This window comes from Prunus avium, chromosome 3, assembly GCF_965620075.1.
Source record: "Prunus avium chromosome 3, drPruAviu1.hap1.1, whole genome shotgun sequence".
Lineage (NCBI taxonomy): Eukaryota > Viridiplantae > Streptophyta > Magnoliopsida > Rosales > Rosaceae > Prunus > Prunus avium.
Window position 1 is genome coordinate 24895104 of NC_142286.1, and position 67247 is coordinate 24962350.

Below are 67247 nucleotides of genomic sequence, written 5' to 3' on the forward strand. Positions count from 1 at the left end.
CAAAACTCCTTATACCTTCATTTACAATTATTCATACTCCTTTCCTTGAATTGAACAAACACCAATTTATTTAGAAGGCCCAAAAATGAAACCCAAAAATGAAATTTCATTCAACCACGAGTTTATCACAATTTTTTCTCTTTTCTTTTCTTTTCTTTCACCAATTGAGTGAATTTTTTTTTCTTTATGTAATATCCCTTCCCAAACTTAGCATGAAAAACACATCCGAATTAGAGCTCATGAGTTCCTTATAAAGGTAAATTCTTGTTTTTCGGGCTAAGGTGAGGAAATATAATTGGTAAAATGAAAGAAAAGGTTTACATGTAGGCTCAAAATGGTTAACAATGGAAAATCATGCTTAAGCATGCATAAGGTTAGCTTGAAAGGCACAAACGATCCAAAGAGGGCCTTAATATCACTTCTTAAATGTCATGAAATCAAATTGCATAAGAATGAATGACTTTTAAGTGTTCAACCAAATCAATGAATAATGAGATCAACAACTTTGATGACAAGAAAATAAGAGTATGTATATAACACTCATGAATTGAAGTACAAGGCTCAAAAGCTCACTTTATATAGTTGGTTAAATAAGTCTAATTTATGATTCATACAATTCTTTAGATCATGCAAATCCTTTAATTGGAAAATTATGAAACAAATGGCAAGTGCAAAGAAGGTTTCGAACATGTCATGCTAGAACGATGCCAAATTAATTAATTAATTAATTATTATTTTTTTACAATAAAAATTTACAAGGAAAAAAAATAATAAATAAAAAATAAAATTCAATTTTTTATTTAAGTCATGCAACATTTATCACAATCTCATCAAATGTGTTCAGAAAGTGACTAAACAAAACAAGATTCAAAACAAGAAAGAAATTTAAAAAATTTTTATTTTTTATTTTTTAAAAATTTTAAGAAAAACCAAGTTTACTTGCTAAACTCCAATACCCCCAAACCTAGAAATGAGCATTGTCCTCAATGTTTAAAAATTAGCCACAAACAATGTCATAACAACAAATGAAAGGTATTAAAGCAAATAAAAAAAAATCACAAAATCACAAAAGAAAAGAAAAACAAAATAATTATAAAATAAAAATTACAACACAAACAAACAAACAAAAAAAAATGAAACAGTAAACCCTAATCACACAATTCTGAAACCCAAAAAAATTTTGAAGCCCAAAGCCCACAATTTCGAAACACAAACCACGGTGAATTTAACCCACTTTGAAACCCAAACTAAAGTGAAACCCGACCCACAATTTGTTTACATTTCCGGCTTTGTATTATTATTTAGTTTTGTAAAAACAAACTATCGAACCGTGATTAGCAACACAAAGAGCGGGATTTTAACATGGGTCATGATGTCTCGGTTCAGTGTAAGGGACCAACAGACAGGGCGAGACACGTGTCGACGCATAGAGGCGCCGCAGACTCCACAAGCAAAAATTACGGGCTCATGGAAAGGCGCGAAGACTTTACTGAACGCGTTCGTTCAGAAAAGACACGTCATGATAAATGAGTTGGGTATGGTTGGAAGGCGAGAAGGTTGTGGGACTCAAGGAATGCTTGGAGATTCAGAAAATGCTCAGATGCTGTAATGGCTAGGGTTTGTCAAAGACTAAGTCTATAAGAAAGGGTGAAAAAAACGCAAACTCAGAAACACACAAAAGAGAAAAGAAAGAAAGAAGAAAAGAGAGTGAGAAATCAAATGGCCTCTAACTACCCATTTTCGTTGGATCTCAACCTAGCTCCACCGACTCAGATACGAGGCCAAGCAGCGGCACCAGTATGGATGCCCTACTTTGCTTCCGCACGGGGGCCTGTGACAGTAACTGACTCAATACTCCTGGACAACGATGTTGCCATTGGAGTGGCTAGAAATTTAGTGACTCCTAAAGATATACGTGTTCTGGGGACAAGGGATGACAACCGGGTCGTGAGCGATGCCCTGGCACTGAGCGTGCAGAGTACAGCAACAGTCGCAAGTTTGGGTCATCGCCTACTTGCGAAGTCCCATGAGGTAGAGGTGCTCAAAGCTCAGTTGGCGGCGGAGCGAAGTATGGTTGAAGATTGTCAGAGTGCTATAAAAAGCTTGAAAAGGGAAAGGTCAAGGATAGTGGAGGTGAATCGACACCAGCTAGAAGTATTGCGGGACGAGAATAAAAACCTATCAAAGATGGTAGAGTTGTATTCTCGCGACATGCGAAAGCAGCTGGAGGACCTAGACAGACCGGGTAAACGCAAACAAGCAGATCGCGAGAGTAGTTACGCTCAAGCTAAGATTGCGATCTTTGGGAGCTCAAGTGATGAGCCCCAAGAAGCTGTGCGTGAAGCCCCGGAAGAGGACAGCCAGAGGGCCAAACTCAAAGCTCCAATGGTCGAGACACCAAGCACTGAGAAGAAATGACTTCTACTGCATTATTGATGTTTTTATTTTATTTTATTTTATTTTTTTTGGTTGTTTTTGTCTTTATTTTGTTTTGGAAATAAAAGAGTAAATTTGCAAAAGGAAAAAGAAAACGGAAAAGAAAGCACACTTTCCAAACTTAAATCAAACGAAGACGACAAACGGAAATGGAAGCACAGTTCCCTAACTAAAATAAAATAAAGATGATAGCCGAAAGGGAAAGGCAAAAACACAAAGCTCTAGAAAATGAAAGTAACGGGCAAAAACATTAAACACCAGAAAACACGGAAAAAAGTAAAGTAAAAGTAAAGGTGCTCCCCCTTGAAGCGATTAGGTCGAGCATGCCCGGGAAATCCGAAATGGTGTTGGCTCTCTCTCATCAGCATATGTCTATTTAAACCACACCTCTGCAAGCGGATGATACCCAGCATTTCTTCCTGCAACTCAAGGAAAAACATCAAAAAATCCAGAAACAGAAAAAAAAATGGCATCCTCATGCACTCACCTTGATGATCTCAACCTTGAGCTCTCACTTGCACCACCGAATGCCCAGACAAGGGCTCCTCCAAACACTGTCTTTCCAAACTCTTCATATCATCACGGCACGGCCTCAAACTTTGCTGAGGCAATACCGAACTTTTCTGAGGCACTGTCGAACAGAGCAGTGCTGCTAGGAGGCATGATTAGCAGCAAGCTCACTCCGACAGATCATCTGCATGTGGCACAGAGGTCTGATAAGGCAGCGGTAGAGGAGTCCCACAATTTAACTGTGCTCCACGCGGTCTCCGCTACCAATTTGGGCATGCGATTACTGGCGAGGACAAGGGAGTGTGCCGCGATGAGCGAGGAAATAGCTTCCTTGAAGGCTATGGTGGCGGACTTGCAGAAGTGTCTCTACTGTGCCAATCAGCACGTGGAAGCACTGCAGAGGAAAAATGAGGACCATGTCGAGCTGCTGCAGATTCTGCAAGTAAGAGAAAATAGAGGCAAGCCATGATGATGATGAAGATGAAGAAGAAGAAGTTTTTTTTTTTATTTTTTTTATTTTTTTTGTTTTGTTTTTTGTTTTTTTTGTTTTTTAATGCAGCGTTTGAAATAAAAATGTGTTTTAACACTCAGAAATAAACTAACTAACAATACCACGTAAATAAATAAATAAACTAACTTAACAAAACAAAAACAAAGACTATACAGAAAAGAAAACAAAGAAAATAAATAAATAAATAAAACTTAATTTAAAAACACACGAATATACAAGCAACTCACGGATGACCAGTTAAGGGCCTCAGAAAACACAGCCAGGGGATCCGGGAAGGTTGGAGGGGTCACAATGGTCCCGCTTAAAACCCAAACTTCTTAGACACCGAAGGTGTCGCCTAAAGAACTCCTAGACACTGTATTGACGGAAGTGCTTACTGGAGTTACCATAAGTCGGCTCATATGAAAAATCTTTTTTTTTTTTAAAAAAAAAAAATTTTAAGATAAGAAATAAAAACAAATTAAGATAAAATGAAACAACAAACCATAAACAAAAATGAACTAAGTACTGTAAACAAATTCAAACAAACAACATAAATTGTTGTACTAAACCAAGAAACCAAAGAAAAAAAAAAAAAACAGCACTTTCTATCACCCGTTTATCACCATTTGGACAGATTCGTTTCTATGTTTTTCAGCTTCGACCTCTGTTCCGTTTTTAGGCTATAACTTTCCAACCGTAAGTCCAAATTTTACGTTCTTTATATGGTTGGATTCAGCATAGAAAAACAAAGAACTCAACGGGGACCAAAAGGCAAAAACAACTACGAAAATAAACAGAATTCAAAGAAGAGAAAGGATTGAAATGCTCCCCCTTGAAGCAATTAGGTCGAGTGTGATGCACTTGGAGGTCGCGACTTCTCTCATTGCTCCACACTTCCCATTCTTATGATTGAGGTTGCCATCTCTCTCCATTTATTGTTGAGCTATAATAAATTGCTAAAACAAACATAGAAAACTTGAAATAGAATTAAAAGGATGAGGAAATAAAAACTAAAATGAAAAGGAAAATCAACACACATCCAATTCCATGCTTCAAAGCAACAAGCACCAATGGGTTGTGTAAGCTGGGACTTAAACCCAGTTCTCTTGCTTGTTGGGCAATTGTCCTTTTCTGTTGGACTACAAACACAACTTGTCCATTAACGTCATTAACTTTAAAACAAGAAATTGTCTAGTTAAGAAAAAAAAATAAAGTAGGAAAGCCAAATAGAATCAAACAATGTTACCGATCCCCGGCAACGGTGCCAAAAACTTGTTGCGTAGATACAGCTGCACCAAAATGGATTCAGTTGCATCCTCAACTTGTGATACTCGCAAGTGCACGAGCCGTTCGGTAGTATAGCGTATGTAAGTGCGAGGTCGATCCCACGAGGATTGGTGATTGAATGATTCAATTCATTTTCCCTACACAAAACAGAAATGAAAAAGAAGGGAAATAAATAAAACAAGGAAGAAAGAAAATAACTAACTCAAGCAGATAAGTTCCCAAGTTCAATTAGATTAACGGATTGATTCTAGCTAATGTATGATTAAGCCATGGTGTGTGGTCATAACCTTGTGTTCCTAATTCCCTAATTTGATCATTTGTTGTCTAACCTAAAATTAAGCATTAGGAACCCATTAAGCATAGAAGAACAATTTAAACAACCAAGCATGTATCTAATCCCTGTTGTCGAATGTCCATACATACTCTTCCTATTCATAGTTCAATTCGAATTAAAGTATGGTGTCTACTCTTAATTCAAACCAAGATAGCTAACATGCAAGCCTAAATGGTGATCAATCATTCAAACTAGCATATTAACTTATAAGCATAATGAATAAGAACATGAACCATAATTGAAACTTGGAAACTAATCAAACTTGAAACTAAAGAAAAGAATTTACATAATGAAAAATAAATTACAACTAAGAAGCAAAAGGAAAGCTAGAATTGAGAACTAGAAAGGAAAACTAAGAGAATTTGAGGGAGAGAAGGGAAGGGAGCTCTAGAGAAGTGTTTGAGAGCTCCCCCCCTTGGGGTGTGTTTACAAGCTTGGGAAACCTCACTATATATAGGCCTAAGGAAGCTGAAAATCTGAATTAAGTATGGCTAATGCATACAACACTTGTTTTATAAAATCTGAAATGGTTGATGCACTTCACTAATGCATACAACACTTCCATTATAAAATCTGAAATGGTTGATGCACTTCACTAATAAATCCCACCAGCAGCCCTAGCTCATCTTCATGTCACCATGACCAAGCTTCCAACCAGAAATAATAGCTCATCCTGAGGTCAGCATGACCAGCAACTTCAAGGGCTTACGAATTGGGCTTCCCTTAAGCAAATTAAGACTTTAAGCACTCAAACTTGAAGTTCAGAATGTCTTCTTTCCAGCCATATATCATTTGGGCCAATCCAAGGTCGGAGGAGGAAGTTAAGGCCAAAATAAATTGCTAACTCATTTTGCGCGCTGATAAAATCCATCCTGAGCATGGCTCTGTGTTTGCTAGGTAACAGACTCCATATTTATCCAATGGGGCTGAATGTTGGATATGTTATAGTACACACCCATTGGAACAACTTTCATGAAGAATGTGGCCTCATCCGAGCTATGTAGGTTGCTGAAACAAAGCTTGCAATATGACCTACGAAACTGAGCTGGCAGGGGACTGTAGCCAAAATTGAGTTTGTCTTTAAGCTCTTCATCCATTCATCCAAATTAGGCCCTAACATGCATGGATTGCATCATTTACTATCCAAAGCCCTCATTATTACCTAAAGCTCAATGAACTGAAAGATAAACACAAAAAGGATTAAAAGCACAAGTTTAACTCAAAAACATAACCAAATCATAAGCTAGAAGGGTACAAAATGATATGTAAATATGCACCGATCACAATCCCAGTCTTTAGGTGTGATTGGATAGATAGTACTTCCGGCCTTGTAGTCGACGAACTTGGATTTACCCTTGTAGATTTGAGTAAAATTGGACATAGGAATGACCAATTTGTTTTGGCTTCTCAAGTCAAACAAGTATTTTTTGTTTACGACCCGATGCATCATGGTTGGTCGGTAGTGTTATCAGCGCCTAATAGAGAATATAATGATGATGTTATTGGTGATGATGTCTTAGGTGATGTGAGAATTGAGTGTGAGCCATTTACTAGAAGGATGCCAAATGTTTACACATTTGATGAACTAGTGGGTGAGTTTGGGAGTCAAAATATTCGAGATGGGTGTGAAGATATATGGATTGAATGATGCTCTTGTAATTTATGAAATTATTTATGCCCTAAACAGCACTACTGTATGACATTAATTTTGTAATAAATTGTAATGTGTTTTCTTCACTTTCATTATGCAAGTTTTGGACACAAAACAATCAGTACATAAAATACGGGTTCAGTATTATAAAACGACGGTCCTTATAAAACTGTGAAAAACAGACGTCTGTTGTCATAAAATTGTCAATAAAAAATGACGTTTTGGAGCATTCAACGACGGCATTGAATTTACCGACGTCTAAAAGCGAACTAAAAGTGAAAAAAGACGACGTTATTGTGAAACAGTTATTAACGATATCACGTCGGAAAAGGATAAAGAGCCGACATGTAATTACAAATAACACGACTTCAGTACAATAATACCGACGTCTAAAAGGACAGATATCGAACCTGAACGTTACAAAAGACGATGTCTTGGATGGATTAGACGACTATTATTTTACTAAAGACGACGTATAAATAGAGAAACACGGCTGTCTTTTACATGATCACGACGTTGTATATCACATACTACGTCGTTTATAGAAATAAATATGTCGTAAGTCATGAGCCTAACATATTTTCCACGTCGGTTATGTAAATATATAAGACGTAGTAAATATTAATAACGTCGTATTTTATTTATTTAAAGACGTAGTATATACATACACATGACTGTTTTTGTATAAAATAGGTCGTCTATTCTTCTAAATGAAAATTTTTTGGTTCATTTTTCAGTATACAGACGTCGGTTGTTTTTGTAAGTGACGTTGTTTATTACAACAACGACGGTGATTTACCTTAACCGCTATTTCCACGTCAATATTAATGGAAAAACTGAAGTAACAATACTATTTCACGACGGTTATATAAATATATTTGACGTCGTATGATTTAATAACGTCATATTTTATTTATTTAAAGACGTAGTGTTTTCTTTTACACGACGAATGTTGTATAAAATAGGTCGTCTATTCTTCTCCATGACAATTTTTTGGTTCATTTTTCAGTGTACAGACGTCGGTTTTTTTTGTAAATGACGTTATTTGTTACAACAACGACGATGATTTACCCTAACCGCTATTTCCACGTCAATATTAATGGAAAAAACGAAGTGGCATTACTATTGCATGACGGTTATATAAATATATTGGACGTCGTATGATTTAATAACGTCATATTTTATTTATTTAAAGACGTATTGTATTATTTTACACGACGTATGTTGTATAAAATAGGTCGTCTATTCTTCTCCAGGACAATTTTTTGGTTCATTTTTCAGTGTACAGACGTCGGTTTTGTTTTGTAATTGACGTTGTTTGTTACAACAACGACGGTGATTTACCCTAACCGCTATTTCCACGTCAATATTAATGGAAAAAACGAAGTGGCATTACTATTGCACGACGGTTATATAAATATATTAGACGTCGTATGATTTAATAACGTCATATTTTATTTATTTAAAGATGTATTGTATTCTTTTACACAACGGAGGTTGTATAAAATAGGTCGTCTATTCTTCTCCAGGACAATTTTTTGGTTCATTTTTCAGTATACAGACGTCGGTTGTTTTTTTGTTAATGACGTTGTTTGTTATAACAACGACGGTGATTTCGCGTCGTGGTTTTACTTTGCAAAAGACGTCGATCGATTTTACGACGGTTTGAAAACCAAATTCACGATGGTGAATTCCCGTCGTCTTTTGCCTTTTTTGTAGTAGTGTAAGACTATGTAATTCTGGCTTAGTTAAAAATTCAAATTTAACCTTTTCTCCTAATTGGCTTGAGGTGACTCCGTCGTATTCTACCTGAAAGGGGTAAAGTAATGAGATAAAGGGTAATCCTAAAATTACTTCATCAGTAATATCCTGGATTAACACAAAAGACGTTTTAAAGCATATTTTATTTTGGCATACATGGGCTTTTGGTAATTCATATTTTAACTTAAGGGCTTTACCGGACTCTGTTCCTAGAACTTCTTTTGACTTCTTGTAAAACTGGGTTGGAATTAAACCTTCCTGAATACAATTTAAATCGGCTCCTGAATCAAATAAAGCAATTGTATTTAATTCAAATTCATTAATAAAAATACTAACTCTGGAGTACCATTTTCTAAAATTAATTTGCTTAATTAAATTAATGACATTTTCTTCTTTATCGGATAAATCTGGCTCAGACTCAGAACTAGACCTACCGAAAGGATTACTAGACTCTGCTTTGGATTCTAACAGACTAATTAAATCCTGTTTAATTGCATAATTCTCAGTTTCTAATTTTTGGCTTATTTGTTTTAACTCTAAAATTTCCTTTTTAACTAATTTGACTTCTAACTGGAGATCCTGGAGGGTGACTTCTTTCTTTCTATTAAATCTTTCTAGTGTGGCATTAAGATTTATCTTAGGAGGCATAGGGGAACTGGACTCTTCTTGACTTATGATTTTCCTAAGTTTTCTAAGATACTCGGACTTCAACTCTGGGTCCTGGACTTTACTAATTAACTCGATTAATAATTCTTCCTGTTCTTCCTGCTTGGTTAAGACACAAATTGATTTATTTAAAATTCTGCAACATTTATCCTTACAACCTAATTGGACTTCTGGCTCACTAAATTGGGAATTGTCTGAACTATAGGCATGTGAACTATCTGAAGGCATAGGTTCTGACTCAGTGTCGACTAACTCTAGGACTTTAATTAATTTGGCTTCTTCCTCGGATGCCAACTTTAACTGCTTAATTGCTTCTTTTACTTTACATTCATTAGCATAATGACCTTGCTTTTTGCATTTGTAACATCTGACTTTGCTTTTATCTGTGCTTTTCCTAGGGTAATTATTTTTCCCTTGTCGGGGGCTTTTCCTAAAACCTTTCGAATAACCTTTTGACCATTTACTTTTTCTAGGGGTAAACCTTCTTTTACTATAGAATTCATTATCATCTTTGAAATAATTTTGTCTTCGAGAATAATGGCGTCTTTTACTAAAGCGTCTATCATGGCTTCTTTTGATTTGTCTAGACGGTGGGACCGGTGCTAGACCATATTGTTCACAAAAATTACCTAATTCATACTTGGCATTTTTACTATCGGCTTGGATTGATTTTCCTATTTTTAAATCTATACACATTTTCATACCGACTTGATTAATTGTACTAATTATGTTACCGTAAGTTAACTCATCATAATTAATTTGGCCTGATTCATTGCTTAGGACTGTTCTAATCTTATGGGCAAATAAATTGGGGAGACCATTTATGAACTTTTCTTTCCAAAAGGCTTGATTGCTATCATCTCTAAGCATGACTCTGGAAATGAAAACATCTTTATACCATCTAAAATCACTTAGCTTAGGGCATCGAAGATTACTTAATTGATCATGTATTCTGGCTGTTGTACTACTGGGCGTTCCTATGAAATGCTCAATTATTGTATATAAAAGGACATTGACTCCGTCTTCTATGCTTGTTCCTATTCTTTCATCTAAAATAGGATAATTATTTTCATATGTTTTAAAGGCATGAATTATTGTAAGCTTGGCGGCTTCTGTGAGATGTTTATCCCACCAGAAACGAAGTGTTCCTATAAAACCTGTTTCTAAAAGGGAAACTATTTCTGCCTGTCTTAACTGGTGATTAGTGGCATAACTATTGGCTACCATAGACATATGTTGTAACTTATTAAGTATTTCCTGTTCGGATAAACCATCTATATTCCATTCGTAAAGCTTATCGGAAGATACTGAGAATTGGCTTTGGGTTCTTTCTTCAAATTGAACATCTGGAGGAGTAGGCTTAGGATACCAATTTTTTGTAAGACTTGTAGGGTTAACTTTACCTGTTAAACGGCTGACTTTAAGACTCTGGGCATCTTGATTAACTTGGAGATTGCTAAAGGCTTTTTCTATTTTAGAAATATTACTAGTTTCTGACACTAAACTTTGGCTTGATTCTTCAGACATGATTGACTCACTATCAGGATTAACATCAAAACTTAAGACTTTAACTGAGGCTTCTTCTTCCTTTCCTTTGTCTTTTTCTTTATTAGGCTTTGGTTTAACTGGGGTTAATTCTTGAAACATTTCTTCTATTTTACGCATTGTTGGACTGACTTTTAGGGCAGATTCTGGTTTTAACTCAAAGTGGACTAAAGGCTTTTCTTTTCTAGGATTAAGAGTAACTTCCTGTGGAATTAGCTTATCAATTTTTGTTTCTATCTTATCTAGTTGCTTACCCATTACTATTAGGCTTGTGTTGGCAAAATTATTTTGTTCTATGACCTTTTTGACTGGCTCATCTTTTGACTCGGCTACTTTGTAAGGGCTTGCAACAACTTTGGTATTTCTATGATTAATTATTATTGTTTCAACTGGGGGGTGCGTGCTGACAACTTTGGTGGCATCGGCTTTTTCCCATTTTTCCTGGGTTAAAGTAACTAACTTTTGACCTAGATATTTGGCTTCTACATAATCTAGATAAGGTGACTCGGACCTAGTGGCTTTGAGATATTCTTTCCACTCATTGAAAATTTCTTTTCTTTGAGCTTGGGGGAAAGAATCATGATACTTGGCTTTTCTTTCGGCATTTTCAGGGGCTTGGAAATGGGCATCTAATTTTGACCAACGAATTTTAAATTGTTTATTAAGAACTCTTAATTGGGCATCACAATTGTAAACTTCAAAAGTGGAATCTTGCATATCTGACTTAGTAGGTGACTCTGGTTGCATTGGCTCAGGAGGTGCCGTAGGGGCTCTATTGTAACTTGGTTGAACTACTTGCTTGGCTTTTCTTAATTCATTAATTTTGAAGTCTATCAATGCTTTATCAGCTTCTAAATCTCGTTCTGTTATTGAAGACGATTCTGCAGACGAATGCCTTGCTGGAAGCTTAAAAGATTGGCTAGATGTAGGTAATTGTTCTAATTGGACTGTTGACTTTACTAGCCTATCAAAACTAATTTTAACCGTACCATCTAAATATGGTTGAATATAATCTAAATCATTTAAACTACGTTGGACTGGCTTAGGGGGGCATTCAGTGGTTAAAAACCATTCTTTAGGTAAATTGACATCTGACCACCTAATCATTTTGGGAACTGTAATATTAGCATTTTGGGTATGATTTTGAATTAAAAGCGTTTGATTTTTTGGGCTTTTGCTTAGAGCTTGGAAATTGATATTGGTGCCTGGAAATTGATATAGGTTCCCCTCTCTAATTAGTAAAGTCCAGGACCCAGAGTTGAAGTCCGAGTATCTTAGAAAACTTAGGAAAATCATAAGTCAAGAAGAGTCCAGTTCCCCTATGCCTCCTAAGATAAGTCTTAATGCCACACTAGAAAGATTTAATAGAAAGAAAGAAGTCACCCTCCAGGATCTCCAGTTAGAAGTCAAATTAGTTAAAAAGGAAATTTTAGAGTTAAAACAAATAAGCCAAAAATTAGAAACTGAGAATTATGCAATTAAACAGGATTTAATTAGTCTGTTAGAATCCAAAGCAGAGTCCAGTAATCCTTTCGTAAGTCTAGTTCTGAGTCTGAGCCAGATCTCTCCGATAAAGAAGAAAAGGTCATAAGTCTAATTAAGCAAATTAATTTTAGAAAATGGTACTCTAGAGTTAGTATTTTTATTAATGAATTTGAATTAAATACAATTGCTTTATTTGATTCAGGAGCCGATTTAAATTGTATTCAGGAAGGTCTAATTCCAACTCAATTTTACAAAAAGTCAAAAGAAGTTTTAGGAACAGCATCTGGCAAAGCCCTTAAGTTAAGATATGAATTACCCAAAGCCCATGTATGCCAAAATAAAATATGTTTCAAGACATCCTTTGTCCTGATCCAGAATATCACGGATGAAGTAATTTTAGGATTACCCTTTATTTCTTTACTCTACCCCTTTCAGGTAGAATATGATGGAGTCACTTCAAGCCAATTAGGAGAAAAGGTTAAATTTGAATTTTTAACTAAGCCAGAATTACATAGTCTTAAGTCATTACAAAAGTCAGCTATTTCTAAGTCAGTTAAGTTAATTCAGAGTAAAACAAGCCAAGTTAACTTTTTAAAAGAAGAAATTAAATTTAAAAGGGTAGAACAACAGTTAACCGACAAGTCACTCCAGTTAGAAATAGGTAAATTTGAAGATAAGTTAAAAAACGAAGTTTGTTCTGATATGCCCAATGCCTTTTGGCACCGTAAACAACATGTCGTTTCTTTACCTTATGTCAAGTCATTTAGTGAAAAGAATATTCCAACCAAAGCCGTCCAATTCAAATGAGCCAAGAATTAATGGAATTATGCAAAGCCGAAGTCACGGATCTAGTCAACAAAGGAATAGTTAGAAAAAGTAAGTCACCCTGGTCTTGTCCAGCTTTTTATGTCCAGAAAAATGTTGAGTTAGAAAGAGGAGCCCCACGACTAGTTATTAATTATAAGCCCCTTAATTCGGTTTTAGAATGGATTAGATACCCCTTTCCTAATAAAAGAGATTTAGTCAATAGGTTAGAAAAGGCAGTGATATTTAGTAAATTTGATATGAAAAGCGGTTTTTGGCAAATTCAAATTAAGGAATCAGATAGATATAAGACTGCATTTGTTACCCCCTTTGGTCATTATGAATGGAATGTTATGCCTTTTGGATTAAAAAATGCCCCTAGTGAATTCCAGAATATTATGAATGAAATCTTTAATACCTACAGTCATTTTTCCATAGTATATATAGATGATGTCCTGATCTTTTCCGAATCAATAGAACAACATTGGAAGCATTTACATAAGTTTTTCCAAATAGTCAAATCTAATGGTTTAGTCATTTCAGCCAAGAAGATCAAGTTATTCCAGGTCAATGTCAGGTTTCTAGGATTCAACATAAGCCAAAGCCAAATAAGCCCAATCAACCGAGTCATTCAGTTTGCTGATAAATTCCCAGATCAAATTCTTGAAAAAAGCCAACTCCAAAGGTTTTTAGGATCTTTAAATTATGTTTCTGATTTTTATCAAAATCTGAGAAAATTATGTAAGCCCCTGTTTGATCGTCTCCAGAGCAATCCTCCTGCCTGGACTTCGAGTCATACAGAATTAGTTAAGCAAATTAAGATTCATGTTAAGTCTCTCCCATGCCTAGGTATTCCTTCAATCAATTCTTTTAAAATTGTTGAAACAGATGCCTCTGATATCGGTTATGGTGGTATTTTAAAACAAAGAATAAGCCCTGAGTCTCCTGAACAAATTGTTCGTTTTCATTTCGGTGCTTGGAATCAAGCTCAAAATAATTACAGTACTATTAAAAAAGAAATTTTATCTATTGTTTTATGCATAAGCAAATTCCAAGATGATTTATTAAATCAAAAGTTTTTAGTTCGTGTTGACTGTAAGTCCGTAAAGCATGTTTTAGAAAAAGATGTTAAAAATATAGCTAGTAAGCAAATTTTTGCAAGATGGCAAGCAATTCTGAGTGTTTTTTATTTTGAGCTAGAATATTTGAGAGGAAATGAAAACAGTATTCCAGATTTTCTTACAAGAGAGTTTTTACAGGATAAAAAGCCAGAGCCATGTCAAGTAAAGAAAAAGAAAAGAAAGACAAGCAAATAGTTCAACCAAGTTACAATAGAGCCCCTACGGCACCTCCTGAGCCAATGCAACCAGAGTCACCTACTAAGTCAGATATGCAAGATTCCACTTTTGAAGTTTACAATTGTGATGCCCAATTAAGAGTTCTTAATAAACAATTTAAAATTCATTGGTCAAAATTAGATGCCCATTTCCAAGCCCCTGAAAATGCCGAAAGAAAAGCCAAGTATCATGATTCTTTCCCCCAAGCTCAAAGAAAAGAAATTTTCAATGAGTGGAAAGAATATCTCAAAGCCACTAGGTCCGAGTCACCTTATCTAGATTATGTAGAAGCCAAATATCTAGGTCAAAAGTTAGTTACTTTAACCCAGGAAAAATGGGAAAAAGCCGATGCCACCAAAGTTGTCAGCACGCACCCCCCAGTTGAAACAATAATAATTAATCATAGAAATACCAAAGTTGTTGCAAGCCCTTATAAAGTAGCTGAGTCAAAAGATGAGCCAGTAAAAAAGGTCATAGAACAAAGTAATTTTGCCAACACAAGCCTAATAGTAATAGGTAAGCAACTAGATAAGATAGAAACAAAAGTTGATAAATTAATCCCACAGGAAGTTACTCTTAAGCCTAGAAAAGAAAAGCCTTTAGTCCACTTTGAGTTAAAACCAGAGTCTGCCCTAAAAGTCAGTCCAACAATGCGAAAAATAGAAGAAATATTTCAAGAATTAACCCCAGTTAAATCAAAGCCTAATAAAGAAAAAGACAAAGGAAAGGAAGAAGAAGCCTCAGTTAAAGTCTTAAGTATTGATAATATTTCCTAGAATGACTTTGTCCCACCATTTGACTACATAATGGCGGTTCATAATCCTGGTGTCCCAATTAACCTGATAACTCCATTTTAGAATCCATGGAACCTTGTATTTGGCAAAGAAATGAAGAAGCATAGGGAAGAACTTTTCTTGCTTAGTTAATTGATGCTTTTGACTAAAATAATTAATTGTGGGCTGAAGGCCTACTGGAATGATTTCCCAACAGGGGCCAACAATGTTCCACCATTGGAGAAACCAGCATGGAAAATAGGGCTTAAATTTGGCATCAAAGTTCATAAACCATGAATGACTGAAATCCTCGTGCTGATGGAATAAAATTGTGTACCAGGCATCAATGTAGTCTCCATAATTATAAGTAAGGCCTGATTGAAGTGGTAATTGATCATAGGCATTTTTGCTCCAATGTTCTGGCTTAATGACTTGGCGTATATAAAGGGCATGAAAAATTGTGGCATCCGTTTGTTTATCTTTAATGGGCCTAATATCTGCTGATTGGGATTCATAAAGGATATCCCTATAGAACCTCAATTGCTTCGAAGGATGACTTGGAAAATAGTGCATATTGGGAGGAAAGAACTTCTTAGCTATTTTGGCTGGGTCATTCAAATCTTCTAAATAAGGCTCAACAACAAAAAGATGGGAATTGCTTTTAGGATGATATCTAGACCTTTGGACTGGGCTTTGAGGGCTTTGACTCTGAGAAGGCATAGGAGTATGAACAATAAAAGGGTCATATTGAGAAGTTAATACTGCTTGATAATTAGGGCGTAGAGAAGGTTGGCTTAGAGGATTAAATCTATTATTAACTGGAATTGACATATAACCTGGAAAAGGCACAAGTTGGGCATTGGCTTCTGGTTTGGGCATCAAGGTTGCTGGCAGGACTCTGGGTTGATTCTGGCCTGGGCTTGATTGGCTTGATTGACTGTATTGCATTATTTGCTTGTCTTTCTTTTCTTTTTCTTTACTTGACATGTGAGAGTGGAGTGTGAGTGTCCTGCGTGACATTGCTTGGCTTTTCTTAATTCATTAATTTTGAAGTCTATCAAGGCTTTATCAGCTTCTAAATCTCGTTCTGTTATTGAAGACGATTCTGCAGACGAATGCCTTGCTGGAAGCTTAAAATATTGGCTAGGTGTAGGTAATTGTTCTAATTGGACTGTTGACTTTACTGACCTATCAAAACTAATTTTAACCGTACCATCTAAATATGGTTGAATATAATCTAAATCATTTAAACTACGTTGGACTGGCTTAGGGGGGCATTCAGTGGTTAAAAAACCATTCTTTAGGTAAATTGACATCTGACCACCTAATCATTTTGGGAACTGTAATATTAGCATTTTGGGTATGACTTTGAATTAAAAGCGTTTGATTTTTTGGGCTTTTGCTTAGAGCTTGGAAATTGATATTAGTGCCTGTGACTTTGTAATAAATTCTATAAATTAAAGCTAAAGGTTGGGTACCTGGTAAAACATTATAACCGTGTGTTTTAATGGTTAAAGTTAAAACTTTCAAAATATGTGGATCACTAAGGCTTACAGTAAAATCTGGATAACAATCAAAATGGACTGGATCATGACATAGACTTGACTCAATGATTCCTAAAACTCCTTCTTCAAAATCTTTAAATCTAGCATCTCTTAAACTTAATAAAATTGCAGATTTAAGACCTAGTTTAGTTAAGGGCTTAACAGCGACTTGGACTAAACCTATATGCAGAAAATTATCACCTTCTTGCCTATGTTTTTTAATAGCATCAAGGTTAAGTAATTGGCATGTTTCATGTTCTTTTCCTAAGGCATAGACTTGTTCTACTGTTTTAATATGCGTAGTTTGCCTAAATGCATTAATTGACCATTTTTGCTTATAAATTTCTTTATTAGGGACTTTAGGAATATTCCAATCATTACAGTGTAATTCTGAACTAGACGACTCAAATTCTAAAACTTCTTCATTAATTATATCTGGAATTGGGTCCAAACTGGTTCTAGAACTAGAAGAATTAATTGAATTGGTTCTAAATAAGCGACTCATTTTGCTTACGTGAAAAATTTAAATCAACTAAATTAGAAAGACTCTTACATGACTTTTAAAATAGAAAGACCCTTGGGTAACTCCTAAGACTGACTCTAAGGTACCTAAGAACCTATGGGCTACTCTCTCTCTCACCTTCTCGTGCCTAACCGCTCATGCCTCTACCTGGGACTTACTGTTTGGTAAAAAGGTCTCACCTTACGGACTTTTGAGAGAGGGGAACCTAAGGAATTAGATAACTTGGAGTAGACTTGGAAGAAACTTTGGAGGCTAACTAAATTAAAAGAAACTTGGGAGACTTGCTAACTCAGAAAACTTAAATCAGCCACTTGGGCGATATGAGTAGCAGACTTAGACTCAACTCTTTCAACTCTTACGGCTCTGATACCAGAAGCGGACTAGAACCTATAATCTAGAAGAACTAGATTAAAAAGGATTTTTAACTAGTTATAAATGGAAGCTTGACTTAAGAGTTGGTTTGTGTATTTAATAATTTGAAGACTTTGAAGACATGAAAGAGGAAATGGATTTGTTAGCTACGGGAGAGAATAGAGAGTATGACTAAATAGTTGACTTGGAAGATGACTTGGGCAACTAAAAAATAAAAAATAGAGAAATAATGAATAAAATAGATTAATGAATGGATGCAAATTGAAACTAATAAATTAATCGTAAACTCAACAGAAAATTAAGGTAGGTGAATAAATTATACAAATAAAAAATTATGAGAGCACTAAATTTAATTAAAATGAGAATACAAATTAATGAAAATAATTGAATTATCATAAATTAAAATTTGAAGACTATAAAGATAAACACAGAAAATAATATTAATTGAAAATATTATTAACTGTGGAAGCTTTGAAAACAAAGTAAGAACTTACAGAAATCTTAGTTCAGTGAAAGCAAGCAATGTCACGCAGGACACTCACACTCCACTCTCACTCACAACTATTGTAGTTGCCTCAGGTCTACAAACTCTGAGAGAACTTTGAAAACTGAAAGAAACTTACAATGCTTATTGAACAAAGCTTGGCTCTTACAAATGAAAACCTTCTAACTTATAGACTTGGCTTACGAAAGAAGACAAAAAAACTTTTGAATTAACTGAAGTGAAAAACATTTAACTTTGAACTTTGTCGGGGCATCTTTGCTTTCGGCTACTTTGAATTGAAGGGCGTGGGCATCTTTGAAAATCCTTTAACTTGTCAGGGCATCTTTGACTGGAAGGAAAGGCATCTGCTTTCACATGGGTGAAAGGGCTTTATCTCTGCTTTCGGCTAATTTAACTTTGGCAGAGGCATCTTTGACTTGGAAGGCTTCAATCTTCAGAGAGATCATAAGGATCTTGACTGTCGGGCACGTAATCTGACCATCTAGGCTTGGGCTTCTGACTGAATTGCTGACTAGGCACTTGACTGGAAGAAGATTCTGACTTTGGACTAGCATCTTCATCATCTTCATCTTTCATTTGAGAAACTTGGGCAAGGAGCTGCTGAGCTAATTCTGTTAATTCTTTCTTAGATTTTCCTTTGAGGGAGGCATTTGAACTGCTTGGAGAGGCTTCTTTAACTGCATTTGAACTGCTTGGAGGCATCTGAATAGGAGGATAATTTGCATTGACTTCATTGATAATATTTCCTAGAATGACTTTGTCCCACCATTTGTATATATATATATATATATATATATATATATATATAAAGACTAGCTTGTTGTAAATTAAAACAAAAAAAGTTAGGGTACATTGCCGAATGCAACCCTAAACTATTTTGACTGTCGAATTTAGCACCCTGAATTACTTTTTCAGTCAATTTAGCCCTCAGATTATTTTAAATGGTCAATTTAGCCTATGTCGTTTTAGTTTTCATCCAATTTTCCGTCTAAATGTCACATGTTAGGTGTTGCGTAGATACAGCTGCACCAAAATGGATTCAGTTGCATCCTCAACTTGTGATACTCGCAAGTGCACGAGCCGTTTGGTAGTATAGCATATGTAAGTGCGAGGTCGATCCCACGAGGATTAGTGATTGAATGATCCAATTCATTTCCCTACACAAAACAGAAATGAAAAAGAAAGGAAATAAATAAAACAAGGAAGAAAGAAAATAACTAACTCAAGCAGATAAGTTCCCAAGTTCAATTAGATTAACGGATTGATTCTAGCTAATGTATGATTAAGCCATGGTGTGTGGTCATAACCTTGTGTTCCTAATTCCCTAATTTGATCATTTGTTGTCTAACCTAAAATTAAGCATTAGGAACCCATTAAGCATAGAAGAACAATTTAAACAACCAAGCATGTATCTAATCCCTGTTGTCGAATGTCCATACATACTCTTCCTATTCATAGTTCAATTCGAATTAAAGCACGGTGTATACTCTTAATTCAAACCAAGATAGCTAACATGCAAGCCTTAATGGTGATCAATCATTCAAACTAGCATATTAACTTATAAGCATAATGAATAAAAACATGAACCATAATTGAAACTTGGAAACTAATCAAACTTGAAACTAAAGAAAAGAATTTACATAACAATGAAAATTAAAGTAGAACTTGGAAAGACTTAAAGAGAATTTCAGCACAAATATTTCATTACAACAATTGAAAACTAGAAAATGTAACTAAGAGAATTTGAGGGAGAGAAGGGAAGGGAGCTCTAGAGAAGTGTTTGAGAGCTCCCCCCCTTGGGGTGTGTTTACAAGCTTAGAGAACTTCCCTATTTATAGGCCTAGGGGAAGTGAAAATCTGAATTCAATATGGCTAATGCATACAACACTTGTTTTATAAAATCTGAAATGGTTGATGCACTTGTATTAGAAAATCTAAATTGGGTGATGCACTTGTATTAGAAAATCTTGAATTGGTTGATGCACTTCACCAATAGATCCCACCAGCAGCCCTAGCTCATCTTCATGTCACCATGACCAAGCTTCCAACCAGAAATAATAGCTCATCCTGAGGTCAGCATGACCAGCAACTTCAAGGGCTTACGAATTGGGCTTCCCTTAAGCAAATTAAGACTTTAAGCACTCAAACTTGAAGTTCAGAATGTCTTCTTTCCAGCCATATATCATTTGGGCCAATCCAAGGTCGGAGGAGGAAGTTAAGGCCAAAACAAATTGCTAACTCATTTTGCGCGCTGATAAGATCCATCCTGAGCATGGTTCTGTGTTTGCTAGGTAACGGACTCCAGATTTATCCAATGGGGCTGAATTTTGGACATGTTATAGTACACACCAATTGGAACAACTTGCATGAAGAATGTGGCCTCATTAGAGCTATGTAGGTTGTTGAAACAAAGCTTGCAACATGACCTACGGAACTGGACTGGCAGGGGGCTGTAGCCAAAATGAGTTTGTCTTTAAGCTCTTCATCCATTCATCCAAACTAGGCCTTAACATGCTTGAATTACATGAATTATGCTCTCTAAAGCCATCATTATTACCTAAAGCTCAATGAACTGAAAGATAAACACAAAAAGGATTAAAAGCACAAGTTTAACTCAAAAACATAACCAAATTATAAGCTAGAAGGGTACAAAATGATATACAATTATGAACCGATCAAATACCCCCAAACCTAGATTTTGCTAGTCCTCAAGCAAAACAAAAGGAAAACGAAGAAAAATAAAACAAAATAAGAAGTTAACTAGACCACTTTCGTAGGTAACTCGATTGCGTTGAGCGTATGCAACAAGCCTTTAAACCTCTAGGCATCCCTAGTAGGAGGAGTTGTGTCTCCTGAAGGTTTAACAGAAACGATACCCACAAACGTTTTACTAACTCTACAAAACAAAGTGGTTAGAAAACTTATTAGATTTGTTAGTCTTTAAGCAAAATAAAAGAAACACAAAAACCAAAACAAAAATAATTACAAAAACAAAACAAAAATAAAAATAAAAATAAATAAATAAAAACTCAAAACCATCATTCCGAACATTTTCTGAAGAGAAATGACTCATGCACATGACTCAAAAGTTTTAACAATAAAAACTCAATTTTAGACATTATTTACAAGGTGGCAAAGTTCAAAACACAACATGCTCAAAGTGTATAGTGTGATAGCCAAATGCAACAAATTCTCCAATCTTAGTTTCCACATAATTTCAAAAATCATACAAAGCAAAAATTCAACTTCAAATCTCACCAAAATTGTCCTCTCACAAATGAATCACTCGGAAGAGGGCTACAATGCAACACTCAGTTATAAACATGAGATTAGAGTTAAACCATAAGGGACTTAACTCGCAATAGAAAGATGAAGAACTTGCATTAATATGATCTCAAGAAGGATGCCAAACACTTAAAAGTAGAAAAATAAATGCAATTCAACCACATGACATTTAAGATCAATTTAGGTCTTTAGCATAGGTTGTAATGGGGCCAAGGGTGTAAGGTGAGTAAGAAATGAAGGGTATGGATAAAACAAAGTCCAAGAAACTCAAAACATAAGAGCATAAAACAATTGTTTACAAGACTTCGAATCATCACGATTAGATTTTTTCTTTTACACGATCAAAACTCCTTATACCTTCATTTACATTGATTCATACTCCTTTCCTTGAATTGAACAAACACCAATTTATTTTGAAGGCCCAAAAATGAATTTTCAAACAACCGCCACTTAATCACAACTTTCTCTTTTCTTTCACCAATTGTGTGATTTTTTTTATTTTTTATTTAATTTGAAATAATATCCCTTCCCAAACTTAGCTTGAAAAACACATCTGAATTAGAGCTCATGAATTCCTTAGAAAGGTAAATATTTGTTTTTCGGGCTAAGGCGAGGAAATATAATTGGTAAAATGAAAGAAAAGGTTTACATGTAGGCTCAAAATGGTACACAATGGAAAATCATGCTTAAGCATGCATAAGGTTAGCTGGAAAGGCACAAACGTTCCAAAGAGGGCCTTAATATCACTTCTTAAATGTCATGAAATCAAATTGCATAAGAATGAATGACTTTTAAGTGTTCAACCAAATCAATGAATAATGAGATCAAACAACAACTTTGATGACAAGAAAATAAGAGTATGTGTATAACACTCATGAAATGAAGCACAAGGCTCAAAAGCTCACATTGTATGGTTATATAAGTCTAATTTGTGCTTGATACAATTCTTTGGGTCATGCAAATCCTTTAATTGGAAAATTATGAAACAAATGGCAAGTGCAAAGAAGGTTTCGAACATGTCATGCTAGAACGATGCCAAATTAATTAATTAATTAATTATTATTTTTTACAATAAAAATTTACAAGGAAAAAATAAATAATAAATAAAATTCAATTTTTTATTTAAGTCATGCAACATTTATCACAATCTCATCAAATGTGTTCGGAAAGTGACTAAACAAAACAAGATTCAAAACAAGAAAGAAATTTTAAATTTTTTTCTATTTTAAAATTTTAAGAAAAACCAAGTTTACTTGCTAAACTCCAATACCCCCAAACCTAGAAATGAGCATTGTCCTCAATGTTTAAAAATTAACCACAAACAATGTCATAACAACAAATGAAAGGTATTAAAGCAAATTTAAAAAAATCACAAAATCACAAAAGAAAACAAAAACAAAATAATTATAAAATAAAAATTACAACACAAACAAACAAACAAACAAAAAATGAAACAGTAAACCCTAATCACACAATTCTGAAACCCAAAAAAATTTTGAAGCCCAAAGCCCACAATTTCGAAACACAAACCACGGTGAATTTAACCCACTTTGAAACCCAAACTAAATTGAAACCTGACCCACAATTTGTTTTCATTTCCGGCTTTTTATTATTATTTAGTTTTGTAAAAACAAACTATCGAACCGTGATTAGCAACACAAAGAGCGGGATTTTAACATGGGTCATGATGTCTCGGTTCAGTGTAAGGGACCAACAGACAGGGCGAGACACGTGTCGACGCATAGAGGCGCCGCAGACTCCACAAGCAAAAATTACGGGCTCATGGAAAGGCGCGAAGACTTTACTGAACGCGTTCGTTCAGAAAAGACACGTCGTGATAAATGAGTTGGGTATGGTTGGAAGGCGAGAAGGTTGTGGGACTCAAGGAATGCTGGAGTTTCAGAAAATGCTCAGATGCTGTAATGGCTAGGGTTTGTCAAAGACTAAGTCTATAAGAAAGGGTGAAAAAAACGTAAACTCAGAAACACACAAAAGAGAAAAGAAAGAAAGAAGAAAAGAGAGTGAGAAATCAAATGGCCTCTAACTACCCATTTTCGTTGGATCTCAACCTAGCTCCACCGACTCAGACACGAGGCCAAGCAGCGGCACCAGTATGGATGCCCTACTTTGCTTCCGCACGGGGGCCTGTGACAGTAACTGACTCAATACTCCTGGACAACGATGTTGCCATTGGAGTGGCTAGAAATTTAGTGACTCTTAAAGATATACGTGTTCTGGGGACAAGGGATGACAACCGGGTCGTGAGCGATGCCCTGGCACTGAGCGTGCAGAGTACGGCAACAGTCGTAAGTTTGGGTCATCGCCTACTTGCGAAGTCCCATGAGGTAGAGGTGCTGAAAGGTCAGTTGGCGGCGGAGCGAAGTATGGTTGAGGAGTGTCAGACTGCTATAAAAAGCTTGAAAAGGGAGAGGTCAAGGATAGTGGAGGTGAATCGACACCAGCTAGAAGTATTGCGGGACGAGAATAAAAACCTATCAAAAATGGTAGAGTTGTACTCTCGCGACATGCGAAAACAGCTGGAGGACCTAGACTGACCGGGTAAACGCAAACAAACAGATCACGACAGTAGTTACGCTCAAGCTAAGATTGCGATCTTTGGGAGCTCAAGTGATGAGCCCCAAGAAGCTGTGCGTGAAGCCCCGGAAGAGGACAGCCAGAGGGCTAAACTCAAAGCTCCAATGGTCGAGACACCAAGCACCGAGAAGAAATGATTTCCTACTGCATTATTGTTGTTTTTATTTTATTTTGTTGTTTTTGTATTTTCGTTATTTTGTTTCGGAAATAAAAGAGTAAGGTTGCAGAAAGAAAAAGAAAAAGAAAAAGAAAAAGAAAACAAAGACGACAAACGGAAAAGAAAACACATTTCCCTAACTAAAATAAGATAAAGATGATAGCCGAAAGGGAAAAGCAAAAACACAAAACTCTAGAAAATGAAAGTAACGGGCAAAAACATTAAACACCAGAAAACACGGAGGAAAAAAAAAAATAATAATAAAGTAAAGTAAAGGTGCTCCCCCTTGAAGCGATTAGGTCGAGCATGCCCGGGAAATCCGAAATGGTGTTGGCTCTCTCTCATCAGCATATGTCTATTTAAACCACACCTCTGCAAGCAGATGATACCCAGCATTTCTTCCTGCAACTCAAGGAAAAACATCAAAAAATCCAGAAACAGAAAAAAATGGCATCCTCATGCACTCACCTTGATGATCTCAACCTTGAGCTCTCACTTGCACCACCGAATGCCCAGACAAGGGCTCCTCCAAACACTGTCTTTCCAAACTCTTCATATCATAACGGCACGGCCTCAAACTTTGCTGAGGCAATACCGAACTTTTCTGAGGCACTGTCGAACAGAGCAGTGCTGCTAGGAGGCATGATTAGCAGCAAGCTCACTCCGACAGATCATCTGCATGTGGCACAGAGGTCTGATAAGGCAGCGGTAGAGGAGTCCCACAATTTAACTGTGCTCCACGCGATCTCCGCTACCAATTTGGGCATGCGATTACTGGCGAGGACAAGGGAGTGTGCCGCGATGAGCGAGGAAATAGCTTCCTTGAAGGCTATGGTGGCGGACTTGCAGAAGCGGCTCTACTGTGCCAATCAGCACGTGGAAGCACTGCAGAGAAAAAATGAGGACCATGTGGAGCTGCTGCAGATTCTACAAGTGCGAGAAAATAGAGGCAAGCCATGATGATGATGGAGATGAAGAAGATGAAGAAGATGATGAAGATGTTGTTTTTTTATTTTTATTGTTTTTTTTTTATTTGTTTGTTTTTTTTTTTGTTTTTTTTTTATTTTATGCAATGTTTGAAATAAAATAAAAAAAAGTTTTAACACTCAGAAATAAACTAACTAACCATACCACATAAATAAATAAATAAACTAACATAACAAAACAAAAACAGAAACAAAACAAAAACAAAGACTCAACAGAAAAGAAAACAAAGAAAATAAAGAAAACTTAATTTAAAAACACACGAATATACAAGCAACTCACGGATGACCAGTTAAGGGCCTCAGAAAACACAGCCAGGGGATCCGGGAAGGTTGGAGGGGTCACAATGGTCCCGCTTAAAACCCAAACTTCTTAGACACCGAAGGTGTCGCCTAAAGAACTCCTAGACACTGTATTAACGGAAGTGCTCACTGGGGTTACCATAAGTCGGCTCATATGAAAAATCTTTTTTTTTTTATTTTAAAATTTTTAAGATAAGAAATAAAAACAAATTAAGATAAAATGGAACAACAAACCATAAACGAAAATGAACTAAGTACTCTAAACAAATTCAAACAAACAACATAAATTGTTGTACTAAAAGAAACAAACCAATAAACCAAAGAAAAACACAAACAGCACTTTCTATCACCCGTTTATCACCATTTGGACAGATTCGTTTCTCTGTTTTTCAGCTTCGACCTGTGTTCAGTTTTTAGGCTATAACTTTCCAACCGTAAGTCCACATTTCACGTTCTTTATATGGTTGGATTCAGCACAGAAAAACAAAGAACTCAACGCGGACCAAAAGGTAAAAACAATGACGGAAATAAACATAATTCAAAGAAGAGAAAGGATTGAAATGCTCCCCCTTGAAGCGATTAGGTCGAATGTGATGCACTTGGAGGTCGCGACTTCTCCCATTGCTCCACACTTCCCATTCTTATGATTGAGGTTGCCATCTCTCTCCATTTTTATTAAGCTATCATAAATTGCTAAAACAAACACACAAACTTGAAATGGAATTAAAAGGATTAGGAAATAAAAACTAAAATGAAAAGAAAAATCAACACACATCCAATTTCATGCTTCAAAGCAACAAGCACCAATGGGTTGTGTAAGCTGGGACTTAAACCCAGTTCTCTTGCTTGTTGGGCAATTGTCCTTTTCTGTTGGACTACAAACACAACTTGTCCATTAACGTCATTAACTTTAAAACTTGAAATTGTCTAGAAAAACATGAAAATGAAAAATAAAAATAAAACAAGTAGGGAAAAGAAATAGAACCAAACTAAGTTGCCAATCCCCGGCAACGGCGCCAAAAACTTGTTGTGTAGATACAGCTGCACCAAAATGGATTCAGTTGCATCCTCAACTTGTGATACTCGCAAGTGCACGAGCCGTTTGGTAGTATAGCATATGTAAGTGCGAGGTCGATCCCACGAGGATTGGTGATTGAATGATCCAATTCATTTCCCTACACAAAACAGAAATGAAAAAGAAAGGAAATAAATAAAACAAGGAAGAAAGAAAATAACTAACTCAAGCAGATAAGTTCCCAAGTTCAATTAGATTAACGGATTGATTCTAGCTAATGTATGATTAAGCCATGGTGTGTGGTCATAACCTTGTGTTCCTAATTCCCTAATTTGATCATTTGTTGTCTAACCTAAAATTAAGCATTAGGAACCCATTAAGCATAGAAGAACAATTTAAACAACCAAGCATGTATCTAATCCCTGTTGTCGAATGTCCATACATACTCTTCCTATTCATAGTTCAATTCGAATTAAAGCACGGTGTATACTCTTAATTCAAACCAAGATAGCTAACATGCAAGCCTTAATGGTGATCAATCATTCAAACTAGCATATTAACTTATAAGCATAATGAATAAAAACATGAACCATAATTGAAACTTGGAAACTAATCAAACTTGAAACTAAAGAAAAGAATTTACATAACAATGAAAATTAAAGTAGAACTTGGAAAGACTTAAAGAGAATTTCAGCACAAATATTTCATTACAACAATTGAAAACTAGAAAATGTAACTAAGAGAATTTGAGGGAGAGAAGGGAAGGGAGCTCTAGAGAAGTGTTTGAGAGCTCCCCCCCTTGGGGTGTGTTTACAAGCTTAGAGAACTTCCCTATTTATAGGCCTAGGGGAAGTGAAAATCTGAATTCAATATGGCTAATGCATACAACACTTGTTTTATAAAATCTGAAATGGTTGATGCACTTGTATTAGAAAATCTAAATTGGGTGATGCACTTGTATTAGAAAATCTTGAATTGGTTGATGCACTTCACCAATAGATCCCACCAGCAGCCCTAGCTCATCTTCATGTCACCATGACCAAGCTTCCAACCAGAAATAATAGCTCATCCTGAGGTCAGCATGACCAGCAACTTCAAGGGCTTACGAATTGGGCTTCCCTTAAGCAAATTAAGACTTTAAGCACTCAAACTTGAAGTTCAGAATGTCTTCTTTCCAGCCATATATCATTTGGGCCAATCCAAGGTCGGAGGAGGAAGTTAAGGCCAAAACAAATTGCTAACTCATTTTGCACGCTGATAAGATCCATCCTGAGCATGGTTCTGTGTTTGCTAGGTAACGGACTCCAGATTTATCCAATGGGGCTGAATTTTGGACATGTTATAGTACACACCAATTGGAACAACTTGCATGAAGAATGTGGCCTCATTAGAGCTATGTAGGTTGTTGAAACAAAGCTTGCAATATGACCTACGGAACTGGACTGGCAGGGGGCTGTAGCCAAAATGAGTTTGTCTTTAAGCTCTTCATCCATTCATCCAAACTAGGCCTTAACATGCTTGAATTGCATGAATTATGCTCTCTAAAGCCATCATTATTACCTAAAGCTCAATGAACTGAAAGATAAACACAAAAAGGATTAAAAGCACAAGTTTAACTCAAAAACATAACCAAATTATAAGCTAGAAGGGTACAAAATGATATACAATTATGAACCGATCATTAGGCACGTGATTCACTATTTAATTAAAATTTAACTTTTTTAAGTTTAAAATAATTAAATTGTTAAAACTACAAAACTTTTATTTTTTTTTATTTTTTTTTTAAAAGGGAAGGCAATCAACGTCTTCCCCAGCCCCTTCCTCCCAAGACTCTCTATCTGCAATCCCCCATCCACAAGGGTTTTCGAGTGAATGCCAATGGTTGGTCTGTGTAAATAAGCATATAATCAGAATCAAGATATGTTTTCATCTTCATTGCCACCTACTTGTTCTTGATTGGGTCAATGGGATTTAGGGATTGCATTCACAGTGTTTGGGTATTCAGAGACTGGATGATTTTTATGGGTGATTGGGTTGTTTTTATTTGACCGTGGGTGTTGGCTAAGTGTCCATTGATTTGGTTTGGCTATCAATTTCTTTTGCTTATTTTCGTTACCTGCGAACGAGGAAGGGGAGGGAGGTAATGTTAGAATGGATTTTCATATATGTGCATCTGTGTTGCAGAGAAGGCGTTGTGCACTTGGGGGAGAAAAAAAACACCTGCTTTGAATCAAATTCTTGAAAGAAAGAGAGAGGGAGAGAAGAATAAGAAGGAAAAATATGAGAGAGAGAGAGAGAGAGAGAGAGAGAGAGAGAGAGAGAGAAGAAGAAGGAAAAGGAAAAAGAATAAAGAAAGAGAAAGAGAGAAGAAATCATGATTTTACATTTTCTTTATTATTTTTTGGTATTGTCCTTGTAAAATGACAAACTTACCTATATAATTAACAGAAAATTGGATGGAAGTCTAAAAACTTAATGAGAGGTGCTTAATTGACCATTTAAAATAGTCCGAGGTCTAAATCAGCTGAAAAAATAATTTAGGGTGTGAAGTTCGATAGTCAAAATAGTTCAAAGGGTTTTCGGCTATTTATACATTTAATAAGGGTAAACTTGGAAAACAAAAAGTATTTTGTATGATGCATTAATGAAATTGTTTTAAGTGTAAGGAAATTGACACATGTCATGAGGAGAAGGGAGAAGGTCCAAAAGATAAGGTTAGAGAAAAGATTGCTAGCATTCCCTCTGGGTCTTTGGGAAATTGAGTGATAAATACTACTTGTATGTTCTCATTGATTATAGTGAAATATTCCGTCGTCTTCAAAGTGGATGTAGCATAGTGGAATATTCTCATCATAAATATATATAATGTTCGCAAGTATATCATGCAATCTTTTATTTTATGTCATTTATTTACAAGAAGAAATCATATGAATTTTTATGGAAGAGGACGCAAGATTTGGTGATCGCACACTTTTTGAAATATGAAAATGATTTACAAACTAAGCACTTGGACAGACTCCATATCAACTACCAGTGACAAAAGGATCACAACAGCCTCAACCTTCTAACTTCCATCTCCAATTGGCAATGGCAAACCCAAGCTCCGTTAAAGTAGTTGAAGTTTGCAGGGTGGCTCCTCCTCCTCCGCCCTCACCAGGGGCATTCGCTTCTCCGAGCTCCCTTCCCCTTACCTTCTTCGACATTTGCTGGTTAAGGTTTGGGCCGGTCCAGCGCCTTTATTTCTACCAAATGCCTACTTAGTCTGCAACACATCTCTTCTTTGATTCCATACGTGTCCCAAAACTCAAAGCCTCACTCTCTAACACCCTCCAGCACTTTCTACCTCTGGCAGGAAACCTCACTTGGCCTCAAGACTCCAAAAAGCCCGTTCTTAGCTATGTCCAAGGTGACGCCGTTTCACTCACGATGGCAGAGTCTAATGCTGACTTCTACCATCTTTCAAGTGGTGACTTTGTTGAAGCCACTGATAAGCTCATAATTTCATACATATACATGCCCTATTTACTTACTTCTTTTGCTTAGTTTCTTAGATTTCTAAGTTATTTGCCTCCCTTTGTGTGTTTTGTAGGCAAATAGAGCAAGAGAGCATAATCCATGCAATTCAAGCATGTTAAGGCCTAATTTGGATGAATGGATGAAGAGCTTAAAGACAAACTCATTTTGGCTACAGCCCCCTCCCAGTCCAGTTCCGTAGGTCACATTGTAATATTTGTTTCAGCAACCTACACAGCTCGGATGAGGCCGCATTCTTCATGAACGTTGTTCCAATGGGTGTGTACTATAACATATCCAAAATTCAGCCCCATTGGATAAATATGGAGTCTGTTACCTAGCAACACAGAGCCATGCTCAGGATGGATTTTATCAGCGCGCAAAATGAGTTAGCAATTTGTTTTGGCCTTAATTTCCTCCTCCGACCTTGGATTGGCCCAAATGATATATGGCTGGAAAGAAGACATTCTGAACTTCAGGTTTGAGTGCTTAAAGTCTTAATTTGCTTAAGGGAAGCCCAATTCGTAAGCCCTTGAAGTTGCTGGTCATGCTGACCTCAGGATGAGCTATCATTTCTGGTTGGAAGCTTGGTCATGGTGAGCTAGGCATGAGCTATTGAGCTGGTTGGAAGCTTGGTCATGGTGACATGAAGATGAGCTAGGGCTGCTGGTGGGATCTATTGGTGAAGTGCATCAACCAATTCAAGATTTTCTAATACAAGTGCATTACCCAATTTAGATTTTCTAATACAAGTGCATCAACCATTTCAGATTTTATAAAACAAGTGTTGTATGCATTAGCCATATTGAATTCAGATTTTCACTTCCCCTAGGCCTATAAATAGGGAAGTTCTCTAAGCTTGTAAACACACCCCAAGGGGGGGAGCTCTCAAACACTTCTCTAGAGCTCCCTTCCCTTCTCTCCCTCAAATTCTCTTAGTTTCTCTTTCTAGTTTTCAATTGTTGTAATGAAATCTTTTGTGTTGAAATTTTCCCTAAGTTTTTCTTAGTTCCACTTTACTTTTCATTATGTAAATTCTTTTCTTTAGTTTCAAGTTTGATTAGTTTCCAAGTTTCAATTATGGTTTTTGTTCTTATTCATTATGCTTATAAGTTAATATGCTAGTTTGAATGATTGATCACCATTTAGGCTTGCATGTTAGCTATCTTGGTTTGAATTAAGAGTAGACACCATGCTTTAATTCGAATTGAACTATGAATAGGAAGAGTATGTATGGACATTCAACAACAGGGATTAGATACATGCTTGGTTGTTTAAATTGTTCTTCTATGCTTAATGGGTTCCTAATGCTTAATTTTAGGTTAGACAACAAATGATCAAATTAGGGAATTAGGAACACAAGGTTATGACCACACACCATGGCTTAATCATACTTTAGCTAGAATCAATCCATTAATCTAATTGAACTTGGGAACTTATCTGCTTGAGTTAGTTATTTCTTTCTTCCTTGTTTTATTTATTTCCTTTCTTTTTCATTTCTGTTTTGTGTAGGGAAAATGAATTGAATCATTCAATCACCAATCCTCGTGGGATCGACCTCGCACTTACATATGCTATACTACCAAACGGCTCGTGCACTTGCGAGTATCACAAGTTGAGGATGCAGCTGAATCCATTTTGGTGCAGCTGTATCTACACAACAAGTTTTTGGCGCCGTTGCCGGGGATCGGTAACATTGTTTGATTCTATTTGGCTCTCCTACTTTATTATTATTATTTTTTTCTTAACTGGACAATTTCAAGTTTTAAAGTTAATGATGTTAATGGACCAGTTGTGTTTGTAGTCCAACAGAAAAGGACAATTGCCCAACAAGCAAGAGAACTGGGTTTAAGTCCCAGCTTACACAACCCATTGATGCTTGTTGCTTTGAAGCATGGAATTGGATGTGTGTTGATATTCCTTTTCAATTTAGTTTTTATTTCCTAATCCTTTTAATTCCATTTCAAGTTTGTGTGTTTGTTTTAGAAATTTATGACAGGTTAATAAAGAGGGAGAAAGAAGGCAATTTCAAAGATAGGAAGTGTGGAGTAGTGGGAGAAGTCGCGACCTCCAAATGCATCACGCTCGACCTAATCGCTTCAAGGGGAAGTATTTCGATCCTTTCTCTTTACTTGTTTTGTTTTTATTTTAGTAATTTTAAGTTTATGTTTCTTTTATATAAAAATAAAAAACTTAAAAAGATTTTTTATATGAGCTGACTCGTGGTAACTCCAGTGAGTGTCTCCGTCAATACAGTGTCTAGGAGTTCTTTAGGCGACACCTTCGGTGTCTAAGAAGTTTGGGTTTTAAGCGGGACCATTGTGACCCCTCCAACCTTCCCGGATCCCCTGGCTGTGTTTTCTGAGGCCCTTAACTGGTCATCCTTGAGTTACTTGTATATTTGTGTGTTTTAATAAATTAAAAATAAAATATTCAATTTGCAATTTGAAACCTCTCGTTTTTCTTTTCTGTTTCTTTTCTTTGAGTCATTTTCAGTTTTCCTTCCCACACCAATGATAAATCTTGAGTCTAACTTCTAATATGGCTCTTAGGAAATTGATAAGCATTGTGTTAGGTCTGAATCTTATTCTTTTGCTAGCTAAGTCTCACATAATTATGCTTGAGCTTTCTATGCACTTTAGCCATGATTATACAACTCTTGCATGTCTTACCCAATTGTATGCATTTTTGCTTGTGTGATTCACTGGAATGTCAAGTTTATAACTAAGATATGATTTAGGCCATCTTTGTTAAGCCTCTTTCTTTTTCCTCCATCAACCCATACAATACATATTCCATTGTAAACCCTTTTGTGCCCAAACACTTAGCCATTTCTTTCTATCACCTTATCATCTATTAAATATCCTACCATCTAGGGGACATGTAGAGTATGATTGTATTTGAGATTGTAATGTATTCAAGGCAATAAATGAGCTATAAAAATCAAAAGAAAAAGAGAAAAGAAGTGTGGTCAATGTAGTCACGACCCTAGGGTGATATAAGGAGAAATCAAGGTGATCTAGGGTAAAGAGCCGCAAAATTGGGCCAAATATTATACAAAGTGTGTAAATGTCAAAATCAAATTGTGAAGTGATTCAATTGCAAAATCTGGTATTGTGAGCTTTTCAATTTATGTGCCTTACATTTCAAATGTCAATGATCTTGTTTACATGATATGCTCTACTTTGTTCCTTAGACTTTGTGTTCCAATATCCATTCCTTTTCTAACCATTACATTACATCCATGAGTAAAGTCCTATTGATTTTGGTTTAGCTTGGCAAACTTGTGTTCATTCTTGCAGGAATTCATATCGTTGTTTGAGAAGCATGAGTTGTACCTTCATGGCTATTTCACACACACACATCTTGAGCATGATTTTTGTGAGATTGTGGTAGCACTTGAATAATGTTTGGAACTTCCTTAGTGCTTGTTTTGTTCCTTGTTGAGCCATGTCTATGAAGTTTAAAATTTCTGTTCGGTTGGAAGGTTAACGTTTTTGTTTTTGTTTTGTTTTTGTTTTTTGTTTTTCTTAAGGACTAACAAATCTATTAAGTTTTCTAACCACTTTGTTTTGTAGAGTTAGAAAAACGTTTGTGGGTATCGTATCTGTTAAACCCTCAGGAGACACAACTCCTCCTACTAGGGATGCCTAGAGGTTTAAAGGCTTGTTGCATATGCTCAATGCAATCGAGTTACCTACGAAAGTGGTCTAGTTAACTTCTTATTTTGTTTTGTTTTTCTTCGTTTTCCTTTTGTTTTGCTCGAGGACTAGCAAAATCTAAGTTTGGGGGTGTGATAAGCTCATAATTTCATACATATACATGCCCTATTTACTTACTTCTTTTGCTTAGTTTCTTAGATTTCTAAGTTATTTGCCTCCCTTTGTGTGTTTTGTAGGCAAATAGAGCAAGAGAGCATAATCCATGCAATTCAAGCATGTTAAGGCCTAATTTGGATGAATGGATGAAGAGCTTAAAGACAAACTCATTTTGGCTACAGCCCCCTCCCAGTCCAGTTCCGTAGGTCACATTGTAATATTTGTTTCAGCAACCTACACAGCTCGGATGAGGCCGCATTCTTCATGAACGTTGTTCCAATGGGTGTGTACTATAACATATCCAAAATTCAGCCCCATTGGATAAATATGGAGTCTTTTACCTAGCAAACACAGAGCCATGCTCAGGATGGATTTTATCAGCGCGCAAAATGAGTTAGCAATTTGTTTTGGCCTTAATTTCCTCCTCCAACCTTGGATTGGCCCAAATGATATATGGCTGGAAAGAAGACATTCTGAACTTCAGGTTTGAGTGCTTAAAGTCTTAATTTGCTTAAGGGAAGCCCAATTCGTAAGCCCTTGAAGTTGCTGGTCATGCTGACCTCAGGATGAGCTATCATTTCTGGTTGGAAGCTTGGTCATGGTGAGCTAGGCATGAGCTATTGAGCTGGTTGGAAGCTTGGTCATGGTGACATGAAGATGAGCTAGGGCTGCTGGTGGGATCTATTGGTGAAGTGCATCAACCAATTCAAGATTTTCTAATACAAGTGCATTACCCAATTTAGATTTTCTAATACAAGTGCATCAACCATTTCAGATTTTATAAAACAAGTGTTGTATGCATTAGCCATATTGAATTCAGATTTTCACTTCCCCTAGGCCTATAAATAGGGAAGTTCTCTAAGCTTGTAAACACACCCCAAGGGGGGGAGCTCTCAAACACTTCTCTAGAGCTCCCTTCCCTTCTCTCCCTCAAATTCTCTTAGTTTCTCTTTCTAGTTTTCAATTGTTGTAATGAAATCTTTTGTGTTGAAATTTTCCCTAAGTTTTTCTTAGTTCCACTTTACTTTTCATTATGTAAATTCTTTTCTTTAGTTTCAAGTTTGATTAGTTTCCAAGTTTCAATTATGGTTTTTGTTCTTATTCATTATGCTTATAAGTTAATATGCTAGTTTGAATGATTGATCACCATTTAGGCTTGCATGTTAGCTATCTTGGTTTGAATTAAGAGTAGACACCATGCTTTAATTCGAATTGAACTATGAATAGGAAGAGTATGTATGGACATTCGACAACAGGGATTAGATACATGCTTGGTTGTTTAAATTGTTCTTCTATGCTTAATGGGTTCCTAATGCTTAATTTTAGGTTAGACAACAAATGATCAAATTAGGGAATTAGGAACACAAGGTTATGACCACACACCATGGCTTAATCATACTTTAGCTAGAATCAATCCATTAATCTAATTGAACTTGGGAACTTATCTGCTTGAGTTAGTTATTTCTTTCTTCCTTGTTTTATTTATTTCCTTTCTTTTTCATTTCTGTTTTGTGTAGGGAAAATGAATTGAATCATTCAATCACCAATCCTCGTGGGATCGACCTCGCACTTACATATGCTATACTACCAAACGGCTCGTGCACTTGCGAGTATCACAAGTTGAGGATGCAGCTGAATCCATTTTGGTGCAGCTGTATCTACACAACACAGAGTACCATCCTCTTGTACCCCAGTTGGGAGCTTCTCATGAACAAGCTGCAGTGGTAGCATTGCAAATCACTGTCTTTCCCAACTGTGGCTTTTCTATTGGAACTTCCATGCACCACGCAATCCTAGATGGCAAGACTTCAACTTTGTTTGTGAAATCTTGGGCTCACATTTGCAAACATGATGAGCAATCTAATTCAGTGCTACATGATCTGCTGAAACAATTCTATGACAGAAGGGTCATACAGGATCCAGCTCAGCTCGGAGCACTCTACTCGAACTCCTATCGAAATAAGGACGGTCCCAACAATCGAAGCTTAATGTTTTGGGAGAGGAAACCCCCACCGGACTCTATCCGAGGCACCTTTGAATTCACAAGAGCAAATATAGAAACACTGAGGCAATTGTTGAAGGCTAAATTGGCAGAGCAGAAACAACAAGATATTCGTTCAGTTCATATGTCAACTTTCACTCTAGCATGTGCCTATACATGGGTTTGCGTAGTCAAGGCAGAGGAAACAGTGACCAAACACGTCTGACTTTTAACGTGGATTGCAGGTCTTGCTTGGATCTTCATGTATCTCCAAACTATTTTGGGAACTGCATAGCGGGAAGTACAGCAGTTGCCGAAACAAAAGCCTTGTTTGGAGAAGATGGGTTGGTTGTGGCTGTGAATGCAATCAGTGAAGCTATAAAGAGTTTGGAGAAGGGGGTGTTGGATGGGGAAGAGAATTGGGTTTGAAGAATGTTTACTATGACTAGTGAGAGAATGCTTACGCTTGTTGGTTCACATCGGTTTGGTGTTTATGAGATTGATTTTGGATGGGGAAGACCAAAGAAGGTTGAGATTGTTTCCATATATAGAACCAGGGCTATCTCCTTTTCAGATCCCAAGACTGATGCTGGGGTTGTTGATGTTGGGTTGGTCTTAGACAAACATAACATGCAGGTTTTTGCTTCTCTATTTGCTAAAGGTCTTCAAAACCCTTGAAGCTTGAAGCCTCTTCATCTATACTATTCTGGGGAATAATAATTTGGGACTTCATTGCTTCTCTTAATAATTAACTTTGTGAACATCGCCTTTTCTTCTAGAAAGATTGGCTTCCTGTGCCGCAGTTGACACGAAACCCTTCTTTGATTCTCTACTTCAAAACCGCCTTTTCTTCTAGAAAGATTCAGGCAATCAGTGATGACTTTGATGGCAAAGAAGAAGATACAAGATCACTCAGTTCATTTTTGTCAAAGTTTTCTGTAACATGTACTTATACATGGGTTTGCTTAGTCAAGAGGCAGATGAAATAAAAGCAGACAAAATGCTTCTCGTTTTTCATCCTATTTTTTTCATTGTAATTATATTTGTCATGGCAACTTTTTTATTTATTTATTTATATTTTTAATTAAAAAATATGGGTCGCCTTTACATCATTTTGATTTAACTATTTTTTTGGGGGTCAAATCATTTTGATTTAACTATTAAGACTCAATTAGCAGGTGAGATGGAATAATTCTGAGTGGAGTGGTAAGCACGTGGCGTCGAAGAATTTTGATTTAATAATCCCATTCTAAATATATAAGGTTTTTTTTTGGTCGATTCTAAATATATAATGTTCCCACGTATATCATGCAAGGTTTTATTTTATGTCATTATTTAATAACTAGAAGAAATCATGTCCCATTACACATATGAATTTTTAGAGAAGAAGTATGCAAGATTTGGTTATCATGGTGTTAGAAAAATAAGGGGGGGTTAATTGTTTTATTAGTCCCTAGACCCGATTTGCATTTGAATTCCTCAATTTCCAAAATCGTTTCCGTGGTCCTTCAACTTCACTTTCGTTAGGACAAGTAGTCATGCTGTCAATTTTGTTAACTTTTTTTGTTAAATGCATGGGCAAAATGATTTTTTTATATTTTAAATTGATTAAAATATGAATAAAAAATTAAAATTAAACTCTCTCTCCTCTCCCTCTATACTCCTCCAAACTTGAATTTTCTTTTTCTTTGTTTTGATTGGTTTTTTATTTGAGATTTGATCCAGTCAGCTAGGTTGGATATCCACTATGACGACTTTAAAGATTTAGGCTTCTAAACTCATTCTCACTACACCAGAACACATCTATTACGGCGCACAAAGCACGTCGTGAATTATCATTCACGACGCGAAACACGGAAGCAGTAAAAGCCCATGTCGTAAATAGTGTTCCTCAATCACGACGTGCATAAACATCATAATAAAAACTTAAGACGACGTTCCCCCTGAGCTGTAATTCAGTTAAAGCAATTAGGACACGCTTTGTGCGACATAAAAGAGTAATTAATTCTCATTTAAGATGTTTAGTGCATGCCGTGTTTAACCTTAAATTTTTTTAAAAAATTATTAATTCCCTGCCTGCTCCTGTTTCATATTTACAATATACTTATATCATCTATTATTTCCCTAGATACAAAATTTCACAAAACAAAAAGTAGTATTGCAACCAAACTTGAAAGAAAGAACCATTTCATTGAAAAGTATACTAATCATAATCAATTCCAAATACAAACTCTATAAAGTATTAAAGAAACACATAATATAGTGCAACCAAATTTACAATTAACTTGTACACAACCTCCAACTCATTCACTCATAATAGTGCTGCCAAACCTACAACGTAACCTATGCAAAAACCTCATGATAGCACTGGCAGTAGACATCATCTAACAAGAATGAAACTGACACTTGATCTGCCACCTGCATTTTGTTTAAAAACTTATTTTAGCAACTGGTGGCATTTTGTTTGAAAACTCATTTTAGCAACTTAACCATTGTAATTTGCCAAAGGAAAAACCTCATTACAAATTAATACGATGGTTACCTCAATAAAAGACACTTTGAGAACCCCAGTACGTTTCTTGATGAAACTTTGCCATTCTTCCACACTCTTTATATTATTAGGCTTCAGTTGCCTTGCAGCTTGTTGAATACCAACAAGCTCTCCTCATTTCCGCACTTCATTTAGTAATTTACATCTATGATCTTGCCTAAGCTTTGCCATCTTTTGTAATGCATACTTCTTATGACACTCATCAACAATAAATTTGGTCGCGTAAGGTTTTTTTTTACTAGTGATATCACCAAATTAATGCATCACATCATAGGAGATCTCCTCGATAATCAACTAACTACAACGACATTTGATCAAACAAATTGGGCACAGTTTAAATTAAATGACATACCCCACATGAGAAATTATAGAATACTTGCCACATGGCCATTTAAAATAAGAATTAAGGAACATTCATCAGGTCTGTTCATCAATTATATTAAATCCTTCATTCAACTTTGCTTCCATGATCCATCCCCAATGGCAGACCTAAACTCGGTCAGAGTGGTTGAGGTTTGCAAGGTTGCTCCACAGCCAAGCTCACCAGAAGATCACTCAGCCACACCTGACGCCCTTCCTCTAACCTTGTTTGATTTAGTCTGGCTCAGATTTGCACCCGTCCAACGCCTTTTCTTCTATCAAATCTCAAACTCCTTCGAAACCACCACACTCGTTTCAAAACTCAAAGCCTCGCTCTCCATCGCCCTCCAACACTTCCGACCTCTAGCAGGAAACATCACTTGGCCCCAGCACTCCCCCAAACCAGTTCTCACTTATGTCCAAGGGGACGCCGTTTCGCTCACCATTGCTGAGTCTCATTCTGATTTCCACCATCTTTCAAGCCGTAGCAACTTTGTTGAGGCCAAAGAGTACCATCCTCTCGTACCCCAATTACCAATATCTCACGAAAAGGCCGCAGCCGTGGCGTTCCAAGTCACCGTCTTCCCCAACGGCAACGGCTTCTCCATTGGCACATCCATGCACCATGCCATCCTGGACGGCAAGTCTTCAACCATGTTTGTGAAATCATGGGCTCACATTTGCAAACATCTTGGTGATGATCCATCTGGTTCAGCTCTACCAGATCAGCTGAAACCATTTTTTGACAGAAGGGTCGTCCAAGACCCGGCCGGGCTCGAACCAATCTTCTTGAACCAATTTCAGAATCTGGACGGACCCAACAACAGGAGCTTGATGGTTACCCAGTTTAAATCTCCACCACCAGACGCAGTTCGCGGCATCTTTGTCATCACACGACCGGAAATAGAGGCAATGAAGCAGTGGATTTTGACCCAAATGGCAGAGATGATCAAGAATGGAAAACAATCTGATCGTCCTCATTTGTCAACATTTTCTGTAACATGTGCTTATACATGTGTTTGCATAGCCAAGGCAGAGGAAAAACAGACCGATAAGCCAGTTATGATGGGCTTCACTGTGGACTGCAGGTCTCGCTTTGACCCTCCGATACCTGCAAACTATTTTGGGAACTGCATAGGGGGCCGTGCAGTAGTTGCAGATAGGAAAGGGCTTCTAGGAGAGGATGGGTTGACCGTGGTGGTCAACGAAATCAGTGAAGCTATAAAAAGTGCGGGCAGTGATGGGATTTTGAATGGCGCAGAGACTTGGGTTCCGAAACTTTACCCTGCTGTGCGCAGTGAAGAGAGGTTTATGGGTGTTGCTGGTTCACCAAGGTTTGGGATTTATGATACAGATTTTGGATGGGGAAGGCCAAGCAAGGTGGAGGTGGTTTCGATCGAAGAGACAGGAGCCATGTCCCTGGCAGAGTCTAGGGATGGTATTCCTGGAGATGTTGAGGTTGGTTTGGTTTTGGAAAAACACCATATGCAAGCTTTTGCTTCTCTGTTTGCTAAAGGGCTTCAAGACCTTTGAATCCACGCATGAAATTGATGTTAATTTGTTGCAGAGTTTTAATGTTTTCGCTTTGTTTTTGGGGGATGAAATAATTTGATCGATGTTCATTTTTGTTGTTATTTTGGTATGTTTGTTTGCAATGGTCCTCTGTTTCTCTCATTTTGTAACTCTTCAGCCTTGTTCCAGAAATGGCGGAGAATGATTATATTTCAAATTTTACTTTTGCTTCAAATGAGAATGAAAGCTATTTTACTTATGCTGATGCCTCTTCAAATAACTTTATCAGGATTATGCTAGAAATCACTGGTCAGCTCAAGTTATTTATCAGAGGGAAGGAGTTCACACAATGGACTTTGACCTGGATGCGACCACTCGAACAATGTGACGTTTATGGTTCATGTGGTGCTTTTAGCATCTGCAACCAGAAGAATGTGTCTCTTTGTGGCTGCCTGCAAGGATTTGAACCCCAAGTCCGAAAAGATTGGAAATTACAAGATCACTCAAATGGCTGTGTGAGGAAAACTCCTTTACAATGCAATGATGTGAGAAATTCCTCATTTCTTGTAATGCATGATGTTCTCAATCCTATGCTTTCCGAGTCTTCGACAGTTAAGAATGTTGACGAATGTAAATTAGCGTGCTTAAGAAATTGCTCATGCACTGCTTTTGCTTATGATTATCAGTGTCTGATTTGGAAAGGAGACCTATTCAATCTAAAGCAACTAGCATCTGCAGGAAAGAGAGACCAGGATTGGCACGTCTGAGTTACAGGATCTGAGAAGGATCAAATTATATATTCTGCAAACAAGAAAAAGAGAGAGACTGCTTGGATTGTTATTGGAGTACTTGCAGGGTTATTCTTTGTCTTAAGCGTTGTCATGGTCATTTTCAGAAGGAAACAGTTAGTAGGAGCATTGGACACAGTTGAGGATTCTCTCGTGCTGTTTAAGTATAGAGATTTAAAAAAAGCAACAAAGAATTTCTCTGAAAAACTTGGAGAAGGAGGTTTTGGTTCCGTTTTCAAGGGTATATTGGCTGATTCAACTGCCATAGCAGTGTAAGAACTTAAATGTCTGCAGCAGGTAGAGAAACAATTTCGCGCTGAAGTGAGAACTATTGGTGCAATCCAACACATCAATCTTGTTCGCCTCCGGGGATTTTGTGTAAAAGCTTCAAAAAGACTTTTAGTTTATGAGTGCATGCCAAATGGTTCTTTACACTCCCTCTTGCTTCCGAAGAACCCACTAGTCTTCGATTGGAAAGCTAGATATCATATTGCAATAGGGACTGCGAAAGGATTGGCTTACCTCCATGAGGAGTGCTTGGACTGCATCATACACTGTGACATCAAGCCTGATAACATTTTGTTGGATGCAGAATACAACCCGAAACTTGGAGATTTTGGTCTTGCAAAGCTGTTAGACGGAAACTGCAGCCGAGTTTTGACAACCATGCGAGGAACGCTAGGCTATCTTGCACCAGAATGGTTTTCAGGCGAAGCAATCATTCCATAAGCTGACGTGTTTAGCTATGGAATGTCTGATTGAGGTTATATCAGGAAGGAGAAACAGAGACGGGTTCGATGATGGGTTAGAAAACTACCTTCCTATCCGGGTTGCAAATGTAATAAATGAAGGAAAAGATGCTATTAGCTTGTTAGATTACAGGTTAGAAGGCAAGCCGACAAGGATGAACTTAGTAGAGCATGCAAAGTCGCTTGTTGGTGCATTCAAGATGATGAGAAAGATAGGCCAACCATGAGGCAGGTTGTTCAAGTTCTCGAGGGAGTTTCAGATGTTGGTATATCCCCAATGCCGTGGTTCCTCCAGCGCCTTACAGAACTTCCAATAGAAGCCATTAATTACGAGGAGACCACTTCTGGTTCAGATTCGTTTTCACGCACTGATGTCCCAAGTGCATTTCAACCTCAAACTAGAAGCTGTTCATAGGAAATGTAACAAGGATGCAGCTTTTGCAAGCTAAAACCAGCAACTTCCATTTCTATGTTTCCATTAAGATCACATTTCTGTTGCATTCTTGCTACCTACACAAGATTTGTATCGAAAACATAAGTTTTAGCAACCGAGGTTGATAGACTTGTTAATAGACTTGAACTGAACCCCATAAGCATCCTACTTTCTTATTTAACATCAGCAAAGCATATTCTTGCACTGAACAAATTCAGTTGATTTAAAATCATTTTGTTCGTCAGTTTTGCCTCTCATACCAGGGCAGGGGGTTTTGAAACTTTGCATAAATAACATCAAAAGCTTCAACAACCAAAGCACTTACAAATTTACACGGAGAGCATTAGCCTCACCAATATTACATGGAAAAATTATCTAAAGAAGAAAAACAATACTTAGAAGGTGATTTATTGCCAGGTGAGAAAAATTGTTCCTCCCTCTGTCTGCATTAACCATCTTGTTGAAGGACTGAGGTGTTAACTAAATCAGCAACCTAGAACGAATGTGGGGTAGATATAGTAACAGCATAAACATTAATAGTCATTCTCTAATGGGAGGGCATTGACTTGCAAACCAGTGGTCTCAGATTTGAATTCTCATGACACCTTTACTGTGTGTGTGAGAAAACCACCATCCACCTTCCTAACTATGGCAAAAAAGAAGAAATTTTTTCATTACATAGAATATTTAAAATAAAAAATAGTCACAACTTTCTAAAGAGGAAGAAATCTTCCCTACACTGGTACCTGTTCTCTTTGTTGGTAACCACCACTCATTCTCTCTCACTGGTATCTTAATCTCCTCTCTGGTTAATACCTTTAAGGACAAAATAGCCATAGAAAATAAGTAATAAATGCAAATTGGGCCTAGTTTCAGTAAGTGTAATACAAGGGTTTTTCCCAGCATTTTTAGCACATGGATCTTTTCTACATAGACCCCAACATTTTTTAGTGAGAGTTGGTGTTGACAGTACAACATACCTTTCCTTCAAGACATATGCATTCTCTGCATGATGGACTTCACTAGAGGGAAGTTCCATTTCCTCTGGATGTTCTGCTTCTGTCTGTGCAACAATTTCTTCCATCATCCAACAGTCCATAACTTTTATCTGCTCTAGGCTGATAAGAAGTTTGACTATGTAAAGACTAGTGAGCCAAGAGCTCCGTTTCAGATGGCTCGAATCGACATCCAACCGGTAATCCCAGACTCGTAGCAGTCTCCATGTGATGACTGAGCAACAATATGTGAAAGTGAAAGTAGGTTTTGTTTGCTTTGAAGTTGAGAAGGAAAGATACGAAATCTAATACTTTGTAGGTTTTGTTTGCTTGGATGGTATATATAGTCTGAGTAAAGGTAGCTTGTGTAAATAGATGGTGTGGTTTACCGCGGTGTAATTTCTTCAATCACGCCACATTACCCCTTTTTTTTTGGTTGGATACATTATCCTTTTAATTCTTTCAAATTTTCATATAAAAGAAAAAGAAAAGACATTAATTGTATTTGAAGTGATCGATATATAGCCGTAGATGTCGTTTACTGCATGTTTTCTTTTTATCTCACTCACCCCACATTATCCTTTCGAATCAAATTTTCATATAAAATAAAATGACATAGTATTTGATGTGATCAATTCGCAGCCGTAGGTTCTAGCTCTAAAATAAATAAGAAATTTAGAGCTCGCTAGAAATATTTAGGATGGGATGGGGCAGCATCCATATTGATTTTGGAGGCTCTAGGTAGAAATAAAATTTTAGGTCTTTCACGTACGTTCAACACTTAATAGTCATAAAAAGTTCCACTTTTGAGTGCTAAGTTGGTTAGTTTAAGTAAAAGAGGCCGATTAAATAAAAAATAAAGGGAGAATGGGTCGAAGTGTGGGTTTGCAGGTTGGGGCTCGTGCATGGATTGCGGGTGGGGATATGGGTGGTCGGGTTGTGAGGGAGAAAAAAACATAGAGGGAGAGGGAGATGAGGGAGGGTAACCTTAAGGACTATTAATGTCAACAACAACAACCAAAAAAAAAAAAAACCTTAAGGATGATTTGTGACAATTTTGCAAACCTCAAGACTATTCACGATAAAAAGCCAAAAAATATGTTTGTCTTTAATCTATATATATAAAGAAAAAGGGAGAGAATGATGAAACATTCAAAATACCAAAAAATGCCATTAGTTAATGATAATATTAAGAATTAAAAATGTTAAGCAAATGAGGATAAGTTCTTCCTTCACATTTTCATCGAGCGATACCAAAATAGTGAGGATAGTTTTTCCTTCAATATTTTTTGGCTTTATATCCGTTCTGAAAATGGAAAATGTTGAGTTTTGGTATCATCTTTAAGCTCTCTTAAGATTAAATATCTTTAAACTCTCCAATTGTTCACATGCATGAGTCATCAAATTACAGGATTAAAAACGAAAACAAAATAATGTAATCATATGATGAGGTACTCAAATATCAAAAGGATTCGATGGAACTGAAATCAATACATCTCCTCGGCATCTAAAAGCTTTAAAACCCTTAACCATGAGGTTAGGGGTTCGATCCCCGCACATGGGAATGGAGCGCATTTTGTGGCCAGCCGTTTACCTCCATTGGGAGAGCTCCCGCGGCGAAAGGGATTAGTCACTACTGTCGGCAGTGGATACCCTTGGGTCTCACCTAAAAAAAAAGCTTTAAAACTTCACTGGCAATATCCATCTCCTGATCCTTCTGGTCATTGGCAATATTCACTTCCTGATCATTTGGTTCGTTCTTCTCATTGGCAATATTCATATTCTGTTTGTCTCTTAGCCTCGTCGGTTGTAACTTTTGTTTATTTATGATGCGACAAAGAACATAGTCTTTAGCCTGCAAACATAAAAGACGCAGAGAGGATTAACTCTGTGTTTTATTTAGGTGTTTATGGTTACAATCTTTCATTTTAAAATTTCGAAGGGGTTTATTAGTCAAGGATTAATAGTATTATAGCCATCGGATTTGTAATACACAACGAAGATTAAAAGCTCAAGATTGTGTTATACATGATCTTGATTCATACAAGAACAATAAAATTATTCAACGTCTATTTATGAAAACCCACATAAAAGATATATCACACACACCGACAACCGGAACATAAAGAAAGATGAAACCCTAATGGGCCAAAGACGGCGGCAGCAACCAAGTCACTTTCACATAGACGTAAAATCAGAAGAAATATATATATATAGAACCTGGAAACTTAGGGAAAATTAAGGAACAAATAAAGATAACTCTAAGAAAATCATATTCAAAGAACCAAAACGATCCAAATCTAAATACAAGACTGGAATGAACTACTTACTTGATTGTTGTTGTTGAGAAGGCACCCAGCAAGCCTAAACTCATGCATGACCATTTCTCCCTTTGCCTTGGTGGACGTCTTTTTGGGAACATATGAGAACGTTCGCTTATACCCAATAAGAGTCTTGTTTGGTGGTCCATCATTTCCATAGATGGCCTTATCGCTCTGGTTTCTCCATGTAACGCAGCCTCCCAGTGACGTCCTCTCTACACGTGAACCTTTCGCCGTCTTCTTCTTCAACTCGGTGAAAAAGTAGAGACTTGTTTCACCAGTTTCGTCGAAGAGCCTCCTCCATGTTTCTTCCTCTCCATAAAGATCACACTCAATCACTGCGTTGGAAGAAAGCGGTAAACCATTTACCTTGTTGTAAAGATAGTGAGCCAAGAGCTCCATTTCAGATGGCTCAAATTGAAATCCGACAGGTAATCCCAGACTCCTAGCAGTCTCCATGATTTTTTGAGCAACAATATGTGAAAGTGAAAACTAGGTTTTGTTTCCTTTGAAGTTGGGAAGGAAAGATATTTATTATGTAATACTTTATAGGGGCTTGGATGGTATATATACTCTGAGTAAAGGCAGCTTGTGTAAATAGATGGTGTGGTTTACCGCGTGGTAATTTCTCCCATGCCATATTAGCCCTTTTTTTTTCTTTTTCTTTTTTATGTTGGATACATTATCCTTTTAATTCTTTCAAATTTTCATATAAAAGAAAAATTAAAGACATTGTATTTGAAGTGATCAATTTATAGCCGTAGATGTGGTTTACCGCGTGTTTTCTTTTTATCTCACGCACGCCACATTATCCTTTTAAATAAAATTTTCATGTAAAAGAAAATGACATAGTATTTGAAGTGATCAATTCGCAGCCGTAGGTTCTCGGTCTAATATAAATAAGAAATTTACACCTCGCCAGAAGTATTTAGGATGGGCTGGGGCACATCCATTGATTTTGGAGGGTAGAAATATAAGTTTAGGTATTTTACGTACGTTCAACACTTAATAATCATAAAAAGTTCCACTTTTGGGTGCAAAGTTGGTTAGTTTAAGTAAAAGAGGCCGACCAAATGAAAAATAAAGAAAAATGCACAAATAATTTCAAAGGTAAACCCCAAAAAGCATTCGTCACACACTTAAAAGACCTATTGCTTATGTAATTGTTGGGTTAAAAGGTTTTTGGGAGACCCTATTTTTTTAGGCGCACTGTGCAGTTGCCCAGCCTGCACACCCTATGCTCAGGGCCTGAATTGGGTGAAAATTATCGGTCATTCTCCAATTTTGTGTGGAAACGAAAATCACATAGTTGGAGTTCATTCTATAGTTTTTTTCCCCTTACTTTTGTATGTTTGGCAAGAGCGGCCTGAGATAGTCAAGCAAGGCGGCAACCTAGGTCTCTAAATTGAGAGATCCTCCAATTTATATGAACCCTATACACAAAGGTCTCACCTGGGCTATAGCTCGGGGGGATTTTATTTTTTTATAGCTCAAAGTAAATTTTAGCCCTCCTCAATCTTTAAAAAAAATACCCACGTGTCTTGGGCTTGGGCAGAAATAGATATAATATATAGGTTAAAGAAATAAATAAAAAAATAACAAATGTTTGTCTTGGGCTTGGGCAGGCCGACACACATGGGTGGTATAAAAATAAACAATACTATATATAATTGTTTGTTGGTAAAGAATACTATATAATTTTATTATAAGTGTGTTTTTAATACTTTCTTGTTTTGTTTTTGGTGCTTGAATGTGTTGTATTTGGGCATGCTTTTCTCTTTTCTCTGAAAAAAAGACGTCGCCTCTTCAACAACAAAAAAAGTATTTAATTTGTAAATTTTGTTTATTTTAATATAAAATAAAATTCACTTATACCGTTGAGTTTAACGTGAACATTTTTCGTACTATCGAGTTTAACATGAAAATTTTGCTTACTCAACTTTCGACTCATGGAACCGTCACTGGCCTTGCTGCTCCTGCAAACTCTGCTCCTCTCTTGAAGATTTAGCCCGCCCCAATTTGAAATCCTGGGTTCGTCCCCTAGCCTCCAATTCATTTTCCAATCTCTTGTAATCTATTAAGAAAACACACATGCTATAACAAATACAATTTCTGCAATTCACCCCATTTCAAGATGAGAAGTAATGTGCAAGATCTTCCTTTTATCCTCCTAGCTTTCATTTTATGATTTGGAATTTACTCTTATTTTGACAGGTTAAAAGGACTAATCCATATTATATAATGCACACACACAATAGCTTATGTTATAAAATTTACCTAAACCGTTTTAGCACTAGGTAATATATCAAATCGGTTTTAATCATAGAACAAATTTTAGGCTCTAGTAAATCTACTCTAAAATTATTAACGGTAATAAAAAAAACAAAATCATATTTTCCTATGAAACTAAAACTAAACCTATATGATAACCAAAATATGGGAGAGTCAACAGGACTCATCCGAATCAAAAACCAAATGGATATCAGGGTTCTCTCTCTCTCTCTCTCTCTCTCTCTCTCTCTCTCTCTCTCTCTCTCTTAAGATTAAAATTTTTTAAACTCTCTCTGAAGATTCAAATATCAAAAAGATTCAAACTTCAATTAATACAGCATTTTCTATGGTGATTAGCTCAGAACGCCCTTCCGACAAGAGCTGTCCTTGGTCAACGGAAGATATCAACTGAGGTAAATTGTTTCAGATGATGTTCTGATGGCTGCGAAACCGCTGTTCATGCCCTACGAGACTGACACTGTGCGGCAATTCATCAAGTCTGCAAGCAGTTGGACTTGCCGCAAACTTTTCTAGCCTTGACAGTGGACGATGCTGCTATTTGGTTGTTGGCTGCATTGGAGCTGATCCCAGTTGCTAAGCAAGCTCTATTTGCTATTGTTTTTTGGTTACTTTGGAATGACAGAAATGGAGTCCATTTTGGTTCTGAACCGATGTCTGCAGAGCGTATTCTCTTCTGTCCGAAGAACTATGATGCGGAGTATCACCAAATTAATGCATCACATCATAGGACTATTTCTTTGTCAGATCATGGGTAGATATTGACGCCCCCCAACTGACTGGTTATTTTAAACATAATGTTGATGGTGTGTTTGATACGAAGCAAGGTCTTCAGGGAATTGGTGTGATTGTGCATGACTCAAATGGCAATATGGGTGGCTCTTTAGCAATGTGTGCCCCTAGCCTACTGTCGGTACTTGCAACTGAATTGTATACTCTTTCCTCCCCGAGATTTTGTCCCACGTTATTTTCTCTGGAAAGGTTTTAACAAGACTGCGCCGTTAATATGTTAGTCTTTACTATAATGTTATGTTGGGTTTAATAAAATACTATCTATTTCTCAACAACAAAAATTAATACATCTCCTCAACATCTACAAGCCTTAAAACTTCACTGGCAATATTTATCTCAACATCATTATGTTCAATCTGTTCACCGACAATTATTCTCTCTTAGCCTCGTTGGTCGTATCTTTTCTTTGTTTATAAGGACAATGCTTGGCTCCTGATATATTAGGAGCCATTCCTCTTCAACACATGACATGGCCTTCGTAAAAAACGACACTTGTATCTTTTTTTTTATTTTTTTTGTTTCACCGACTCTCTCTCTCTCTCTCTTCTCACCCACTCTTCTCTCCTCCCCCTTGTCTCTTCTCTCATCTCTGTCTCTGTCTCTTCCCCTACAATTCTTTAGAATAAATTTTCAGCCCCTTTCTCTTCCCCATCACTGCCATTTTCCATCCTCGGCATCAATGTCGACCGCCATCTTCCATCTCCGCGTCACCTCCCCCTCCTCCATTCCCCGTTCTCTCTCCAATCACTCTTCCTCCATCATCATCATCACCCAATCACTCTTCCTCCATGGTCATCACCCAAACACTATGTATTGATTTCTCCTTTTTTAATTTTTAATTTTATTGAGTTATTTATTGGGGAGTTCTGAAAATTTTGAGAATGGTGGAAGAACATGGTATGACTTGGGGGAGAAAATTTTTCTCCGGCATCACTCTCTCTCCTCCATATCTGAGTTGCAGGGAAAGAGATGGAGAGATGAGAGAAGAGAGAGCACGGGAGGAGAAGAGATTGGGTGAGAAGAGGGAGAGAGAGCGTCGGTGAAAGAAAAAAGAGAAACATGTGTCGTTTTGTAAGAGGCCACATCTTGTGTTGAGGAGGAATCAGAGCCAAGCATTGTCATGTTTATAATACGACAAAGAACATAGTCATTAGCCTGCAAACATGAAAAACCTAGAGAAGATTATGTCGTTGTTTTTGACATAACCAAGAAAATAACAAAATCGACCACATAAAAAAAGTAAAAAAATAAAAAACCGGTCTAACAACGTATTTTCCATCCGCCACCCTAACCCAAAAAAGAGAGAGAATGAAGATGGCTGAGGAGGGGAAGAGCGAGAGAGAAAAAGGGAATGAGGGGGAGAAGATGGCAGGAACGAAGGAAAACAAAGTGAACGTGTAACATATATATATATATATATATATATATATATATATATATATATAATTAGGTTAGAATTGTTTGTTCTTTTTTAGTATAAGATAGTCTAAATTATAGAGCCCTCAACTTTCTTACAGGTCTGCAAATCAATGCCCTATTTCACTCGGCTAGACCTCATTGGAAATTAGGTTAGAAATTTAGAATAGTTAAAGGAGTTGTTTGTTTAAAACAAGGAGGTTAAGTGAGAGCTCTTGCTTGTAGCGAAGTAAGTTGTACATTGTATATCCAATCCAAAGTTTTAGACCCATCAAATACGGGTAGGCGTCTGAAAAAGAAAATTAAATATGGACAGGCTAATTTAAATCAAGCTTCGTTTCCTGAGTAACAGGTTTGACTTATAACCCAAAAATACAGACTCCAACTCCAATTATACTTTCAACAATAGAGATTCTTTTATCTGAGTACCATGTAACATGGTCACCAGAATTTTTCACTTTTACCGGTTGTACACGACCATGTGCCTCTTATCAGGAGATAGGTCATAGATGAAAGAGGTGGATATGGCCGTGCACAACCGGTGATCGGAACGTATTACTCGCCACACATCCTAACTGTCAGTATGGATTGAGTATTGGGTAATTGGAATAAGAAATGTTTTGGCCAGAATTGGCATAAGCATATATTAATACGGCCATATTCATTCCAATTAGAGCACAATAGCAATGAGCCAAGTCCCGTTCAAAGTCATTACCTTATACTTACATATACCAGGAATCCCAAAACATAAAACATACTGAAAATTAACCAACCAATTCCAAAATAGCGGAGCATTGAAAAGCACATGGGGAACAAAAATACTATATGCATGTCCAAGGAATTTGTTTGACCATGCCGATGTATCTTTAGCTCTTATTACCTTCCCAATCCCATCATGTCAGCTAGTCAATTGTGATTTAGGCTCCAACTCGAAACTGCTCACAATCTGTTGATCCATTTTTGGTGAAATTTGTAATAAGCATATTCATCATCCTAGCTACACTTGACTTGAACTGTTTTGAGCCACTATTTTCAACATTCTGGGCTGCATCTCCGCTAACAGACCCTACTAAAGTGCCCTCAGTATATGCTTTACATGCTGCCAGAATATTATGTGCACGGTTGCGAAAATGACCCAAGACAAAGTCCTCAAAATACTGCAAGAAAATCCACTTAATTTAGCCATAGAATTACAAACATAAGACACAAAAGAGAAAGTGCTTCTCAAAACAAAAGATAACATACAAACTGTCTCAGCTACGCTACTAAAACCACAGTAAACCATAAAGAAGACTGAGGTATTGTGTTCTAATGTTCATCTCAGTACACTTAATTTAGCCATAGAATTACAAACATAAGACACAAAAGAGAAAGTGCTTCTCAAAACAAAAGCTAATATATGAACTGTCTCACTATTCACTTTTCAGCTATGCTACTAAAACCACAGTAAACCATAAAGAAGAGTGAGGTATTGTGTTCTAATGTTGATCGCAGTACACCAATCAGTGGGCCGGACAGCAAAGTTCACCTCACGAACCACCACCATACCTCATAAGGAAACTGTTATTGGCACTTCAAAAAAGTCATCATGTGCTCCTTCCTTGTTTTTCCACAGAGGAGTGCAGGATGAGTTTTCTCAAGTGCCAATAACAACTCCGTAACAAAAACAGAGAAATTACAAGATCCAAAATTTAATCAAATTTTCATAAGATCCAAGTAAATACATGAGGAAATGATTTTCTAGTATATGAAAATTCTCTTTTTCCTTGTCTTTTTCCTTCTTTTCCCTTTTGGAATACATAGCATTTCTTTGAACCTTTCCATTATATACTTTCCAATAATAAATATTTCATCACTTAACATATATACCCAGTGGTTCCATAGATTGTGACAGAAGGAAAAACCAGCGGAATTCAAAGAGCATGGAAACGCACAAAGCAAAATTTATATATCATGACTTAAGGTCCATTAGTTACATACCTGACAATTAATGACAATAACAATGCTAAAAAATAATAAAGTCTGTACTCTCAAAGTACTTCTACAACAAGCAGAGTCATATAACACAATGAATCAACCTTGTTTGAGCTCCCTATATTCTGCTATCTTTTGCCATAGAATACAAGTAACAATTGCAAGCTTTAGATACAAAACCAAGTGGATAAGGCATCCACAAGCCAAACGAGCTACAACAGAATAACAGACGAAAACCAGAATCAGACACACTAAAACAAAGACACTAGCCAAACTACAGAGTCTGCAACACCAGAAGGACCAAAAGAAATGAGCCAGAAAGAATCGAACAAGATCCAGCAAAAGGCTAAAAATAAACAAGACTCAAAAAAACACTTCACATCACAGCAGCAGCCATATCCCTCAATATAGTGGAGTAGGAATAGTCTTTGAAATCTGAAGTGACAGAAGCCCATAAAGCTGCCCAGAATTGAATTCTATCCCATAATTCACCAACACCCACTCCCTCATACTCATCAAAAATCCTCCTGGTACGCTCCAGCCATATGTTCCAAAATGCAGACTGCACCAAACAGCCCCATAAGGTTTAAGCACGCTTCCCCCTGCCCCATACGACAAAATGGGAACTGAGAAAATCAAAACAACCCTTTGGAATAACCCAAACAGACTTAAGAGGTCCACCAAAGACTTAAAGAAAAGGGGCAATGTAAAAACAGATGATCCACGTTTTCCTCACTCATTTTGCATAGAAGATCTAGACGCCATAATAACTCGATAGTTCTCCATGTGAAATAACAAAATATTTGTTTCCGAGATTAGTAATAGATGGTAATCCAGTAGCTCTTAGCTCAGACAAAATAGCATTCCCGGACTCCAAGTTTAATAGATACCAAAGCTGGCTATCTATTTCATATTGTACATCCGAGTACAGCTTCCTGTCTAAGAAGCCTACAAGTCATGCCAAGGGACCCCCACTTTACAGTTCCAATCTCATCCTGTCTCTATTTAATTGCTAGCTGCTGTCATCTTCTCCTGCAGCCAGTATCCCAAGCCCAAATACAACCACAATCCTAAACTTTTTCACCACATCAAAGTATCCCAAAATAAACTCTTGTGTCTAACAGATCCTGCCACTCTTTAAATTAGATAAATTGTGCTTGAATTTCTTTAAAATATGAATATTCAGAGCAGCACAGCCCAGGACAAGACTGAATGAATCTCAAACCATACCTGAATATCCATGAGTAAATCTACAATATCCAAATCCTACCCCATCTCAGGTTAAAATAATCCCCAATATTGGACAATAGAGTAAAAGATAAAGCACGCATTCCTCTGCCTCCTGACCATATTACCCTTCCTCATTGCATCCCTTCTAATTCCATTGTGGATCTAATTCCATTGTGGAACTTGGCGGGTTAGGGTTACAACAAAGTTTGCTAACCACTAAAGTAAGCATTGAAAACAATCCTAGCTCAATTAAGTCCTACAATTATGCTAGACTTAGAACCGATTCAACCCAAGAAACCACAACTCTGGGAAATAAACCTTCCTATTGTTTTGCAAAACACTCAAACTTCAATAGAGACAATCTAGTAAATCAATCCTCCAGCAAGGAAAGAAGTAAACTTTTTTTGCAAATAAAAGATCAAAGTGAATTCTAACAGAGATGGTAGATGGTCGCGGTAATTATACCTTAGGTGGCCTCCTTAGTGTATACATCATCGTCTTTAGGGATAAAATAAATGCTTCCTCATTGTAGCTCCTGGACCTCTTTTGCCCTTCTGCTCCAACATATGTTGTATCATACCCCGGCTCATTGAAGAAGGGGTCTGCATTCAGGATAAGAGCTTGTATAGAGACTAAAACTTGTAGCATTGTTGATTGCCCTGGGACCCAATTTTCATTTTGTTTTCCACTCCATGTGCCTAGGAGACTGAGACAAACTTTCCCACATTCATACAAATTTGGATTTAATCGAAGACCACCTGAATAGTAGTACACCATCTGACAGAAGAAATTCTGAAGTCAATACATACAACAGACCAAATATACAATAAAAGCCAATATAGTGGTACCAAATACATACCGGTGGTGACTTAGGATAGTTAGTGGGGAAGAGACAATCAAAGACAAAAAGACCGTCATGGTAGGGAGTGCCCGGAGGTCCTATAATAACTGCCCTCAAAAGTTCCATTCTTGCTTCATAAACCCTTACAAATATAGTGTCTGCAAAAGGAAAATTAAAATAAGAGAGGAAGTAAGCCATCCTACTAAACTAATGCCATGAAATGACCCAAAAGGATCTGATTTCCCAAAATAGGTGAAATTCCTAATGGGAAACAGAGATAGCAAAGGGAGATACAACCTTACAAACACAAAAATTATTCCAACACTGGTATGATCAATATAAAAGGTTAGTCATTTCTGGAATTGCTTACATTCAATTACATAAAAAATCAAACACAATAAGGCTCAAACCATACATCCCCCATGCTGTCGACATAATAGAAACATGGTGAATCACTAGACATAGTGGTAGACCTCACCTGGTAAGTCCTTCTCCAACATTTTCCACTCTTCCTGAATTCTCTTTGCCCAGGACTTGGGTGGCTATCAATAAACAGACACAGATTAGTACATGATCACACAGCCATACATAAGTGCATGTCCTGGTACCTCAAACCCACCCCCTCCCTGCAACCCATGGGAAATGGTTACCCCTATTTGGGGTGTGTTAGTTTGTGTGTGCTCTCAGGCCTGTGCATTTTTATCTGTAAGATGCATATTCTGCCAGACCAGGCACATCTGTGAAGTGAAATGTGGGCACGCACATCTGTTTGGGAGGGGCAGGTGTAAAGCTCAAGTTTAAGTAAGTAAACTCACCTGCTCATCTGAAAATCCCATGCGGCTATAGTGATGATCCGAGAAATCTTCCACAATATCAAATTGCTTAAACTGTTGAGAATTTTGAATGATACAGTCATCAATGCTGTCGGCCGGTTTCGTACTAGAACTTGACTCAGAAGGAACAGTTGAACTACATGGTGGTAGATCTGAAATAGTTAACGTCTTTGTGGATGCTAAGTTCTCACTTGGTGAAGGATCATTCAACCAGGGCAGTGGAGCTTCTACCCCAGGAGGCAAGTTCACATTATCAAAATGAGATTGCAGAGTCATATAATCATCATCATCATACAAAAAACCATCATTGTCATCATTGTCATCATAGTCATATTCATTATCATCATCACCATCATCATCTTCAATGCTCATATCATCATCGTCATTAGATGAAACACCATTGGAAGTTTTGACAACATTTGAATTGGATGATCCTGATGTTGAAATCTTGAGGAGATCAATGCTATCTGCTGATCCTGCTACACTACCTGAGTTCCCAGGATCACTGACCAAAGCACCCTACAGAAAGATGTACAATTTTTACAACCATGCAATGGTACACGAGATACAGAAATGGCAGCCAATCATCATGTAGTGTAAAATTAGTCAAGATAACACAGCTTAGCTTTTTCTTCTTACATCTCATTCTTCATAACTTAACAGTTCTTCCCACGCTACCCAAGTCAATTTCAATACCATCATCCAAAATGGTAATTGATCTTTATTGAGAAACAAGCTCCACAAGGAAAAAAATTATTTCGAGTAGTTGAAATTGTTTGATAGCTATTGTCATTGAATTGCTAAAATATATCTTTTTGCATATTCATATAAGTATAAAAATTTCTTTTTTATAAAATTAAAACACAGAACAGTACATTGCAATAAGGATGAGTGGTGATGATAATGGTCAGAGGTTAAACCAGCAACACCAGTAATGGTAATAAATAAAAGGGAGAGACACACAATCTTAACTATGGCAACAAGTAAGTGACAACATACTGAAAGTTTACAACTTTTCAAATGGTAACTGTGACAATAACAGTGGCCGTAACAGTATGTTTAGCAAAAAAATTCCGCATTTGCCAACAAACTGATGGAGACTGTATATAAGTGTAGTTCTCTTCAACCACGAGGAGAGTTTATATGCATTGCAAAAGTGCTTAAAAGTTAAAGCTTAAAAAAAAATGGTTTTAACCAAAACAACCAGTGGTTTCTGCTGGAAACTGTTAGTTTTACAGCATTTAGTTGAGTGATCAAACAGCCCAAACTAAAATAACAAAAGCACTGAAAGAAACAGAGAAATCAGTAGTGTAGAAGAATAGAAGACTTCTAGTTTACTTGCTAACCAAACACAAAGCATCAACTTTCCCAGAAAGTTTAACAAAATTGAAGAGAACAAAACAATTTCATGGCGATTGGTCTCAATAAGTGTAGTTCTCTTCAACCACGAGTCAAAAATCATCATAAACGACCAGATATCCAAAACCCATCACAACAAAAGGCATAAATAGAAAATTTGACACAAACCCATGAAAAATAAATTCACCCAACAATTACCCAAAAAGTCCCATTTCTTAAATTGTACTAAATTTAAAAGCAATACCTCATTCTCCTTGAGTTTCTTGGGCAAAGAGGCCTGGAGGGCTTCTTCAGAAGCGGAAGAGGCCATGCCAAATTTCACTTCTGACAACGACAACGATCCCTAGAAAATCATTAGGACCAAACTTTAAAAGACAGAGAGAGAAACAAAGCTTTCTTGGACGGACTATTTCCACTTAAAAATTAAAATTCATGGTTATTATTACGGAGAAAACAAAATCCAAATTTCAAAGTCATCAACATGATCAAAACCTTGCAGAGCTGTGAAGTCCTTGTTCTATGCAAAGAGAGAGAAAGAAGTAAAGTGAGAGTGGAACTTCCAATTGGAAGAGGAGAGAGAGAGTGTGAACGTTTCGCGCCTTATTAGGTAAGTTCGCTATCGTACGCGGAAACAGAGGTTAGGACGAGGGAATACGACGCGTTGAGGATAACCATGTATTGCAGCGTGGCGGCTTATTATTGGAATGTCGAGTTATTTTCTCCTGCATGGCCAATAAGGAAGTGAGTATTTTAAAGCTTCAGGTGAGACTGAATATGGGGGATTACTGCTGATGCTAATTTACACCCTTATAATTCCCATTAATTTTTGGGTTCTTTAGTTTTTAGGCACTATATATTTTACTAATTAAGAAAATACAAATCCAATTTCACTTAATTAGGAAAAGGCCAAAGAATAAAAAATAGGATGTAATTTTATAAGGCTTAAATGTTCAAATGGTCCCTGTGTTTTATCTTAGAGGCTAATTTAGTCCTTGTGTTATCAATTTGGCCAATTTGGTCCTTGTGTTTGTATATGTTAGTCAATGTAGTCCATTCCCTTAAAAATATAAAATATAAAATATTTAAAATTAATTAAAAAAACTGTAATTGATTATAAAATTTTAAATTCAATCTGAAAATGCTATATATATTTTTTTAAATTTCACCTTCCCCAATTTCACACACACACACCCCTCAACCACCTCCCAAACCCAGCTACCCTCACCACCACCACTCCAACCCCAAACCCATAGCCACCCTCACCAGCATTCCAACCCCACCTAAACCACAACAACTCTCTCTCTCTCTCTCTCTCTCTCTCTCTCTCTCTCTCTCTCTCTCTCTGTGACAAATCACGAAGATCATAGCCGGTCACCGTAACCTTGATGGCTCTACCGCCAATTGATCATCCTCGTTACAGCAAAAGTCAATGACATTCAAGGCAATGGATCGGAGAGGAGAGAGAGATGAAGGATTGAGTATGAGAAAATCTAAAACATAAGAGAGAAGAAAAATTGCAGCAAGAAAAGAGTAGGCATCAATTCGACTAAGAACCCTTTTTTTTTCCTACCGGAATCGAGACCATTGGAGGTTGAGGTTGTGTGGGATTTAATCATTTCAGCGTTATTATTATTTGAGTTTAAATCTTTATAATTAATTACATATTTTTAATTAATTTTAAATGTCATTTTTTTAGGTTTTAACATAATTTTGACGGAAAGGATCAAATTTGTTAACAGATACAAACACAGGGACTAAATTGGCCAAATTAATAACACGGGGACTAAATTGGCCGATAAGGTAAAACACAGAGACCATTTCGACATTTAAGCCATTTTACAATCATGTATTGCAAAAGGCTAAAAATTACAAAAAATGACATTTTAACTATTTCATTTTAAACCAAAAAGTATTACCTAATTTTACAATAATGTAATAAAAAAATATCAAAATTACACACAATGCCATTTCAACTCCGCCAATCCCCCTCCTAGCCAGCGGCCACCGCCACCGCCACCGCCCGCCTCCGCCGCCTATCACTGGCCAACCATCGCCAGCAAGCCGGGGACCAACTCCGTTGCCCTTTATTCAACCTTTAAAAATAAAAAAAAATAAAAAAAAGTTTTTTTGACATTGAATGGGCTGGAACCTTAACCCTCAAAGGAGGAAGCCTCACCCACAAACCACTACACCAAACTTGTCTTTGTGATATTCATTCAGTTACACAATATTTATATAAACAATCAACAGTTAAAAAAAAATCATTTCAACCCAAATTCATGGAAAAACTGCAAACAAAAAAGAAACTACAACAAAAATACAATGTAGATATCAATGATGTAAAAAAAAAAAAACCAAAAAATACAATGTAGATATCAAATGACGTAAACAAAAACTCTAAAAAAACCATTTTAAAAAATCATTATCATTCTACAGGGACTTTTCAAAACCTCTAAAAAACTAAAAAAAAAACTATCAAAGAAGATGAAAAGGAACAAGAAATAGGTATGCAGCTTTTGTTTATCTGCATTATAATTTCTGTTTTATTTTGTTTCATCCATTGCAGTTTCATTAAAACTAACATGTTGAAGAGTTTTTGAAGTCCACTCTTTTTCCCTTCTTCCTAGTTTGGCTTAGCACCAAATGGAAAGCACAAATCCTGTCACTTATTACAAGGAATATTACGTTAGATATTACAAGGACTTTGAATTTGTTGTGAGTTGTATGTAGATAATATCAACCAAATATCAAACACTTGCATAAATTATTTTTACAGCACATAAATTAATGCATACGCAGTGAAAACTAGTTGTTAGTTGAGTAACGTAGTATCAAAAATATATATTATTTCATAAATTGTATTAAAATATTCATTATTGTAAACTTGGAATTAATATGTATGTACATCAACTTAATTTTGCCATCCAACTCTGAAGTACTTTCGTCCAAAAAAAAAAAAAAAACTCTGAAGTACAAGTGTATGATGGAGCATGCTTTGAGGATAAACTTTCTTATTTAGGGTTTGAATTTTTTAAAATTGAGTCTATTAAATGCTGATTTTTTTTTTGGTTTAAAAAAATTGATCTTTTTTTAATTTAGAATAAGCGATAGTTTTTATTGAAAATCCATGTTTTCTTAAAGAAAGTAGTTGATTATCGGTTGTTAGAAAATGAAAGAATATGCTTTAGAATTAATCTAAGTTATTTTCTTCTAAACTCTAGCATGGGATGTAAACCGTACTACCATAGTACCATGGGTGTCAAAAGAGTTGAGTTTTTATATGAGGTGGCAATCAATTCATTGACTTTTAATGTTGACAGAAAGTGGCACATAACTATTGATGTTGAACAAAACACCTCTTTTAAAACCTATATATGATTAAGAAGAATGATAACAAATCTTAGCCCTTTATGAAATTTGTATATATCAATTTCTATTAAAAAAAAAATTAATGTTTTTTAATGTTAAACTCAACTGCAAAAACTAAAACAGCCTATTAGTATTTTTCAAATTAGCATTGCAAGCCCAATTGACTTAGATAGTGGGCCATGTCGGCTCGGTTGAGGTCGTTTAGTAAGTTGTAATTGTGAGTGGACATTGTTTTCAATTAGCATTGTGTTTCAATTATGGAATTTCTTGCATAATGATGAATTGTTTGGAAATTATTATTTTGGTTTAATGAGGTTATAAAATTATGTTATTGGTTTTGTTTCGGCTTTTACAATGTGACATGAGAATTTCAGAGATTATTATTATTATTATTATTGTTTTTGTTTTTGTTGTATAAAGGTTCGGATGTTGAGTTGGGTTGTTGTTATGTATAAAGGTTTGGATGTTGAGTTGGAAGTTAGGTTATATATATATATATATATATATATATATATATATATATATATATATATATATATATATATATATATATATATATATATTTGTATATAGTTTTGGCATATTGGATTATGGGTTATACACCATTACATGTACCTCCCCTTGGATACTGATACTTGGATATGGATGTTAGTCACACGTACGATGTGTTGTCAGCATGTGGGATGATACCTAGGCACCCTTGACCAGGTGTGTCATAGGCCCTTGGCTGGGCAGTTTGCATGCATAAGACTTGGATTCAACTGCACGTTGATGCGATGTCGGCGTATGTGCTAAGAGCAAAAGTCTCCTAGTTGGACGGCTCATCCCTAGTCACAAGGCCAATGCGATGCTGGCCTGTGGTCTATTCAAACAGTCCTCATGTTGGATTGTTTTTCTCGGTTCTCCATGATATGGATGATACTCACACGTGCGATGAAGGATGCCGGCGTGTGGTGATGATTTGAGCACCCTTGGCGAGGTGTGTTGTAGGCCCTTAGCGGGGTAGTCTGCGGGCATAGGACTTGATTCAACTACACGTTGATGTGATGCCAACGTGTGTGCTGGGAGCGAAAGTCCCCTAATTGGACATCTCATCCCTAGTCACAAGGCCAATGCGATGCTGGCTTGTGGTTTAGTCAAAACAGTCTCCGTGTTGGATTGTTTTTCTTTGGTACATGATGATGGTATGAGGTGTGTGTGTGTATATATATATGTATGGGATAAGATGTGAATGCGTTTCCAGGTTGGGGTTTCTTTAGCATGTGCATTGAGAGTACCCTGCACATGTAAGAACATTTGATATGAAGTTCGAAAATTGAGATTGGAAATTTGGAAATTACTTGACATAGTTGTTTTGCAACATACGCCTAGGATATGGTATGGTTATGGGAAAAAAAGGATTTTACTTAACTATATACGAAAATAATATAAGGTTGAGACATGACTATTGGAAAGCTTTATGAGTTTTAGAACGGCGTGAGAAAAGAATGATTCTAGAATCTAATTGTTGGTTTATTTTGGATTTATTGGAATCATGAGATTGATATTTGTTTAACTATGACTTGGCAATATTTTATGGGTTTGCTAGAATTTATGGATAATTACTAAGTTATGGATTTTAGAATATTATGAATTTGAGAATAGGGATTTTCATATATGGTTATTAAAAATAACTACATGTGGCTTGATCCCTCAGTAAAGATATGTAGGCAACCTAGGTTCAGGTGCAGAGGGAGCTATGGCCCGGGGGGGGGGGGGGTTCCTATGCCCCCTCTCAATTTTATTGAGGCCTTTGTTTTCTTAACACAATGACCAATCTTTTATCAAATTTTATTGAGGCCCTTTTTATATTTTTCGTATCTCTCTTTTCGCTATTATTACTATCCTTTTTATATCTCTTTTTGTCTTATTTTGACTCTAAATTTTGTAGTAATAAACTAAAATTGGAAATTCTTAGTGTGTATTTAACAAAGTACATGTAATTTGAATCAATATCTTTTGCTAGTATTAATGATGAGTAGATAGTTAATGTAATATGTAAAATAATAGAGTATAATAATCAAATTTAGGGATTTTGTATTAAGTAAAAAAATTCAAATGTCATTTCAATATTTGAAGTGCCCCCTCTATATAAAGTTTTTCACTCCGCCACTGCCTAGGTTAACCTAGAGGCAGCCGCAAAATAAACTGTTTGAGTTATACTTTGAAATATTGTGGTTGTGTAAATTAAAGGAAAATTCATAGATTGCGCCGATATTGCCCATTATGGTTGCATTTGAGGCTGAGGGCCTATCTTGTAAATTATGTAGGTTAGCATTGTGCATGCAGCATTGGGATGTTTGCATCTGGAAAATTTGGGTAAATATCTTTTTTTTCAGGGGAGACTCTGCCAAAATTTCGGTAGAGGTCTTGACCATTTTCTTGTTGTGCGGGGGAGTTGGGTTAAGTTCATAAGTGGGCCCGGCATCGTTTGGATGTCGAACGGGTAAAAGGATTCGACACGGATTTCAATGGAAAAATTCGGGTCAAGTTGTGTCAAATTACATACTTCCAAATAAGTTCAACACACTACTAAAAAAAAGGACAAAAGTCACAATTTCCTTGGCCACGGCATGTCAACAGTGGCCATTACTAGTTTAAAGCCACATCTATTGTATATATGTGGCTCCAAATACATAAGCCATAGTCACAAGTGTATCCGTGGCTTATATTGAGCTTTTCTAGTAGAGACAACTTAAACTTTAATCATAAGGAGTCAAGAGAAGATATATTATTTCTTAAACCTTATTAAAAGTATTCATTGTTAGCATGGAATTAATATGTATATGCATCAAATTTATTTACCATCCAACTTTGAAGAACCAAGTGTATGATCGAGCATTCCTTAGGGATAAACTTTCCTATTTGATGTTTCAAAGTTTGAAAGACTATTCGAATGTGCTTGATTTTAAAAATCCATGTTTTCACAAAGAAAAGCAATCAATAAGAAATATTGGGCTGTTAGAAAAAATGGAATAATATATGTGCTATATAGAATGCAAGTTTCAATTTTAAAGTATTTGAAAACAAATAATCAATCATGACCAATCAATGAATTGTGCACTTCATAGGAGTACACGATGTGGGGTCATAGTGTTCAATGAATATGCATGGCATCATGAGTGAATAGTTGAGAAGACACCTAGTATCAAGAATTCATAAGTAAACTCATTTCAACTATTCTTTCAATGAGCTTCTTGTTTTACCCCCTTTTCAAATTCAATATTTACACAAAATACTTATCATCAATAAATATAGGTTTTACATCCCCAAAATCTTCACCATTAGAGCAACTTCCAAGCACCATAGATGTAAATATGGCTTTTACACCCCAATATACATTTTGAACTGGAGATTCTCTTATTTTATCATACAAATGCCTCTGTTAACATACATGTTTTACGAGCCCCAATTTCTTCCATAAAATACAATATTAAAGAGAATTGTCGGAGTGGTCTTAAAGGATCTAGTTCTACTGCATTGTTGTATACTTTCACCTTATTAAGGCTTTACTGCTCCCAAGAACCTAAGAATTAGAGTCTAGATGGCAGAAGTGGTTCTTTCCCACTTCAATATGTTTTTCTTATATTTTTATACAAGCAATGTTGGGGAGGGGAATTCGAACACTAAACCTCAGGTGCAGAGGTAACGAGTTTAACCACTTGAGTTACAATCCCCTTACCCCACTTCAATATGTTTTTGTTTTTGTTTTTATTTTTATTTTTATTTTTAATACAAGCGATAATCTAAACTACAATAGGAGGGAGGTTTTTCACACACACTACTAAGGTGTCATGAGGGTTTGAACATGATGCCACTAATCTAAAAGTGAAGGCCATTTTTCAGTGGGCTAGACCCCTTATTGGTTAGCCCAAAAAAAGAGACCTCTTGTTAGCCACTTCAATATGTTTTTAGATGGGTCGGTTATGGCTTCTGTCCCAAGGTGGCGATTTTGGAATTCTATTATCTATGACCCCTTAATCCTAATTCATTGGTTGTTTCTTTGTGCTATTACTTTTTGGGAGATTCACTATTATATCCAATATAGGAGCCCAAATTATTTAAAAAAACCCTATATGAAATGGATTTTAGAAACACACCCAAAGCCCATTTACAACATAACAAAAAAGCTTTTAACTTCTTTTAAATTACAAAACTGCCATTGATTTCTTAAAACAAACCCAATCCCAAAAAATTTTGGTTTGTTTATAGAAATTAAATGGTGTAGGGTTTATTTATAGTTTTAGTGCTAAAAATTGGTATATGATTAAATATCTCTTACTTTTTCTTATCACCGGATTCATGGAATAGACACGAAATGGAAAACAAGGTCAACATATTCTCTCTCTCTCTCTCTCTCTCTCTCTCTCTCTCTCTCTCTCTCTCTCTCTCTCTCTCTCTCTCTCTCTCTCTATTTATTCATAAATGATGAATTTGGTTGATGGCTCGTTTCTCTCTACTTTTTTCTTCAGATCATGATGGTGTTTGTCAATTGGTTTCATGCCAAATTGAACTTAATAAGTGGGGGATATATAATCTTCATTGATGGCACACCGAACCATGAATTAATTTGATGAAATTTTGCAAGCTTGGACTAGAGGAATCGACTAATAGGATAAATTCCCAATAAATTAACATGCATAATGAATGGATTGGGTTGAAGCTGTAAATAAGTATGTCGACTGGAAAACATATTTTTTACTTCTTTTAAATGCATGCAACATCGTGGGTAGACATGTTTGCTTTCACCTTCACTAACTCCCAATTGCACATAGCCTCAGCAAAGCTTCCAATTTAGCACCAAAGAACCTACAGGTTCCAAAGCCAGTCACTTGGCACATTATATTGTCAGGTTTTGAACATGTCAAGAACAGATCCTACAGGAGATCAGAGCATTCAAAGATGTTGAGCTCTCCAATCCACTGCAAAATTCTCATCACTGTCACTATCACTTGATGACTCATCATGACTCGGCTCCTTTTTGACAATCTCCGAAACTTTTCTACGCTTCGAAATAAAGAGAATACTACACCAGCAGATCCCATCCAATCTGTCAGTCCCATGAAATCAGCTGATCCCATTACATCAACCTCAGAAGCCTCCTAACCACAAGCACGGCATTCATCAGCTAGAATGATTAATTGTCAATTCTTCTGTAATATATGTAATTGATTGGACTTGCCTTATATCGCTAAGTTTCTGTAAATAGACTTGAGAAAGTCTAACCCATTTACCAATATTTATACTGGAGATAATACAGAGAACGGATCATCTTGATTGTGGCAATTGTTCTTAATATCTCTGTTCTCATCACTCACTCTTCCTCTTGAGTTCATTCTCTCATATGGTATCAGAGCTCTTCGGAGCTAACCCTCAAAATATCGATCCTACCCAAACCAATGGCCAACACACCTAAATCTGGAGAATCAAGCCATATTGATATGTCAAAACTGATTTCTGAAATGTCAAAACTTTCCTCACCTTCATTCTCATCCCATCCTTTGCCCACCTCTTTCAATATCTCATCGTTGTTCCCAGTTCCTATGGATCGCACCAACTACTTGAGTTGGAAATCCCAATTTGAAGATGTATTGGAGATGCACGGCCTTGCAGCAGTCGTCAAAACCAACACAGACCCACCCAAAGTGCAGGAGGATGGATCTATGCACCCAGAGTTAGCCAAGGATAAATTGGTCATGAGTTGGATCAAAGTAACTTCCTCCCCTTCCATCAAGACACTTCTCATCCCTTGTACCACTGCTCATCAAGTCTGGACCATGTTGGCCAAGCGCCTTTCACCTCTTGCTAGTACCCGTGTACGGATTCTTCGAGACCAAATTCGCACTCTCAGAAAGGACAACAACACAACAGTGACTGATTATCTCAATTATGCCAAATCACTCTTTGATTCCCTCACACAAGCTGATGCAACAATGGATGATGATGAACTCATCAGTTATGTTCTGGATGGACTTGGACTTGAATACAAAGAGTTAGCCACAACACTTCACCTGCATCCCGATATTGATTTTGATCGATTCTATGATCTAGCTCTCAGAGAAGAGCATATACAAAAATGGATGTCTCTTACCGTGGCTTCAGGAGTTGCTATGTCAAGTCACAATCACAATCCTCATCACGGATTTGGAAGAGGACGTGGTCATGACAGAAATTGGAATCAAGGGCGTGGATCAAGGAGAACAGAGCATTGGGAGCCAACTCAAGGGGCTTGGTTTCCAGATAGTCACTCTCAATCTCGCGACTAACAATCTACTGCCGTCACTTCTCCTGCAACTCTCTCTGATGGACGTCCTCCTCTTCTTCCAACACCATAAGGCAATTCCTCAAATACCCAGCGAACTAAAGTAATTTGTTTTCGGTGCAATAAGCCAGGTCACATAGCCCGTTTTTGCCCTGATTGTAAGCCTCATGCATACATGGCAGAAAATTTGACACACTCTTCTCCTCCTACCGCTGATGTGGCAAACCTCAATTGGTGTTTTGATTCAGGTGCTACTCACCACATGACAGCCAACACCACCTCTCTCCCCAATGCTCATCCTTACACAAGTACGGATAAAATTATTGTTGGGAATGGCAATTAGTTAGCAATAACACATATTGGCAATACAAGGTTGACCGGGTTGCATAAATCATTAAACCTTAATGAAGTTTTGTGTGTGCCTGCGATCCGCAAAAACTTGATCTCTATTCGTCGTTTCTGCTGTGATAATGATTGTTTCTTTGAGTTGGATGCTAATGGTTTTCATGTGAAGGACAATAAGACGGTGACAGTACTCCTTACTGGCAGTAGTTATGATGGCCTTTATCATATTCGAACAGCCCCTCATATTGCTCGTCAGATTGCTTGTTATGGAAAGCGTACAACACAGGACGTGCGGCATGCTCGACTTGGACACCCTTCTCATTCAGTTTTTACTACATTGTTGAATAAGTACCACTTACTACTTGATGGTACAATTGTCTCCAATAAAAATTGTCATATCTGCCCATTAGGAAAATCTTGTCGATTGCCCTTTGAATATAGATAGTCTCATGCTCAATTTCCATTAGAACTATTACATCTTGACTTTTGGGGCCCTGCACCAATTTCCTCAAACTTTGGTTACCGCTATTATTTATCCATTGTCGATGATAATACTCGGTTCACTTGGTTATATCCATTGGCTAAGAAATCAGAGTTTCTTGGTACATTTATTCACTTTAAAAAGATGGTGGAAAATCGTTTTAGCTCTAGCATCAAACAATTGCAGATTGATGGTGGCGGGGAATTTACCAACAAATTATTTCTGACATTTTTAAGTGATCATGGAATATCACATCAGATCTCATGTCCATACACTCCCCAACAAAATGGAGTGGTGGAAAGGAAACATCGACATATTGTGGTAATGGGCCTCTATTTGTTGGCCCAATCTCACCTGCCCCACAGCTTTTGGGTTGAAGCCTTCTCCACTGCGGTTTTTCTGATTAATCGCCTACCAACTCCTCAACTTGACCACATGTCTCCTTATGAGAAATTACTTCAACGCACACCGGATTATACATTTTTCAAAAGTTTTGGTTGTGCCTGCTTCCCTCATATGGTGCCATACAATAGGCATAAATTATCTTTCAAATCTGTTCCATGTGTATTTATTGGCTATGATGATCATTATAAAGGCTATCGTTGTCTTGATCCTATTTCAGGTCGCATTTA

At 36.7% G+C, this 67247-nt stretch overlaps 2 protein-coding genes and 3 pseudogenes across 5 annotated transcripts; 3 read left to right on the top strand and 2 right to left on the bottom strand.

The window, feature by feature from the left end:
* Positions 1–29451: 29451 nt before the first annotated feature.
* On the top strand, positions 29452–36354 carry LOC110767002 (phenolic glucoside malonyltransferase 1-like; annotated as a pseudogene).
* Positions 36355–38671: 2317 nt separating this feature from the next.
* LOC110767001 (phenolic glucoside malonyltransferase 1 pseudogene) lies at positions 38672–40177 on the top strand (annotated as a pseudogene).
* Positions 40178–40290: 113 nt separating this feature from the next.
* LOC110766985 (G-type lectin S-receptor-like serine/threonine-protein kinase At2g19130 pseudogene) lies at positions 40291–42051 on the top strand (annotated as a pseudogene).
* A 2679-nt stretch (positions 42052–44730) lies between these two features.
* Positions 44731–45844, bottom strand: LOC110766986 (NAC domain-containing protein 79-like). The gene is made up of 2 exons (XM_021970409.2): positions 45395–45844; positions 44731–44919 (listed from the first exon to the last, which is right to left on the bottom strand). Exons 1-2 carry the CDS (start codon positions 45842–45844, stop codon positions 44731–44733), a joined length of 639 nt encoding a protein of 212 aa, XP_021826101.2.
* A 4656-nt stretch (positions 45845–50500) lies between these two features.
* LOC110767000 (putative ubiquitin-conjugating enzyme E2 38) lies at positions 50501–56769 on the bottom strand. 4 transcript variants are annotated; one of them, XM_021970420.2, is made up of 7 exons: positions 56612–56769; positions 56364–56462; positions 54743–55279; positions 54406–54469; positions 53946–54085; positions 53552–53863; positions 50501–51039 (listed from the first exon to the last, which is right to left on the bottom strand). In XM_021970420.2, the coding sequence occupies exons 2-7, from the start codon at positions 56427–56429 to the stop codon at positions 50800–50802; spliced, it is 1359 nt and encodes a 452-aa protein (XP_021826112.1). In that variant the 5' UTR covers positions 56430–56462; positions 56612–56769; the 3' UTR covers positions 50501–50799. The 4 variants fall into 4 exon arrangements, with proteins under 4 accessions (XP_021826112.1, XP_088106981.1, XP_021826113.1 ...); XM_088250855.1 differs by lacking the exon at positions 50501–51039 and adding an exon at positions 51808–52418; XM_021970421.2 differs by lacking the exon at positions 50501–51039 and adding an exon at positions 51808–52458.
* Positions 56770–67247: the final 10478 nt, after the last annotated feature.

Excerpts from the sequence above, each read along its gene's own strand:
- LOC110766986 (XM_021970409.2), bottom strand. The coding sequence starts at position 45,844 with ATGGAGACTGCTAGGAGTCTGGGATTACCTGTCGGATTTCAATTTGAG. Across the intron at positions 44,920-45,394 it reads TTCTCAACAACAACAATCAA|GCTAAAGACTATGTTCTTTG; the intron begins GTAAGTAGTTCA and ends TTATGTTTGCAG.
- LOC110767000 (XM_021970420.2), bottom strand. The coding sequence starts at position 56,429 with ATGGCCTCTTCCGCTTCTGAAGAAGCCCTCCAGGCCTCTTTGCCCAAG. Across the intron at positions 55,280-56,363 it reads AGAAACTCAAGGAGAATGAG|GGTGCTTTGGTCAGTGATCC; the intron begins GTATTGCTTTTA and ends ATCTTTCTGTAG. Across the intron at positions 54,086-54,405 it reads GTTGGAGAAGGACTTACCAG|ACACTATATTTGTAAGGGTT; the intron begins GTGAGGTCTACC and ends TTCCTTTTGCAG.